This window comes from Oryctolagus cuniculus, chromosome 11, assembly GCF_051225735.1.
Source record: "Oryctolagus cuniculus isolate XC-2025 breed Fujian yellow rabbit chromosome 11, ASM5122573v1, whole genome shotgun sequence".
Lineage (NCBI taxonomy): Eukaryota > Metazoa > Chordata > Mammalia > Lagomorpha > Leporidae > Oryctolagus > Oryctolagus cuniculus.
In genome coordinates, this window is record NC_142877.1 from 105,816,295 (window position 1) to 105,888,383 (window position 72,089).

Sequence of the window (72,089 nt, forward strand, 5' to 3'; positions counted from 1 at the left end):
GGGTTCTAGTCCCGGTCAGGGCACCGGATTCTGTCCCAGTTGCCTCTCTTCCAGGCCAGCTCTCTGCTGTGGCCAGGGAGTGCAGTGGAGGATGGCCCAAGTCCTTGGGCCCTGCACCCTATGGGAGACCAGGATAAGTACCTGGCTCCTGCCATCGGATCAGCGCAGTGTGCCGGCTGCAGCGCGCTGGCCGCGGCGGCCATTGGAGGGTGAACCAATGGCAAAGGAAGACCTTTCTCTCTGTCTCTCTCTCTCTCTCACTGTCCACTCTGCCTGTCAAAAAAAAAAAATTAAAAAAAATGAATAAAATGTAGTACTTAAAATGCAGCTCTCTGGGCTCCATCACCAGAGATTCTAATTGAGTAGCACTAGAATGGTACCCAAGATTAACTGTTGGTGATGGTCTGAGAACTATATTTGAAGATATATTACTTAAATCCTTTATACTAAAAATAACATGTAAAATAATGTGATGGCCTCAAACACATAATTATTTTCCCCATTACTTCCAAGACATCCATGTGTTCACAGAAAAAGCACATTTAACAAAAGTCAAAGTCTACTGCTATCCAGACTTGACTTTGTTTATCACAAAAAGCCCTTGCAATGTGTTGGAAGTCTAAGCTTCTGATCATTCCTTCAAATCACAAGTGTACCAGTTAATATATTTCTAAGGCAAAAACAGGAATATTTAATTCCAAGAAATATCTGAAACTGAAAAATCTTGCAATCCTTAATATTTTTTCTAACAAATAAAATTCTTACTTTCTTATTGGATTTTGTTTAGTAATGTTTCACTTATTTATTCAATGAATGCTTACTGAATATCTACCAACCAGATTTTTAATTAACATCTGTCATATTATAAGGTCTTCAAACAAATTTGACAATTGAAAAATGATTCTGGGGGTTGTGGGGCTCAAGTGGGAAATTCCATTACCTTACACAGTACTATTTATGATTATAACAAAACACATGAAAATGTTTTATATCATTCCATAGAATTTTAATGTTTGTAAGTATTTTAATGGGATGAATTAAAGGGAATCTACATAGGCCCAGTAACAAAGCAGCAATTGGAATCATTATCAACTCAAATAGAAACCAAGCTTTGTAGGTTAAGATTTATTTTAAACTCAGTAATTCAAATCTTATTGTAGTCTGATATTTCACATTTAGCCATATATACTCCTTTAAGAGTCTTCTATGTGAAATTACAAGAAGTCTATATAGAGCTTAAACAAAGAAGGCTCTACATTTTAAGAAACTTTGAAGAAATGTGACATTAATGATGTACATAAACTGAGAATATAGAATTATCATAGAAAAATCAAAGACACCCTGAAAGACCCACCATTATGTTTTTGTGTAAGTATTAATACACCATCCTTTGAGATCATTTTGATTTATATGTTGATCATTTATCTTGTTCACAAAAGAATTTAATATAGTCATTTCAAATTCAGGTTTGCTTTCCAGATTTTTTCAAATGAAATAAGTAGTTGGATTTCCATCAGCAATGGTCAGTTGACAGACCAATTCTGTATATGGCTTCACTTTATTTTCTGAAGAGCATTGCAAAGGATTCCAACTTCACCTACAAAGAAAAAGAATGACCAAAATGAGCCTCTAATTAAAGGAACAAATGGCTTTTGCATTGAAAGCACTAGGGGATCTATGGGATGCACAGATAAGCTTAGTGTCATCCCAGTCTTCAGGGTGCTTAAATTTTAGTCATGACAATTGGAATTGGGCTTTTATGGTATACTTAGGTGTTGAGGAAGTGACAGAGCTAGGGAAGCAATTAATAGTTTCCCCCCAGGAAAATCACTAGCTGCATTTTTTTGCTTCATGTGACTGTTCATAGAGGCTTCAAGGAGTTAAGTCAACCTAAAAGTGTGGTTTACACAAACCTCCTATGTCAGAATCACCAGAGTTATTGTTACCAATATAAACCCCAAAAATTCAACAAAGATTTAGCCTGGGATTATGACTCAGGACTACTAGTTTTTAACTGGCCCTCCAAATGATCCTGACACATACTAAAATTTGAAACTACATGGCCTGCGAACATAACCTAGTCTAGATCATTAGACCACTGGTCTAATGTACAATGCAGCTACTTCTATTTATGCCATGCTCTCACAAGCCCATGGACCACAGGGATAGAGACTATTCAAAGGGCTGGAAGGAGCCTTAGAGATGGGCAAGCCTCCCTCCTTCCTAGATCTTGAGAAGACATAGGTGAAGAGGGACAATGAGGTCTTACATAAGGACACGTATCTCTTAAGAATCTTTCAGTTTCTAAATTTGTTATTCTGTGCTTTTAAAACCTCCTTTACAGGCAATAGCTTATGGAGATTTTGTTGTCTTTTCAGAGGAAATGAGAAACAGAGAGAAAATGGTTATGATCTGACCCCTGTGTCTTTCATCCCAGCCTCTAGGGCACCTGGTTGACTTCTTCAGAGAACAAATCTCCACTTGAGTATCCAGCCTTGTGCTTTTCCAAAAAGATGATTACAGGTAGCCATAAAAAATGGGGAATGACTGTAATAGCCAGGGCTGACTATGGCTTTCGGCAGTATCAGAGGCCTATTAAAGGAAATTCAAGCCCACTTTACCTTTTAGACTTTGGTGCCACTATATAACACAAGGACTTCCAAATCTTGCCTAGAATTCCTCCCTCTGGCTATACTTTTGTTAGTTCCATCTACCTGTTCTATAGCTCTTAAATCCCTTCTACAGTTTTTAGGAACATGGATGGATGCTGGGTGTTTGATAGTGAACCTGACATGACTCTCTGCTCAGGTCTACTTATGGAGACAGATAAGCAAATAACTACAAAACAGTCTAATGATAACTCCTCTGAGAGAGGTATCTACCGGAATGCAAAGACGTAGTACGTCTTCCTACAAAAGGAGATATCTATGCAACACTTAAAATATGAACTGGAGGTGGACATCTCTAAACAGGAGTGGAAAGGGGAGTATTTTCAACATAAAGAACTACAATGGCAAAGGCCAGGAGAGAGTATGGGAATTACATGGTGAACAATATTGCTGAATGGAATACAAAGGGCAACAGAAAGAATCAGGTGATGAATAAGATAACCCTAAATTCTAAAGACAACTATTACAATATCCTTATTACCGAAGATCATTAAATTAGCTACTGGATGGCTGATAAAATAGACAGGTCCTTGCTATTAAGGGATGAGATTCCAGGCACAATAGTGTCAGCAGGACTTGTATGTAGAGTAGAAGGAAGGGATGGAGAAGCAAAGGACAGAGAGCACATGGCAGTGGCAGGCCAGGTGTTGAAGGTGGTATGACAGTAGGGGTTGGGTAGAATCTAGGAAGGTCAAAGGAGAAAGAACACCCAAGGCAATTCTGGCCTTTTGGCCAAGTTTTTCTTCCTCAATGACCCATGGCTTACATGGAGATACTTTTCTGCTTAACTCAATATTTAATAAATTTCTCATTGTTCAAATAGTGAACATAAGAAAACAAAACACTTTGTTTCTGGGTAAGAGAACAGCCTCATAGGCTATAAAGTGACTTACTGTTTATGGAGTCAGCCAAAATCTTAAGCTGCTGGGTATTATCCAAGATCTCAATCCTTTGAGTGTATGGGTCATAACGAACTGAGAAGGGTCGAGGAATTGTGGCAGCGAAGTTCCTGAAACCAAAACCCCAGGCTGGAGTGAAGAATGAATTGCACATAAAAGTACTTAGAACAGTGTTCAGTGTACAACAGTTGCTAAACATGAACTATCCATTACGATTAATAGTAATAATTAATTACCTGGGTGGGGTAATGCACTACTCTACCAAAAATCACATAGCTGAAGAGGACCCTAGGATGGCACAATGGAGCCTTTGTAGCTGAAGGGAGGCAGGCTACTTGAATGGGTAGAATTTAGGAGAGAACTAGAGAACAGGGCAAGAAGGACTGAGTGTCCTGGACAGAGCGGGGGAAAAGGGAGTCACTTTGAGCCTAACAAAGCACACTTGTGGAACATCATTTTACCTTTAATTACCTAAGCCCAGTGTATTGAAAGCTAGCATGATCCACTTCATAAGATCCCAAAGGGCTGTATGCCATGTCTACAGTCCACCATTGACAAGCGTTTTTCAAAAATGGTAACAATAATGAGTATCAGGATATCCATGTCCAGGCTGACCTGGCTTGTCTCCTGCTTGTATAAAGATCTGGTTGAAGGTTGTTCAAATAGATCATAGACACAATTTTCAGCTCAGGAGGCCAAGAGTCTCAGAGTCCTGGTACCATTCCATCAGGCTCTTGTGAAATGCCTCTGAGGTTGATGCCTTTACCAATTACTTTTTGAGTATTTACTCTATCAGGAATTGATCTAAGGGATGGGTGAAGAGCAGAAAACATAAAAGCCCTCATACAGTCTAAAGTGCATACTACATTAGAAGTTAATATGTGCTAAGGAGGAAAAATAAATTGCGGAGATGGGTAGATTTAACATTAGTTGGATAGATACACACACACACACACATACACACACACATGTAGATTTACAGAAAAATGAAGTGAGAAAAATTCTCGAGGTTGGAAGATGTCTCTGATTTGGTTGAGGGAACTTTCATAGCCACTCACAAGAGGGTTTAGTAACTGCACATGGTGTCCACATGGAACATGGGCCAAGAATCAGGGTTGTTTGCAGAGACTGGCATGTCCAGACTCTCAACAGGGTAGAAGAGAATGAGGGTAGAGAAGATGGTGAGACAAGCTCTCTGCTGCACAAACTCGCTGTTGTGTAATCTCTGGACCAACCAACCAGAGATCAATGCCATCAACCTGCATCAGGAGACTGCAGGGCTAATGATCCACCTTGGTCACCACCTCACCTCACTTTCTCCTTGGCATCCATAAAACTCTCAGCCACATAATATAGGGGTTGGAATTCTGTGACAGGGTACTCCTGGATGGCTGTCTTCTCCAGTTCCAGGGGGAGCAGCTTCGGCTTGCCTGATAAGCAGTACTGTAGGCACCAAGTGAACAGTTTTCACTGTTAAAGCAGGATAGGTGGTCCCAGTTGCAACCCATTGATCATCTGTGCACCTTCATTCATCTCAACCTGATTTTTCCCACATCCCAGCCCAAATGCAATGCACAAAGTTATTTTACATATAGCAATTATACCTTTCATTGATTATCTAAAGCCCACAGACAAAATAAGGAGTAATTCATTCCAGTCTCTTCCAAGTAAGGTGATAAGTAGATGATGTGGGGGCCAACCACATTCTCTGGAATGTGTTTTCATCATATGAAGTCATGTGCACGGTCCAAGCATGGGGCCAGGAGGTTTCTCCTTAGAAACCTAGGTAGTTCACTCACTATCACTAACATCTGCAGCTATGATCAAATTATGGTACTAAGGTACCAATAACTGGAGGATGAGCTCCCAGCTTGCATCTCAAAATAGATGTCAATGAGATTTCAACTTTACCCAGAGAATAAGAATAAGAAATTCATCCTTTGTTCCTGTTGGGTCATACCTGTAGTTCACCGAAGGATGACAGGAGCCCAGCACCATATGCCTTTATAGAATCTCCTTGTTTGCAGAGTCCAAACTCCACAGTAAACCAGTAGATCTGGAATGGAAAGTAAATCTGAGAGCATGTTCCAAGGAAAGGAAAGGCAGCAGACGCCCCAGAGTCAAGGACAAGATGGCCAAAGTGAGTGTCTGTGCAGGTCTGTTATCTGAATTAGTGTGAACTGGGACTATCTCTCCATGTTCTGGGTCACACTTTATCCTTTAGCCTGTTGAATCCCCATTCCCTCCTTCCCTCCCTCCTCTCTTCCTCTCCCTCTCTCTCCATCAACCTTACTCTCCATCTCTATCTTTATGTCTTTCTATCTCTGCCTTTAAAGTAAAAAAGGTAATAAATAAACAAAATACATTTCTAAAGAAATTTGTCTTTGTAGCTGGAGATTGTGCTGAAATTGGAAAGGAGGGTAAAAAAGGTAAACCATGTACTATGTAGAGTTGATACTTCAATGGCTGTCATAAGAATCACTTGTAAGAGGGAGGTGTGTAGTAAGGAGAAAGATAGCCCTTATTTTCACTATGTGGCCAAGAAAGGAAAAATCTCATTCCCTCCCATGAAAAGTTGGAGTTGTAAATATTCCCTTCTCAAGGCTGTAAATTCAGAATAATTTAATACACCATATTTTGCCCAAGGACTCTGAGGGTTATTATAATAGACTGCTAGTGTTTTCAAGATACTATGTTTAGGGGCCGGCGCGGTGGCACAGCAGGTTAACGCCCTTGCCTGAAGCGCCGGCATCCCATATGGGCACCGGTTCTGGTCCCGGCTGCTCCTCTTCTGATCCAGCTCTTTGCTGTGCCCTGGGATAGCAGTGGAGGATGACCCAAGTCCGTGAGCCCCTGCACCCACGTGGGAGGCCCAGAAGAAGTTCCTGGCTCTTGGCTTCGGATCGGCGCAGCTCCGGCCATCGCAGCCATCTGGGGAATGAACCAGCGGATGGAAGACCTCTCTCTCTCTCTGCCTCTCATTCTCTCTCTGTGTAACTCTGACTTTCAAGTAAAATAAATAAATCTTTTTAAAAAGATACTATGTTTAAAGTTATGTTTAAACATTTGCATGCAGCTGATTTCAAAATCCAACCATTAAGGAGAAATCAAAATGTGAAGTTCCAGTTGTGCAAATGTAACCTACCATAATCTGATTTTTTCCTCCCAATCACCTGGCTTCCATGGGAAGTACAAAGTTTCAAAGATTTAAAGAATATGGCCAAGAGCACTTCCACCACCCACCCAGGGAGTGAATAAACTTACTGTGGCAAGTTTCTCAATGTATTCATCAGGTGCACCCAGAGAGGCAAGGCCGATTTCCTGCAATTGTGGAGAAATAGTCACTAACACAGTGCAGGCATATCCATCTTCAAACTTTACTCTTGGTACCAACCCGGCACTTGACTATATGACTATAGGATGGTGTTTTGTGGCCATATGCCTGAAGAGGGAGCAGAAACACCCTAATAGTCCTGTCAAGTCTTCCCTGGCCACCTATCACAGAGTCACAAGTACAGGAAAACCCTTTCACCATCACTTGGTCATTTGTGTTCAATTTAAAAATGAGTAAACTGAGGCACAGAGAAAGCGCATGGCCACATAGTGAGTTGTTGTCTAAAACTTCATCTTTTGACTTGAGCTCGGTGCTCCCCCGCAGCACAAGTGGAACATTCCCAAAGTATCCAGATGACTTTTCATCATGTAACATGACAACAGCACAGGAGGACTGCAAATATGTGATTGATGTCTGTCCGGATATGAACAAAGTTAGAGTCTGATATGTTGTGGTTCACTTCTCATCACAGCTCCATTCCAGAATTCTTCTAGTGGTCTCTCTCTTGAACAGCATTTGTTCCAGCCTGCCATGTGTGTGTGTGCACGTATGTGTATGTTTGTGTATTGTAACTCTCCTAATGCATGTGTTCATTGAAAAGTATTTATTGAGTGACACCCATATGACTGACAGTGTGCAAAATCCATACAGACCGTTGATCTTGTGCTTTTTAGTGGAGACAGACAGTACAAAATAAACATACACTCAGGAACGTGAGAAGGTAATAGGTTCTTTGGAAAGATAAAATAATAAAAGAAAGGGACAAGGGGAGTCACAAGTTCCAAAATATCAGGCTCAGGCTGACATTTTATATAGGGCCCCAAGGTAAGCATCAGTGAGAAGATGAGCGTCAAAGGGTGAATACTTGGCAGAAAATGAGGTTTGTTTGTCTGCTGACATCTGAGGGAAGCCTACTGTAAGCCAGTACCAAACCTACCTAAAGAAGGAAAATGTTCAAGGAACGTGGAAAGATAGTGTGGCTTGGACAGAGTAAGTGAGGTGGCAGTGGTAGGTGATGACCAAGAGGGATACAGAGCCAGATAGTGGAAGGCTCGGGCTTTACTTTCCAACGAGATGGGGACCCATTGCAGGATTTTGAGCAGAGAGGTAGACATGATTTGACTTGCATCATCAAAGATTTACTCTGAACACTGTGTGAGAGCAAACCCCACGGAGTCAAAGCCAGAGGCACAACACTACTGAGGATGTGGCTGCAGTCACCAGGGTGGGAAACAGCAGTGACTGAGACAAGATTAATTGCAGTGGATGTGATATGAAATGGTCACGTATTTTGACTGTAGAGCACAGAGAATTTTCTGATTGTAGAGTAAGAGAGAGAAGTGTCAATAATATCTCCAAATTACTGGAAGGATGGGGTTGCCATGGACTGATATGGAGAGGTCTCTGGGGAAAGAAGGTTTGAGTGAGAAGATCCAGAATTAAGTTGAGGGCAGGATGATAGCAAAGTCCAGTGGGCATCTAAGTAGAAACATTAAATAGATAGTTGGGTAGATATTCAAGTCTGTATTTTGAGGTTAAAGTTAGAGATGAAGAAATGAATGTGATCAAGAGAGTAGAGATGGTACTTAAAGCCATGAGATCGGGTGATATCACTGAAGGAATGAGTGCAGACAGAGAGGAGCATGGACACTTGGACTCTCGTTGAAGCATGAGACTCATGGTTGCATCTCTGAATCCCTCCCTGTGCCTGGCCCAGATTATGCATAAAAAATGCCATCTGGGACTGGTGTTGTGGTACGAGTTAAACAGCCACTTGCAATGCCAGCATTACATGTGGGAGTGCTGGTTCGAGTCCCAGCTGATCTGCTTCTGATCCAGTTTCCCGAAGATGTGCCTGGGAAGGCAGTAGAGGATGCTGCAAGAACTTGCATTCCTGCCACCCACATGTGAGACCATGATGGAGTTCCTGGCTCCTGGCTGCAGCCTGACCCATGCCTGGCAGTTGCAGCCATTTGGAACATGAATCAGTAGATGAAAGATCTCTCTCTCTCTCTCTCTCTCTCTCTCTCTTTCTCTCTTTCTCTTTCTCTCTTTCTCTTCCTCTTTCCTCTTTCAAATAAATAAATAAATAAATGTTTTTAAAAATAATAGATCTTATTTAAAAAGCCACCTGATTTAGAGTAAACCAAGTTCAGACCAATTCTTAGCTTGACTCACTTTTGTCCTTATCTCATCTCTACTCCATCCAGCAGTCCAAACCTGCCACAGTCCTGGGTTTAACCAAAATAATTAATAAACTCAAAATGGTGCCCTGTTACTTTAGTTGCCATTATTTGTGAATTAAGAGCTTGCCAAAGCAAGGGGTTCCAATATTTACAATAATTCCCCAGACTCTGTTCTATCCCATCATGCACTTCAGTGGCATGCAAGTCCTGCATCTAGAACAAAAAGGACCATCATTCCAAAATGACTCACTGACTTGGGCTATCACATTAAAGTTGGAACTATGTGATATTGATGGTCTTATATCTCCTCCCTGTTGACCTGAACAATTGTACATTTCATTTTAGAGTTTCTAAATGGTAAATGGCTTAAGGAGGATTGCCACATAGCCACTGACTGTGCAGAGTAACTTCTTATTGTTAGCATAAAAAGTTCCTATTCTCTGAAGAGAAAGCTGATCATTCTTTGACCACAATAACAAGTCCCATGTTTAAGTGTCCCAAACAGTCCACAACAGCTTGGCAGCAGTAATAACATTTCTGAAGGCTAACAGTGATACTTTCACAGTTAAAAGTTCAACCAATCCCTAAACACTATCATTTCTACCAATCTAGCAGTCTCTGAACCCCATAATTCCCAAAGCTTCACATAAAGTTTGCTTAGAGAGGACACATTTCACAAGTACAGTTCTCCCTTACTTAACAAGCAATAGGTCTCACTTTATGTTTGATTGTTTCAAATACCAAGTGGTAGCCTCTTTAACAGTATAAATACTTATTTACTGCAACTGAGGGAAATGTTTCTAATATTCACAAGCAATCCCATTACTCTGACATTCAGGGTTGACCCAGCATTTGCTCATAGGCCATTCCATTTGATCTTATTTCATTTGATCCTGAGTCACATCTTTGGAAACTGAGGTAGAGGGTGTTCTGGTAACTTGCTCCAGATTACACAGCTGGTCAGTGGCAGGGTAGGGCTGTATCACCGCTGCCACTTCAATCTTCCCAGGATACCAGGTACTCAGCTATGGTTTTAGGATTCTTCTTAGTCACTAGAGAGAATTTGCAAAATTATTTTACTCACCACGAAGCAATTTTTTTTTTTGTTTTGCCCTTGCTCACCACTGTGAAAGATGAACCAGGAGCTAGGTTGCTGCTTTGATGATGGTGTTAAAACATTTGATCCCTTCTGTTTGTTTATCAACCGTTACTATTGGTACTGGATAATTGGCAAATAGAATCTTATGTAATTCAATCATACACACAAATGAATTCCTGATAAAGTAAAAAGAGGAAAAGGCTCTGAAGATGGGCGAGTGGAAGTAATAAGAGAATTTAGAAGGTGAGGTGACTTCTGCCCAGAACCAGAGACTTTTGTGGATGAAAAGACTTAAATTATCCCTGAGAGGACAAAGGAGATTACAAATTCAGCATCACACATATGATTCAGAAGATGAGTCATCATCCAACCCTATGCTGTGGTTCCTGGAATGGATATTTAACTAGCTACATAGGACCACACACCTTTCTTGGGTGGCATTATAGAACTGCAAATGGTTTCTACTCTTGTAGAGTCCCAGGGTCTCTTCCTGAGTTAAACTCATTTGAGCAATCCAGCTCCCAGACCTTTAACCAGAAAGCTAAAGAGATGTATACCTTACCTGGGAAAACTGGGCAAAGCTCCGATCTGAAAACAAAGGCACATGTCCCAGTAGCTCATGGCAGATGTCTCTGGAAGACAGAAATCGTGGACCTTTGTGGGGAGGAGGGTTTAGCCAAACTAGCAGTGTTTAAACAAAAGGAATGAGTAGAAAGAAGGAAAGCAACTCATTTAGGCTTATGACTTAACTTCCCAAAATGAATGATATACTGAGCTTGCTGTCAGGTGAAAAAAAAAAAAGACATAAGAGAAAGGAAGAAGAGGGAGAAGTGGAAAGAAAAGCAAAGAGGAGGCACTAGGAAGAGTACACCAGTCACAGACGGGTCTTAGAGGTATGACCAGTGTGTTCAGGACAGGACAGGTGAGCCAGTATCTGTAGGAGCATCCTCTCTAACGCCTAAGTGAGCTGTGTGTCATGAATACTTCCACCCGAAGTCCTCATCTTGGTATTTGTTTCCCTAGGCAGACACAATATGCTGAGTTATTCCCAGTGGCAACCTAAAAAGAAAACTGCTGTACCCTTAATCTGGAAGAGCACAGCAAGCAGAGAAGAAAAGCGACCTTTGTTTGATACTGCAAGTGCCAAATCCATTAGGAGCAGGCCTATTCTGATTTGTAGCAATGAACTTTGTGGGTGAGAAGAATAATTTGGGGCATCCTATTTTTTCCATAATTGTATTCATTTTGACCAAGATGTTGACTAAGGAGAAGTCTAGTAGTCAGCCACTCTACCTCTAGGCCAAGAAAGGTTAGAATCAGGTAGATGTACCTTTAGGTGTTGGGATAGCTTGGTTGCCTCTTATTCCTGTTCCCATATGGAACTTCACAGCTCTGACTTTGGAGCTTAAATGGGACCTCTTACTCCCATGGGCTGGGGAGGTCTGAACGTCCCACAAGTGCAGTCTATTTGGACAGAGGAAATGTCCAGAATAGATGGGTTTCTTTGTTAGTATGACCATCAAAGAATCCCAGCGACTAGTCCTGCAATGAACCCAAATTCCTGGAGCAGCAAGAGGGAGCTCACCAGGCAACTGGTAGCAGAGAGCATTACTCACGGTTCAGGTGTGAACATGGGCTTGGACCCATGTCTGATGTACTGTGTGCAGTGGAAGACTCGGAAGGCCAGGCCACCTAAGAAATCCCGAGAGGAAAGCAGGCCAGCCACCGGTCGGAGGCGGAAACCAGTGCATGCTGGGAAGCAAAGAAAAAAAAAAGATAACTTAAAGCCCATCGCAATGGAGCCAGAGGGCCTGAAACACAGAAATGGCTCTCACATGTGCAACTTCCTAGAAGCATGGGCCCTGATGCCAAAGAGACTTTACTTCAAATCTCTGTCCCACTGCCTTCTAGACAGGTGATTTGCATCACACACACACACACACACACACACACACACACACTTGAGCTTAGTTTCCTCATGTAAAAAACATAAATACAAACTTCTTGGGAATGTTCCTGGGATCAAAAGTGCTAATGACTATGAAATAACTTAGCCCAAAGTCTAGCACATCAGAAACACCCCAAAATCCTAGCTTTCATTAGTGTTTGTTAAGGCTAAACATGCATTCAGTACTTCTTGGATTTCCAGAATGTGAAGCCAACTTTCACTCTGCTTCCCAGGGGGCAAGAATGTGGAAGGAGGACTCCCAGAATTCTGTACTGCGCCTCACACTCCCACCCCATAAGGAGAAGTGACTTCTCTGACTGGAGAACTGAGGAAGAGGAAATGAATATTCTTCACGTAACCCTTTCTGTATGTTCTTTCCCTCTTGACTATCCACAGAAGAGCACATTCTGGTGTGCTCTTCGCCATGGTAGTGGGCCATTCATTGTGAATTAGCAGGAAACAAAGGGGATAAAATACTAGAAGCCCATTTTGGCTATACATCTATATCACATTCTTCAAATAGCTTTCTGTGGACCTTTTCTTGTTCCTGTATCTGCTTTCTCTGGTTTCTGTATCTTTCTGTCAATTTGTTCCAAATTTGGAAGAAGGATGACAGTGGTCATGATGATATATGATAGTCATAGCTAACATTATATATTACCTACCATATGTCAAACAACTGTTCTGAGCACTTTGCATACACCAACCCTCTCAATAAGCCTATGAGGCAGACAATCCTATGAGCCTCACTTTACACTTGGGAAAGCTGAGACACAGAGAGGAAACAAGGAAACAAGCCACAGGTGGTCAGGTTTCCGAGTCTGTTCTCTTAATTACAGTTATGTAACTCTCCAACTGCTAGTGTTACTAACTTGTGGTGACCTGGATGATTAGGGGAAAATATGTTTAGGATTCCTTTGTTTCTCTCTCATATTCTCTGTATTTCCAGGCTGGAGCTAACTCTGTGTGGATTCTCATTCCTTGCCTTAGCTTAGAAGATTCTTTAAATGGATAAGGGACACAAAGTCATCTAGCCTATTATCAACTCATCCTTCTACAATTTCCCTCCAGATATGTAATTCACTGGCTCCTTACTCCAGCTACCTACCTCTGCACAATTCTAATGCATAGGAAATTCTTCATTTCTGACACCTGTTCTACGTCACCCTACCTTTCCTCACGCTACATGGCATGTAGTAGATGGCTGACTGTTTTGTTTCAGTTTTGCTGAATTGCTGCCTTCCTGGTGGAAAGAACACCTATCTTCCCTGGAAGTTCTGTAGTAAAGCTACAACCTAGATACCATATTCACCCCACTGAGTTACTCAGATTCTAACTCAGGCAGACTTCACTGAGTACCTGCTACATGTGCAGCACTGTGCTATTTGCCATAATATGCAATATCCCATTGCATCCTCACTATCGGCCTGTGAGAAAAGTTGAACAGCTGATACAGCCTCCACTTGACAGGTAAGAAAATTGAGACAGGTTCACCCAGGCAGAGAGGATGCAAGGCAAGATTCCTACCAGATGCACAGACTCAGAGCTCAGAGATCTTGGCACTTCCCCACAAATGGTGCATTTCTGTAAGAGCACTTACAGATATGTGCATTCTGGCTACAGCCATCTCTTAACACAACAGGAGTTGCAAGGAGAGCTCTGACCAGGCATACCCAGGGCTTAGAGTAGTAAAGAAAATACTTTTCAGGGGCCTGGAATGGCAAACTCATTCCTATTTGCTTGGATGGAAGTAGATTGACAGCAGAGACCAGAGGGAAGGCAGACCACGGTACGATTCAGCTCTTCCTGCGAGAATCAAGCAGGGTGCCTTACCCCAAGCACACTCACCCTCACCTCTTTGTATTTGTCCTCCCTTCGCCTTTCCACCCCCACTCCCTGCTGGGCCTTTGAACCTGATGTGGACTTACTCTGCAGGAACTGAGAAACATCTTCCAGCTGGGGAATGTTATCTTCACGGAAGCCACAGTACTTTTCCAGAAGTGGAAAAATGTGGTTGTATTCGTAGCAAGCATGGGTTTTGTACAAGGACTTCAGGGTCTTGAACACCGTGCCCCATGTCTTCTTCTCTTCCTCCGTGTATTCCACTCGAGGAATAGGCTGCCCACTAGAACACAAGCACGAAAAAAATTCTGTGCTTCCAGCAGGGCAAGGTGAGGGCTGAAAGCGCAAGTGAGGGTTAAGCAGAAATAGGTTTGGTATCTGTGAGCTGCCACCACTGACTCTGGTGGGTTTCATATCTTATCTGAAAGAGGAAAATTCTACCCTTTAATATAGGAAACATTGCCGCTTGGGCTTCTCACATGAAACAGTGATTTGGTTCAGCAAGGGAATAAGCACTCACCTCATCAGTTACACTGCAGATTTTGAGAAATGACTGGGCTTTTCTGCTCTTCTAACTCTCCAATTGTTTGCCCAGGTGGAAATTCACTTACCTTCAAGGGCCGGGCAGAAAATAAACATAATGGTGTAAAACAACCAATAAAGACAGGGGGGACTCTGCCAACTGAAGATTACATCCTCTAAGCTCAGACATCTAAATTCAGATAAAGCAACTGCAGTGCCTTGTATTATGTCAACTTAAGTAATTATAGTTGCAGATTAAACTGTATTGGACAGGTGGACTATGGGTTCAAGATATCCTGTTCTATCTAGATTTTATATTTTTTGTTCCTGGAAAACTATAAAGGTATTTAAATACATGTCATAAATATATACAAATTTTATCAATTAAAAAATAAAGAATGCTGGGGCCGGCACCGTGGCTCACTTGGTTAATCCTCCACCTGTGGCGCTGGCATCCCATATGGGTGCCGGCTTGTAGTCCCAGCTGCTGCTCTTCCAGTCCAGCTCTCTGCTGTGGCCCAGGAGGGCAGTGGATGGTCCCTGCACCCACATGGGAGACCAGGAAGAAGCACCTGGCTCCTGGCTTCGGATCAGTGCAGCGCTGGCCGTAGTGGCCATTTGGGGAGTGAACCAATGGAAGGAAGACCTTTCTCTCTCTCTCTCTCTCTCTCTCTCTCTCTCTCTCTATCACTGTCAAATTAAAATCAAACTCTACCTGTCAAATTAAAAAAAAATAAATAATGCTAAATCAAGCATAAATAAATGAATATTGGAACAAAGGGGGATGAACAAATGAATAAATAAATTGGTGCTAAGATAGAAGACACTCTTGCCTACACTTCTACATATGCTGGATCCTGCCCTAGAGGTCCTGAGTGTGTTGGAGAAGAGAAGACTCAGGCATCTGGGGCTTCGGAAGCTTCCCAGGTGACAGATGCAAAGTACTGTTTACAAGTCATTGGAAAGGTCCAGAGCAGTGTTCTGAATAGTGAAAGCCAATGAACACCAAAGCCTGACCTTGAAGCCCAGCGACTGCTCCCTGGGCTGCAGGCCTGTTTCCCTTACAGGGGACAGCAAGTCTAGGACAAAGTGAAACTGTTTATCACGGAGTTACAGAGTAGCATCAGGCTGCGAACCAGTTTCCTCCTGTCCTTTCAGAGCTGTAACTCCTCCAAGTTCATGGTCGCAGTCACTGCTGTTTTCTACAGAGAGGTGGGGAGGAATTAGGGAAAGAAGACAGATTTTTTTTTTTTTTGACAGGCAGAGTTAGACAGTGAGAGAGAGAGAGAGACAGAGAGAAAGGTCTTCCTTTTTTCTGTTGGTTCACCCCCCAAGTGGCCGCTATGGCCAGTGCGCTGCGCTGATCTGAAGCCAGGAGCAGGTGCTTTCTCCTGGTCTCCCATGCGGGTGCAGGACCCAAGCACTTGGGCCATCCTCGACTGCACTCCCAGGCCACAGCAGAGAGCTAGACTGGAAGAGGAGCAACTGGGACAGAATCCAGCGCCCTAACCGGGACTAGAACCCGGTGTGCCAGCGCTGCAGGCGGAGGATTAGCCAAGTGAGCCATGGCGCTGGCGGATAGATTTTTGCTTGAGACTGGAAAGCAAGACAAGCTCAGGGGCACTGGGAATGGTGAAAGACTAACAGGCAAGGCCCTGCCTGAGTGGGTACTAGAGTCTGGAAACTAAGACAACGTCAGTACTCAGCCTGCCATGTCCTAGATGTATGGCCTCAACCCTTTCAGTGAACCACTCAGAGCTTCAGTGCGTGCAGCTCTTACAAGAGCTAATAATACCTAACTTAGCAGGGCATAGGTAAAATTAAAATAAATATGACTGGTCTTCAAAAAATTCACAGAAATATGAATTTCTCATTCACCTCATCAGTGAGTGAGAAAACATGGATTTGATTTATTTTGTCAAAATAAACTCATTTTTTAATTCCATATTACCTCAAACTTTTTGAGGCACTCTTGCACCACGGATAAAGTACCTACCAGTGGTACTGACAAGTAATAATCGTTGTAAAATTGGTCATTATCAGCATAACTGATTCTCAATGTAAAGGAAACCATCTGCTATTTCTGCAACAAATTTCAAGAGATGGCAACATCTGGGTTCCAAGATGTGACCCCAGTTAACATTGGCTGTTCCAGGTCCCACTCTCTGTTCCTCATTCTTCCAGTAAAGCATCCTCCTCCCTTCTTAGTCAGAGACAGTCAGATGAAAGGAAGCTCCACCCCTTTCTTCAGAGCTGGTATATGACCAGACCTAGCCAATGAGGATGTCTCATTTTCCCTAACCACAGTGACTGGCTGAGAGATTGACCCATGTCCTTATTCAGAACTAGTGAGATTCAATTACAAACCCTGGCTAACTTTATTGTAAAGAGATAGAACCTCTGATCTGGTGGCGGTATCAGCTTGGAGTCCCTGGGGTCCATTTCCACTGGAGATGAGACCGATGCCTGGGGGCAGGGTCAAAGCCCAGGACTTAATCATCAGATGGAGAGAATGAGACACTGAGTCCTGGGCCTTCCTGTGCCCTCCAGCCCTTAGCCTAGAGCTAAACAAATGAGTTTAAAATCAGATTATGTCACCTTCTACCCATTACATGACCGACCGTGACAAGTTAATGAATCTCTTTCAGCTTTGCCATCCCCATCTGAACAATAAGGAGTGAGATCATGAAGACAAAAGGAAGTAATATACAGACAGAATCTAGCCAAGCCCCAGACACACAGCAAGCAGATAAAGAATGCGTTCCTTGTTAGAGAAGACTCTGTCTGTATTCTTACCTGACACTGACCTGATGGTGTCCACCTGACCACGCTGGGGTAGAGGAGAGGATTCAGGGTTGATTCCTCCTCCGCCTGAGCCAAGGCTCAGATGAGCCTAGATCTCACCACGGGCAGCATGGTTCTGGATCCTTCCATTGGCAGAAGTCATCCAGAGAAGGATATTCTGCATTTTGCAGGTAACTTTGTACACAAAGCCCCATCATCTCCTCTGTCTCCCTGATATTCTACCAGAGCAGTTGAAGTGCTACAACCTCAGTGTTCTGGATGAACTCTCTCTTCTTGTGCATGTCTTTTATTTTCCCTTAACTCAGGAATGGCACTGTCCACCAAACACTAAAGTATCCTACGGCAGCATTGTGTAGTTTCTGAGGACTCAAAACAACAAACCAATTCCTTTCCCAAACAGCATGTTTCATATTTGCATTTTCTTTTGGCTAACATAGGGGAGGGGAGGAACATGAAATCCCAGACAGAAAATAACAATGCCAGCCTAAAATTGCCCTTCACAGCTGGGTCAGACCAGATAAAAGTAGACCACTGAAGCTTGGCTGGCCTGAAATCTCAAATGGTTCATTATTGCAGTAAAGGAGCCAGCTCCTTCTTGAATGTAAATGATTCCCTTTTTTCTTTGCTCCCTGTTTAATGTGGAGAAGACCCGAAGCCGCTTTATTCAGGAATGAGGCCTTTTATAATTACTTCAGACATTGCATAATTAGACAACAAAACTAGGGAGAGAGCTGGGCCTCTGCACAGTGGGTAATTTTGTTTGGTGTAGCGGCAAGTATTCTTTTAACATGTGCTGTTAATGGGAGAGTTTAGCCACACACACACACATGCGTGTACCACACACATCCAAGCATACAGAAAATAGAACTCTTTCTGTGTTAGGATTTTCCAACCTAGGTCAAAGGAGGGTAGGCTCTCTCCACCAGAAGAGGCGCACTTACTGGCGGTAATTGTAGGCAATGTCAGCAAACTGCTTCCGTCTGGCTCGGTACACAGGATCTTTAAAACCCTAGAAGAGAGGAGACTTTTGAGTCTTGGCCACTCTATGTATGCCATCAATGAAGTTTCAAGCTGTGACAGTATGTGCATCCTTCTGCTGATTCTACCCTAAAAACTGTTTTAGTGAAACTTAGGGTAAGCTGTCCCACAACATGGTGTGAGTGACACATTATTGTGACAACTTCAGTTCAGGTCAAGCCTCCCTGCCAGTGGATTCCAACATGAAGACGAGATACAGCTGTACTCTGGTCTGAAGGAAATCTCATCTACTGCATGTCTAACATATAAGCCTGCTACATTGGGCAATGTTAGTAAAGAGATGCCTATTATGAAAATATATAACGTCCACTTAATTCCCAGCCAAAATAGCAGGTCAACAGCTCTGCCCCTTACCTTCATGATAAACAAATAGGTACACTGACATATTACAAATTTTTAAAATATCATTTATTGAGTGCCAGTTATGAGACATGTTAAAAGTTCATAGGAAATGTGCATCATTCCTTAATTCCATTTTCTCACAGACTTTTCCAAGTACCCTCAAGCATTCTGGGCACTTAATATTTTTATAATGCTCACCACAAACTTGCAAGGTAGAGCAGCATGATTATCTCCTTCTTTGCAAAATAAACAAGTTTCTCAGCGAAGCGGACTCGTGGTGAAGGTGAAGCCAGGATTTGGATCACCCAGTTCCCTGCTCTTTTCACTACACCTCAATAATTGTCAACTTTTACAACCTGGCAGAGACTCCACTCACTGAGAACTCCGTCTTGGGACATAAAAAGGATGATGGCGATTTCTTCTCTGGGCTGACCTGCAGGCAGCTCTTTTCCAACAATTGTAGGCAACCCATTTCGAAGTAAAAAGAGGTCAAGTTTGTGTTTTAGTGCTGAGTGTGGGACACATCCTTGAGTAGGAAATGATTCCATTGATTCAAAGAGTGTTTTCCAAAAATGTTGTGATCTGAGTCTTGGTGAGACAAGAGATTGCTATTATACCTGTCGACCCTGCTTCCACCAAAATTTCCCAAGTAGCTGTGCCATCTACCACTTTAGCATGCAATTTCTCTGCACCATCATCCCTCCAGAGTCTTTAAAGAATAGAAAACTAAGACTTGTGTCATGGAGCACAACATTTAAAAGAGGCTTTTAAAAATCTTTAAAAATGCAATGTTCCATGATTTTTAGATATTGCTTTTTGTTTCACTTGCTTACTTAGCTGGATGGATTTGTTTGTTTCTTTTATATCAGGGCCTATCAGTTATTGCCAAGAACCAGAGGTCAATGTATGTAATGCAATTTCATATGAAAATTAGAGGGCCTGGCACACAGAAAGAATTACATATAGTTGTTGAAAGAAGAGAGGAGCGAGGCGAGAAGGGAGGAATTTCATAGGATAAATTTTGAGAAATAGAAAAATCCAAATATTTCCTACTGAAAAAGTAAATTGTCTACACATTTGTATTTCAAACTTAAATCTCAGTTATAATAAGTGATTTTTCAGAGTAGAAAAGATTCCATGGCATGGTTAATGCAAAGTATAGCCCTGTTGTTTGCCCTACAGCACTGAATGGTTTTTGAATCATCAATTACAGATAAGAAAGCTTAGGCATCTGAGAACTTAAACCACCACTGGTCCTTATTTCTATTGGATGAAGATAAGTTAGTTTGGGGTGATGTGGTAAGAAATTTGGGCACCAGGATTGGGTTCCAAGCAGCGCTAACATGCCCTCTGAGGGACCTACCTGCTGAAGCTATCTGTAGCATTTTTGTGCTTAGGACTACAAATAAATAGTGTGAGTGGAAGTCAGTAGAATTCTACTACATGCTTCCTCCAGAAAGGGGATGCCCAGAATCCTTCCCCATCCCCATTTGGCTCTGTTGCTTGTCTCTAATGGGCCTTATCTAGGTGATTTAAAGATTTTACCACCTGTGGAAACTTTGCATTATGTATAATACAAAATTATATATCCAGAAGGCATCAACTATGTCAGAGAGAACATATCAACATCTAGGTGAAATGACAGAGGAAACATTTAGCTCTAATAAATGTTACCTGAGGATAGTGGGGGAAGTGGGTAACAGTGACTGTTTTATTCTTCTATACCATGCCTACGTTTTAGGTTCCCTGTGGTGAATACAGATTGCTTTTATAATTTAAAAAAGCCAAATAATATTAAAACTCCATCTCAAATTATTTTGGGGACATGCCTAAAGATTCACACATTGATATGTGTGAGAACACACATATGTAATATACTACATAGATTATCCATGTGAGATGATTTCTAATTGTGGTCCGTTCCAGCTCTATATTTGTAAAAAGTTCATTATTAACCTGCAAGGAGTCTAGGGACTCCTTGGGTCTCTAGGGACTTTGGCCCTCCTTTGTGGTTAGAGAAATCTGTGGCTATGAAGCCCAGCCTCTCAAGGATTTGGCCTTGCATTCTTGGGCTGCCAAGTGACCATGGGGCCTCCATGATCATCCACATGGACTACATTCAGAATTAAGCTACAGTTGGTGATGACTGATCACCCTGTCTCAATTTAGACTAATAGCAGTAATTTCGATAGCACTGCATGTAATTTATTTATAATCACCCTGTCTCAATTAAACTAATAGCAGCAATTTTGGTTGCACTGCATGTAACCAAGTATGTTTTGACAGGAAAATATATTGTTGGTGAAGGAGTGTTGAGGGGGAGGGGTACAGGGGGGAGAGAAGATGGGAGAAAGCAGAATGAGTTCTATAGGATGCAAAGTTGTAACATTACCTGAAGACTGCATGCTAGCCCTTCCCTTAATCTTGTAAATCTTAGTTGTGGTGTTGAGAGGTGTGGATTTTTGTGTGGGCAGGGTTTTGAGGAGAGGGATGCTATAAAGAAAAATATTCCAAGTATTCTTAGAGACTGAGATGTTTATTTCAAGATTTCTTGATGTCATGGCTGTGTTGAACCTCAGAAATGTCATCCTTAAGCTGGTGAGAATAATAATTCGGGTTTTAAAGTCAAAAAGACTGGCCTAGGATATTAATTAATTCATTCACTAGAAGCATGACCTGGGGCGGTCAGCTTGCCTCTCTGGCCTTAGCTTCCTCATCAGGGAAACAAGATTGTTGTTCATGTATATTTCAGAGTGTCGTGTGGATTACATTAGGTGAGGAAGGTAGGGCAGCAGATAAAATCCTGATCACATAGGCGGTGCTCAGAGAATGATGCATTTGTGCAAAATTTTGGAAAATCCAGAAGCAGAGGAGTCCGGCTCAGAACTTGAAAAGTAATATATTCTAAAGTGGGCCATTGAACCCTATCATCCACCTCTGAGCTTTTTAAACAATTCTGCAAGATTCTTACCTTACTCTGTGTATTGTACCTAGGCCATTAGCAGGAAGCTTTTTGTTTCATATAATTCCCATGCTCACTGGGGAAGATGGCCCGCAGGAGACAAGGTTCAAATGGATTTTTAAGCACCTGCCATCCCCAACCTGTAGACACTAAGCCAAGTCTTGCAGACCAATAGACCAGGGGAAGTGCTGACTTTCCCCTCCCTTGCTCATTTCTGTGTTACTGCGCATAGTCACTATCAATAAATCCCAAAGTCTGCTCTGGAATGGGGGAGGGGGAAGGCAGAGGGAGGCAGGTAATATGAGCATGTTCTTGGAATTGTATCTACAAATCACATTGAATCTGTTAAAAAAAAAACTAATTAGAATTAAGATAAAAAATTTTAAATAAGTCTATTCTGGCAAGGACTCAGGTTCCTGGTTGCCTAAGCCATTGGGCTGGGAGTCATTGTTCACTTCTTTCCTCTCTTCCTTCATGCACAGGAATCAATTGTCAGCCAATCCACCTTCCAAACACCTTGTGTCTGTCCTGGCTTCATCTCACTGCCACAGCTTCACATGGGTCCTCATCATCTCCTGCACTGCTTTCCAGCTGGTCTTCCACCCTGTCCACTTCACCTCACAGATCTGGTGAGGTCAGTTCCCTTTCCATGACTTCGCATTGCTTTGAGAATAAAGTTCAAAACCCTTAAGTCTGTCCACAAGGCTTTATGTGATCTGGCCCTTCTATATTTCCAACTCTGTTCTAAGCCACTCTTGCCTTCCACGGGTGGTCAAGTTATATTAGTCTTGTTTTCATTTCTTCCTCTTTCCCCCATCAAGACCTTCATACATGCTATTCCCTCCAACTGGAATCCTCTTTGATTCCTTCTTTTTGATCAATAAACTACTATCTATTTTTTCTCCCTTGGTTTAAACTTCACTTTTATAGACTTCTGATTTTTCCAGAGTTTATTCGTTTCCTTCTACAATACATTCCCTCAGCAACCTCACATTTCTCCTTTTAGGTGGTCACCACGCTAATTAACAATAATTCAACTCAGCAACCTGTTTTTCCTACTTGTCACTGGATCAGTGCATCTATAGTCAGCATATCCCTGAGTAACTGCTATCAAGAAAACTTTTGCGGGCCGGCGCCGCGGCTCACTAGGCTAATCCTCCGCCTAGCGGCGCCGGCACACAGGGTTCTAGTCCCGGTCGGGGCGCCGGATTCTGTCCCGGTTGCCCCTCTTCCAGGCCAGCTCTCTGCTGTGGCCAGGGAGTGCAGTGGAGGATGGCCCAGGTGCTTGGGCCCTGCACCCCATGGGAGACCAGGAAAAAGCACCTGGCTCCTGGCTCCTGCCATCGGATCAGCGCGGTGCGCCGGTCGCAGCGCGCCGGCCGCGGCGGCCATTGGAGGGTGAACCAACGGCAAAGGAAGACCTTTCTCTCTGTCTCTCTCTCTCACTGTCCACTCTGCCTGTCAAAAAAAAAAAAAATTAAAAAAAAAAAAAAGAAAACTTTTGCAAAACTTGGGAGAAAAGGCAAAACAACCTTACCTTGTGCAACACCAAGTCTAGCAAGCTCACTATTTACTCTAGGGGGACCCATAGTAGGGGACTTCAAAAAGTTCATGGAAATGGAGCTAAAAGATGTTTATTTTGGTGCAAAAATTTAGAAATCCATGGGTAGTTGTTTCACGACATGCATTTCTGCGAATTTTTAAAGACTCCAATACACATGAATTTCAAATAAGTTTGCACCCAAATGAGCTTATCTTTTAAATTCATTTTTCCACAAACATTTCAAGTACTTTCCTATTTTCTACTTATTAAAGTTCAGACTTTTCAAAGTGGATTCTGACTTTTAGAAGATCTTGGCCGACACCTTGGCTCAATAGGCTAATCCTCCGGCATCCCGGGTTCTTGTCCCAGTCGCTCCTCTTCCTGTCCAACTCTCTGCTATGGCCCGGGAGTACAGTGGAGGATGGCCCAAGTCCTTGCGCCCTGCACCCACATGGGAGACCAGGAGAAGCACCTGGCTCCTGGCTTCGGATCAGCGCGGTGCAGCAGCCATTGGGGGGTGAACCAACAGAAAAGGAAGACCTTTCTCTCTGTCTCTCTCTCTCACTGTCCACTCTGCCTGTCAAAAAAAAAAAAAAAAAGGAAGATCTATAACCTGTTAAATATTTATTTTATGATTTCTGTTTTGTAGAACAGATATCACTCAAATTTATGGTTTCTTTGCTTCATGGGATATTAATCATTTGTGCATCCATCTTTGTGGCTGTGTTCCAGCATTCGATTTCTCAATGATCATGTCTATTTTATTTTGTGTATCTCTCTTTGCACCCACCTTTTCATCTTGCCTCACTGTCCCTTATTAATGTCATCATCCCTCTTTAATGAATCAAGTGTATCTTTGACATGTTCACTATATATCTATATGACAATTATGTTTGGTTTTCAATTTTTTAAGCTTTATTTACTTATTTGAAAGACAGAGGGACAAACAGACAAGAGTGTTCCCACCCCCATTTCTCTCCCCAAATCCTTGCAAGGCCAGGGCTGGGCCAGGGCCAGAAATAGGATTCAGGAACCCAATCTAGGTCTCCCATGTGGATGGCAGGGTGCCAATCACTTGAGACATTAACCAGCATCTATGCCTGCATCACAATCATGTTTTAAACATAATTTAAAAATTAAACATAATTTAAGAATTATGTTTATGTAGAACAACTTATTAAGAGTGAGAAAAGTCTTTGATGACTCAACTGGCTGACTGATCTTTGGAATGGACTCTGATGGGGTCCTCTTGGGGAGAAGCTTGGGTGGGTGGGAAGGAGAGATCTATTGTAAAATGTAGCCTTCCCTGTACTTGGAGAATTTTCTGAAGAATTAGGAGTGTCAATACCACACCTTGAAAAATTAAAAAGCCACTTGAGATTCTTGGCTCAAGAACCAAAAATACATAAGAAGGAAAATTGGGTTGGCTGATATTTTATTCACCAGAAAACTCCCCCGGTACAGATCTTCACCTTGGACTTGAGGTCAGGTGCCAAGTAAACAGGACCAGGATATCTGGGATTAAGGTCTGTGTGGCAGAGACTGCTGGGGTTCCCCCAAATATTCCCTGCATCCTTTCAGAGAACATTGCTAAAATGTCTTCCTCATTCTCCTTGGCAGTAAGAAGTGTTCCCCTTAGTGGAACTGGAGTGAAGTGATGTGAGGTGAGTCACCTGCAGACATGGCCCATCTTAACTTCTGAGGAGAAATTCTCACTCTCTCTTCTCCCAGGCACTGGGAAAATGAAGGAGGCGTCCCAGGAGCTGGAGGAGGGTACAGCCTTGAGATTGCTAAGATGCTGATCTCTGAAAGACTGAGTAGAACAGTTTCCCTACTGACCCAAACACTGGAAGTAAACTTTCACTGGGTTAGGTCACAGAGCTCTGGGAACTGTTTAATAAACACTCATCAACCCTGACTGCTATAGGACTCAACCCAGATCTCCCAGTTTCTAGAAGTCATCTCTAACCATTCCAGTCCACAGTTATCTTAGAGCTGACAGCATATGCTGACTCATTAAACCTCGGGGGTGTGTACCTTTCTGAGTTATCAGTTAACTAATTCCTACACTGTATCTATGGAGCATTAACATTCAAAAGAATGGTGCCAAGTATTTTGTGTGGGAAAAAAGAGGTTTTACACACAAGTATGAGGTAACATTAGGTTGAATGGATTTCATTTTTGCAGTACTTTTCAAAGCATCAAATGAGATAATGTGATTTGTATATGCTTAAGATGGAGTTGTAGAATGCAGTAGTTCTCTTTTACTATGGGATTTTCGTCACAGATTGCTTTGCAAATGTACCTAAGGCCTTTTTACTCCTGTATGCTCTTGTACCACCTATGAGGTTACAAATCATGAGGAAGTGAATTTGTTGTGATCTGATCTCTGAACCCAAAATGTAAAATGCAAGGCAATCATGAACATCACTGAAATATGCACACAGTTCCTGTTACTAAAACATGCACACGGGTTTCCTGTAGCAATAAGGTGGAAGGGCTTAGGCCCTGGGAGGAGACAGGGAGGCAGGACACAGGTGTTGGGCCTTAAAAGATGAATAGATTTGCTAATAGGGGAAAGAACAGAGGACATGTTGAGAAAAGGCGTATTAGGTAAAGGGAACTACATGGACAGAGGCTGGAGAGGGTCAGAGAACGGGGGGCCTGTTTTGGAAGTGGACGTAAACTGAGCCAGCTGGATTCTGACTGCCAAGGCTCTGCTCGCCATGCGAGTTTCCTCTGGCATCAATAAAGAAGGGTGGACGGCCCGTCCCCTGCTCCTCTACACCTGGAAGCACCGGGAGGGCAGGGACCGCGCGTCGTTTATCACTTCATCCCCCTTTCCCATACACAGCCTGGAACAGTTCACATCCACAGCAGACCCCGTGACCCACTCCTTCTGAGACTTCTCATCTGAAAAGGAAAAGCACAGCCCTCCCAGAGTGGTGAGGACACAGAAGTTAAAAAATGCACGCCATGCTTTTAGCATCATGCCTGGCACAGTCATGCCACTGGCTGCATAAAGGAAGGAGAGAGAGACTGGCAACCGAAGCATGGGGGCTGGACGGACAGGGGGAAGCAGAGTGCCCTGTTTAACTTTCCCACTGAGCCAAAGCTGAGAGGCAGATGCCCCTGACGCTGCATTTCGGGAACAATCCTTTCTTTTCCCGATTTCTGAACGTGGCTGTTTTGAAGGCCCTAATGTGAGATGTTGGGTCAAATATCGGTGCTTCCTGCCAAGGGCAGGAGGTCAGGGGATGAAGAGATCATACAGAACACACAGGGACAGAGAAGAACAGAGGCTCCTTTCGGGAAGAACACCCCCTTCGCTCCTCGGACTGGTGTCTGCTTGCAGTTCCCACACTGAGGCCAGGCATGTGGGACCTGCAGGGCTGTGGGGAAGCACCCTAGAGGGTTTGCTTTGTCCTTGGCCCAGGTTCCCAGGATCTGATGAGAAAACCAAGGAACAGAGAGAGCCTAGTGCCTCCTCTTCGGGACTGTGTACCTGATAAGTTGTATTTTTATGAAAAAATTCATGACACTGAGGCCAGGGAGCCAAGGATTGGGCTGGGCTTGCATAGAGAAACAAATTCCAGAGGATTTTAAGGTCAATCTGGCTGCTCTGCAAGGACACAGAGACTGAAGGGGAGGAAATGTCTGCCTCTCTGTTGGCTTCATCTCCTCACTGCCCCAAATAAGTAGGGGGTGAAGACCCATGGGAGGAGACAGGGTGTGGTGGGAGAGGGCTGGGTCAAATCCACAGAGAGCTTTTCTGAGAAAAGACATCTTTGGGACTGCTGTGCTAATATGGCTGACACCTAGGGCAGCAGAAAGGGACCTGCCAAGGGGCCCCATGGAGCAGCAGGCTTTGCCATCCTGGGCTCTGTGGGAATTGACAGCATCATATATGGAAAAGTGGAGCCGAGTCAGCACGTCTTCAGGTTTTTGGCAGAGAGAGTGCCTAAGTAACATGTATTAGGAGACTTAAAGAAATTTCTCTCCTTGGTTTAAGAATAATTTAACTTTACAACTGATGTTGTGAAAAGTTTACACGAAGATGCATGGGCCAGCATGTTCACATCAGGGCTACTGCAGCCACAAAAGCCTTGAAGGCTCCTGTAGCCATGCTGCTGGGGGCTGGTTTGTGTGTTATGGTATTGCTAGTTAGCAAGCTATGGCATGGCCAGGTAGTAAGTTATAGAATAACTTATGGAGCGAGAAAGAAAGGGGAGTGGAAAAAGAGTGGCTTGCCCAAATATTAGTATTGATTATTTTAGGAGAGAATGATGTAATAGGTGTTTTTTGTTTGTTAAAAGTCTGGAGGATGGAAAGGACTTCACTTCTGTTTGTTTATGAAACATTTTCTTATTACTAAAAATTGCACAATGGTAGAGGTCAAAAAACAAAAAGAGCTGAAATTATGAATCATCTTCATTTTCTTCCTCTTGCTTTTCTCGATTTTCACTCTCAGGGGTTTAGGATTTGAATAAGAACAAGCACCAGTTGTTCACATTCTCAAAGGCCAGCCCCCCTCGGCCCCCAGTGGCTGTGAGGGGTCTGGAACTCTGCCACCACCGAGGCCTTTGTCTTCCTGCACTGTGAGCCCAGGGTTAAGACTCTCAGGGACCAGCGTTAAGCACAGGGCCTTAGGAAGGACCATTGAGCCCATGGCATCTCTGTGCTGGCTGCGAGGTGGAAGCCTCCACTTTGCTTACTGAAAAGGGCCCTGTGGGGGAGGCAGGCTCCTCCTCCACAGAGAAGAAAGCAGGCTCCCAAGGAAACGCAGATGCTTCCTGGGTCACGCTGAAACCCTTGCTAGTGTGAACAGCTTCCAAATCACAGGCGTGGAGTCACATTGGCCCAGCAGAGAATAAAGGAGAGGCAGCGTGGAAGCAGCAATCCCCACCCAAGGGCTGCATGAGAACCACCAGAGCCGCTCCTGCTCAGGGCCCCTGCAGGGAACAGGCAGGGATGGAAAGCCCCCTCCTGTCCTCCACTCAGAACCACTGAGGGCCTGCTGCTCTGGACACGGGGCACAGTCCAGTTCTTTCTGCTCTACCAGACTTTTGAACCCAGACCCCAGCTTCAAATCTCATCCTCATTCCTCCCACCTCAAGCAGCCACTCCCACTATATTTCTGATACTTTCAGGACTCTGAGTCTTTGCATTTTGTGTTCTGGTAAACACAATGCTGCCCCTTTCCTTGTCTCACCAGCATCTTCCACTCAGATGTAAAGATCCAATTTCAGCGTCACAGGTCCCCACTGCCCCCTGCAGGGGGCGGAGATGCTAGTAGAGTTTAGTGTTTCCCAAGCCCTTGATTGTTGCTTTTATAAAGTGAACAGAGGTAGAAATAAAGATCATATGTGTGTGTTCATGCACCATAGAGAGCCAATGGTTTCTGGACAGTGATCACATTTGCTCCAACAATAACTGTGGCCATGGTAATGGTGATGATGATGGCGTCTTGTTCATCTTTGACCTCCCAGCCCTGACTGAAGTAGAAACTCAATAAACATTTGTTGACAAAGTAAAGAAACATATTTTTCCAAGACAGGGTGTGGAGGCAAGGAAGGGGGTGGGGAGTGAGGAGAGAGGGGAAGAACAGGAACAGCTTCATTCTAAGGGCAGTGGACTCACAGGGTGGTCTGCATCCAGCTCTGCTCCATAGCTGAGGATCTGGTTGGCGAATCTGTCCAGCTCCTGAATGGTCCTTGGGAACCAGGGCACTACAACACAGAAAGGGCAAAATCTTGAGTGACAGGGCCCCAGGCCCCACTGAGCTCAGAAACACAGGATCAGGCTCACTTGGCCAAATGATGGGTGCTAGGAAACAGGGTTCTACACAACCCCCAAATCACTGTAATTGAAAAGGTAAACTCCATTTTCCTTGGAAACTAAATTCAAAATACATTCCCCAACATATTCTCTTTCCTGAAGGTTCCCTCCCACTTTAATTTCAAAACTCTCCCTCCCCACAGCACAAGCATTGTCCTCAATGGTTTCCTTTAGCACCAGGATGTTTTATGTTGCCCCCAAATCCAAATTAGATGGAACCAGAGCTGTTCTGTTGTGAACAAGAATGCACCTTTGAGACCCTGTCTTCATATTGTGTCTCCCTCCCCACTGTCCCAGGCACCCAGGACAAGCCTCTGTATCCCACAGCCAGTGAGAAACCCACAGCTGAAGCCAGATAGTTTATGGGCTTAAGGTGTCTTGCAGGGCCTGAAGAATCTGTGGACTGGTTTCTGAGGCAGCACAGTCAGGGAGGAGATGGGGCCTGAGTCACATGGTCCATGGTGACAAGCTCCAGCAGAGACACGGACCCCAGAGGGAGCAGACAGCATCCAGATCCCCACAGCTTCCAGGGAAGAAGATACGCTGGGGTGGAACTACCCCAGAAATGAATAGAGATCAGAAAGTACTGGATGTGGGCCCATGAGGGTATGCTGTAGCTCTAGAGGAAAGGAAGGGACAGGGGAGGAGCTAAGAAATTCATCCTCCAGTTGAGCTGACAGGTGGGGTATCAACAACAGTAAAGACCATCCACAGAGTGTCTACTCTCATAGAGTTGCTGTTCCTGAAATACCCCCCAAATAAGAAAGGTGTTATAGTCCCTATTATACAGATGAGACACAGGCTCTGGCAGACTAAACAACTAGTTTAGGATCACACAGGGAGTGAGAGAGAGGCAGAGCCAGAGGGAAGCCACAGGACTAAGATTAACACAGTGGGGCCTTGATATGTGCCCAGGGTATCCGATGCTTCCTCTAAATGAGGTTCAGGGAGAAAGAGGCTGAACTTGCAATCAGCACCAGGCCAGGCTTAGACATCCGAGCCCTGCCTGCCTCCTTACCCTGCCTGCCTCGATCCTTCCTCTGTAAAGCAGAATTGACAATGAAAGGAAGGATAGCAAATGGTTTTTTGAAGCCTTACCATGTACCAGGTCCTGTGCTTAGGACTTATGTGAAGTAGCTTCTTTAATCTGAGGACCATGTAAGAAGTAAAGGAGAAAGCAGGAAAGATAGCTTTCCATCTCAGGCCTGTTGACCTCTGAGTCTGACGGGACCACATGGGACAAGAAAGAACATGTGTGCCATCTAGTGGTCAATAATGGGAAGTGCCATCCATGAGCTAAACGCGACCTTGGGAATTCAACCAAAGCAAGGAGAGCTTATCTATAGTGGTCATAATCGCCTCGTTGGAGTTTATGTGGAACTGAGGTGCTGAGCTCTCCACTGTCCACGTTAATAATTAAAGCCAACATAGTGCAATTCTAAATACTTTACCTGTGCAGTGAGTACCACTGGCATCCCCATATTGCACAAGAAGAAACTGAGGCACAGAGCAATGAGAAGGCAGACCCAGATATACACACTGGTAATCAACAGTGGGGTCAGGACTCAGATTCAGATTTGGATCTGGCTGACTCTGGTCTGCGGTCCTGACCACCATCCCAACCTGCCGCTCATGGAAAGGTTCTGCCTCATGGGTTAGGGCCAGTTCTGGAGCCCAGCAGGCTCCTTGCCATTTCCCACCCAGAGTTTTCCACACCCCAGAAGCATGCTCAGTACTCAAAAGCATGCCCTGTGAGTGGGACTAACAGATGTTGTGGGAATAGTTCCTTCTACTGCTCACAGGGCACCTATGTGCCAGGTACTCTGCTACACACTTCACATGTGCTACCTCCTTCAACCCCCCAGCAGCCTCAGAAGGCAGGCATTCTTACCCACTTTACAGTTAAGGAAAGTGAGGAACAGGGAGCATAAGTCTCATCTCTCTGGTCCCAGCTGCCCAGACTTTGGGGCCTGGAGGACTCAGCATTATGCTGCATCTACCTCTTTGGGCCTGGCTTCCCATTTCATCACCTAAACTCCTCCCCAAGCTCCCCTTTGTCCTTGAGTCCAGCCTTTGCCTTGCTCTGTGAACCTCTGCTGTCACCAGTCACTTAACATAACTCCCTCTAGGTTCATTGAAGTAACTGTAAATGGCAGGGTTGCTTGCTTTCTTCTGGCTGAATAGCATTCCATTGTGGATGGATGGATGGAGAGAGAGAGAGAGAGAGAGAGAGAGAGAATTTCCTTTATCCATTCATCTACTGATGGACATTTAGGTTGCCTTCATGTCTTGGATGTTGTGAATAATGCTAGGAGCATGAGACTGTATACATCTCTTTAAAATACTGATTTCATATCCTTTGGATTTATATATTAAAGTGGTATTTCTGGATTCTATGGTCATTCTTCTTCTGCTAATTTTTTGAGGACTCACCAACCTGTTTTCCATAATGGGTGTACCATCTTACATTCCCAGCAATAGTGTACAAAGGTTCCCTCTTGTCCACACCCTTGGCAATACTTGCCAACTCTTGTTTTGTTTGTTTGTTTGCTTCATTTTCATTTTACTTGAAAGGCAGAGAGACAAAGAGAGACCTCCCACCTGCTATTTTATTTCCCAAATGCCTGCAATATCCAGGGCTGACTCAGGAGAATGCCAGGAATCTGAAACTAAGTCCAGGTCTGTCTTGGGAATATAAAGAACCCAACTACAGCTGCCTCCCAGGATGTGCATTCGCAGGGAGCTGGAATTGCAAGCAGAGCTGAGACTTGAATCCAGGCACTCCAATTCAGAATGTGGGTGTCCTAAGCAACACCTTTTATTTAAAGATTTATTTTTATTTCTTCGAAAGGTAGGCTGACAGAGACGAAGGAGCAATAGAGAAAGAAAGACATCTTCCATCCACTGGTTCATTCCCCAATGACTGTAATGACTGAAACTGGGACAGGATGAAGCCAAGAGCCAGCAACCTCGGACTGCATGTGGGTCTCCCACATGAGTAGCAGGGGGTTGGGCCATCATTTGCTGCTCTCCTGGATGCATTGGCAGGGAGTATCTTACTGGTTGCACCAAACACCTGCCCCATCTCTTGTTTTCATACTACTCAAGGGATGCTGTTTAATATGACATCCTCCAGACTCAAGGGAGGAAATCCTGGTAACTTAACCCTGTCTTGTCAAGCTCGATGGGAATCTAGGTTAGTCTGTCCCTCGTCTGGAGCTGGTCTCCTGCCTGTCTCAAGGATAGTCACTCTAGTGACGGCTAAGAATCCAGCAACAGAGCCAGGCAGCCTGGACTTGAATCCCTTTCTCTGCACTTATGACCTGTGAAACTCGGGTATTTTTGTCTCTGTATTTTCATTTTCCAATCTGTAAGGTGGTGATATTAGTACTACAAATGACTTAGTTGATAAGAATATGAAGTTAAATGAGTTAATATGTGTGATTTGCTAAGAACTGTATCAGCCTATGCTAAATACTATCATTGTTCAGCTGTGATATATAGAATAAAGATATTTTCTTATTCTGATGCTGATTCTTCCCTTAGTTCATCATAGTACATGGAACAGAAAGGATTCTAGCAAATCTAAAAAGTCTGTCATTTGTTTTGTTGTATAACTGAGCAAGTCTTTATCTTTCAGAGCCTTATTTTCCTTATCCACAAAATGGATGAAAATGATATTTCCGTATTATTGGTGAATTAAATGCTTTAGCAAATGTGACACATATTAGCACAATGACTGACCCACAATAAATGCTTGATCAATATTAACCATTAGGATGACAAGAATTTCACGAGGAAGATAAAAATGTTTAAAGCAAGGGAAAAGAGGAAGGAAAGAATGGAAGTTGGAATCAGGAAGCAGGTTCTTAGTTCAACTTTTGTATTAACAGGATTTCAAACCTTGGGTCTCAGGTTCCCCTCTACAACAGAGGGTTGTTGAGTTCATTGGTGGCTGCCATCCCCTTTGGGTTTAATATTCCAAGCCCTGTGGAATCCAAAAGACTGGCCAGAGGATGCATGAAAATACAATTCCATTTCAATGTATCAGCCTCTTATCTATCCAGAAGTACAGTCACTACGTTTGTTCAGCTCCCAGAAGCATCATCCCTGCCCTTCACCTTTCTCATCTCACTGAGAAACAACATTCTATTCCACAAACTGAAGCTTGTTGGCCTCACTGGCACTCAGAGCTGTTCTGGCCATCTCCCAGCCAAACACCAGAGGGCAGCAGAACCAGCACAATTCCAACTCTGGGCAACAGTTTTCCTTTTCCAAAGCGAAGACCCTAATTGGACCATATGGTTTAGTTCAGATCCCTTGGTGGTAGGGTTGGAGGAAGGGGTAGCAAATTGGAGGGAGTTGCAAAGACCCAAAGAATTCAAGTCCAGGAGACAAAGATGAAGTGCCAATCAAGACCCAAGTCTTTGATCTCAGGACCTTGTCACAGAAGCTGTGAGGGCCCCCAAGGTAGCACTTTACTACTGTGGGGCGCTCGCCTGAGTCCATGGGCCTCTGGTGTTTGCACCCCATCATGACCCAGAAAAGCCCAAGTCACAGCCAGGCTGGTGGCCTTAAGCACATAGACTGTATCCAACCTTACTCTGCTATTTCATGACTTTGAGATTTTTTTTACCTCTGTTTACCCTGGTTCCCCATCTGCAAAGTGGCTACAATGATATGCCTTTCCAAAGGCTTATGAGAGAATGAAAATGAACTCACATGTGAATGGTGCTTACAACAGGGCTTGGCACACAGCAAGTGCTTTGAGAGTCTTCAGTAATGTTATCATCAGCACTATCACTATCGCTATCATCATCATCGTCAATGTCATTTTCATTACAGAAAGTCAAGTGATAAAGGTACTCATTTCCTCCAGGCAGCAGCCCAGGAACAACCTGGAATTTATTCCCACTTCCTCCCCAGGCACCACTTGAGGTCAAGGTCTTTATCGCATCTGGGATAGAAGGAGGACCTGGGTTGAGTCTAATGATTAAGAGAAGGAATTTTCCAGCCATCACATTGGTAAGCAAGGAGGAGGCTTAAGGAAAGAAGACTCAGGAGAGGGAAGTTATAGGTGCTCGGGAGTGCAGGGAGCAAAGAGAAGAGGCAGCACCCTTCCTGTCTGTGCAGCATTCTGCAGGAAGCAGTGTGAAGATCCCAGGAGTGAAAGTTAGGGATCTCACAGACTAGCACCAAAGTCACATCAAGCCTTCAATGCTTTTATTGACACCTACTGCTGCATAAATGGTGTGCACACCCTGGACTGGAAGCCAGCAGGCTTGAGCTCAAGTCTCATCTCTCATATCTGCAAACTATGAGAAGCTGAAAAATTACTTGATTCCTGAGTTTTTGGTTCTTCACTTGTGAAATAGGAGGGGCAATGGAATCCTCACCTGCTTCCTTGTTTGGGGTGGGAAATAATTGACCCATGGCAGGTGGATCTGTCATGTGTTGTAGCTTTAAGAACTCACAACAAACCTTTGGAATCTTGCCTAACTAAGCAAATATGGTCACACACACCAGAGTCCATACCTATGTCCCAAACCTCTTCCAATTTTTACCAACCAAACATTTATAACTACCTGTTTTCCTTTAGAGGTATGTTTTCTTGAGGGCTTATTCTGCACCAGAGACTGTGCTAAGTGCTCTACTTCTATTGTCTCTTTTGACGCTCAAGGCAGACTTAAGAGGTGGGCATTTTTATTCCTGTTCACTGGTGAAAAAACTGAGGCTCAAAGAGATGCAGCAAATTGCTGTGGATCCCTGAGCTAGCTGAGATGAAATCACAATCCTGCAGCCTGGGCAATCCATCATCAGACCACATGGCTTAGAATAAATGGGAAGCAGTGGTTCCTTTATTTTAGACACCTGTTCTCCCACCTGGAGTGGGTAAGGAGGTACCAAGTTAAGGGTCTCAGGAGGCTTTAGGAGGGTCCCTAGGACAGCCTGGGTCCCACCCCACACCCTGTGCAGCCCAAACCTCCCTGGATTTAGGGGTTGTAACATTTGAACATTCTCCTTCACACAACCTTCCTATTTATCCACGAATGGCACAAGTCCCTCTCCTCACCCGGGTCTCATAATGCTGGGAATAGAGACTGACCCCAGTGACCCAGGCCTCTGTTTTGAAAAGTTAAATCAGATTAGCTCATTAATGACCTTGCCAAATACCTCAGCGGTGGCCAGCCTCTGTGAGCCCCTCAACAGGCTGCTGGGCCTGTGGTTAATGAATGACTGGGGCAAGCTGGCACAACAGAGGCCCTCTGTGAAGCCAGAGGCACCAGGGGAGCTGGGGGTGGGGGTGGATCATTAATAAATATTGATTTGGCTCCAAAGGAAGCAGCCCATTGGAGAGCCAGCTCCGGACACCCACGTCGTGGTCCCATTAAATTGGGGTCAACTACTCAGCCAGGAGGCTGAATGGCGGCTACTGGCCCAAAAGTGCTCCAAAGCATAAGGCCCATAGGCCTGGCTGGAGCCTGCTTCCTGGCCAGAGCCTGCTTCCTGGACAGTGGGTCAGAGCAGGCCCATTAAATTTACAGCATTTTAAGGTGCAGGCTAAGTCCAATCTATCCCCCTCCCTCCATCAGATGTTCATCAGCCCCAGGGTTTAGCCAACAAGGCACCCAGGCTTGCCTCCAGTCTGTCTCCAGAAGAGCAATAAATCCTCCATTTCTTGTGCTCAAAATAGAAGGGTCCCCTCCCCCCTTCCTCCCAGACTCCCGGATGTCTCCTCTGAGGCAATGACCTCCAGCCCTGCAGAGAAGCAGTTGCAGTGTTGAGCTCAGAGAGAAGGGGTGGCTTGCTAGCATCCTGCAAGATGAGGAGTTGGGAGGATTTTATGTTCCTTTTTCAAGGAGCTTCTACTGTCTTTACGAAGAAGAAATGCACTTAAGGATGATCCTGGCAAGAATGCGTAGGTCAAGGGCTGGCTCTTAGAATCAAGCTGTGCCCCTCCACCTCCTAGACAGTTGTCAGGAGTGGTGGGTTCAGGGAAACACATCTGTTCTCTCTTTTCATGTGCTAAAATGAGGATCCTAGAACCCCATAAATGAAAGGAGCCTAGAACATGAAATAGAGTCCATTGATAATAGAAGAAGTATTGAATAGATAGATGGAATGAGTGAAGGAAGATGAATAAAACTATGAATAATAATGGCCTGTAGAATTAATTATTAAAACCATCCACATAAACTGGAACTACCTTCCCAATATCCCATTTAAGAACTCACATGTCCCATAATTGTAATAGTTGACATAATGCTCACTACATTTCCAAATGTGCAATTTTGTCTCGGGAAGGCTCACATCACACTGATATGGTGATTTCCCACTTACACCTAGAATTATGCTAAACTTACATGGGGCCAAATAGAATACATCTGACACCTGTTACATTCCTTACATCTTGCTTACTCCACTCTAGGAGGCTTTCCCTGGCCCTTCTCTCCTTCCCTTCATCAACTGAACCCAAGACGGGAAGCAGTGAACCTATTAAGTATACTCTTGAGTATAGAGTAGACCATTAAGAATACTCTTGAATATATTTGAATGCTGTACTTTCCTATCAATGCCACATATCACACCATGAAGCAGTGGCCTACCAGGTTATAGGATCCATCAGGATAGGCATCATGTCTGTCTTTTTCACTACTGTGTCCTATTTCATGACACTGAGTATATGCTCAATCACCTTTGGTGGCATGAATGAATGACCCACTGAATTATGGAACAAATGTGAATGAAAGAGAAGAAGTGGCAAAAATGACTCCGTTTTTTGAGAAATAGCAGTAAGAGAAGAAAAAAAAAACCCTAATAGCAGAGGTTTTTTTTTTTTTTTTTTTTTTTTTTTTTTTTTTTTTTTTTTTTAGGAGCCAGGTACTTATCCTGGTCTCCCATGGTGTGCAGGGCCCAAGTACTTTGGGCCATCCTCCACTGCACTCCCTGGCCACAGCAGAGAGCTGGCCTGGAAGAAGGGCAACCGGGACAGGATCCGGCACCCCGACGGGACTAGAACCCGGTGTGCCAGCGCCGCAAGGCGGAGGATTAGCCTAGTGAGCTGCGGCGCTGGCCAATAGCAGAGTTTTTAAAAGTTTAATTTATAAAATGCTAAGGAATGAGAGAATTCCTGAGGAGATTTCTGTCAAATGCTACAGAAATGTCAAGGAGAATGAAATCAGCAAGAACGACATTAATAAAAATTCCCTCCATGAGCCATAGTAGGTGGCAGAGTGGGTCTTAGTTCCATTTTACAGATAAAGGGGGAGCAAATGTGGTCACCTAGCCAGTAGGAGGTCAGAAGGGACTCAAACCTAGGTAACAGTGTACAAAGAACCCAGAAGCTGGCTCTTGACCCTCTAAGTTCCTTGCTCTTTCTGGGTCAATGTGAAGTTCTTTCCATCCAGCATGAATGGTAAGTTGACCTCCAGTTACAATCATTTCATATGCTCTTATTACCTCCTTCCATTGAGGAAACACATTCTCCCACAGAGAAAAGGTATTCTCAGTCTAACTCCCTGTAACTTTCACAATCTTCAGGATCTACATAAATAGCATCTCATGACAGCTTTTCTTTGTTAAAGATTTGAATTTTAGGATTCCAGACTTGTTCAGCCATAAGATTCACTGGGTTTCCTTACAGAAGACTCAAATATAAGTCTACTAGCAATATTTTACATGGATCCTACATGCCAGACACTTATGCAAATTTTATTATATAATCTACACAACCACATTTGCACCCAGATAGCTTCAGTTTACAAATGTGTAGAAGGAGACTTACAGAGAACAAATAAGTTAGCCAAACTGCTACAGCCTAGGAACTGAACTGGAACAATGAAGACTACAAAATCTATGCTGTCTTTCAACTTCACCTCTGTCTTGTTTCCTAATACTGAAAATAAGAACAATGTTAACTGCTGGCACTATCTGAGTTGGCTATTGCAAGGTTCAAATGAGACAACCTAAGGGGAAAGAATTTTGAAAACACTCTATTTGGCTCATAAATGAGGGATTTCCTCCGAGAATGAGAGCCTGCCTGTAATTTTATGATCTTCTTTAGTGTGAAGCTCTGTGGCCTGGCCAACTGCATGAGCTTCAAAAGTAGTATTTGCTCAGATCTCTCCTTGCCAATGACTAAAGCCTTCCCTGACAGACTGCAGAGAGCAAACCAGATGGCATCACCTAGAGGTTCTATGTCCAGCTCCTGGATTGGTGTCATCTCCCACTCCTCGATTGAAGACAGGGGTCTTCTCATCTTAATGAGACAGTCTACTGAAATAGAAGTCACTTCCAGAGCCTCTAGGACTCAGGGCTACATAACACATTCAGCAAATCTCCAGATAAAGACTGAAAAAAAAAAAGGTGATTTACAAGTACAAGCCTGAAAATACCTTGTTTCCTGAGGACCCAGTGCCACCATCACCTATAGGCATGGCCATTAGAGGCACACACAGGACAAAGTGAAATGCATGGGGATAAGTTTATAATTGGAGCAGGGTCGTGGAAAGGCAGAAACACAATAGACAAGTGGAGGGAGAGAGAGAGAGAGGCAGGTGGTGGGAATGGGAATAAACTTCAAGCTATTTGGATTTTCCTTTCAGCTCTAAACATTCTCTTTAAAGATTCTTAACTCTTTGAGAATCATAGCCTCTTTGAAAAATCTTCTTTCCTAAAAATTATGCATATGTATGCATGTAATCTTCTTTCCTAAAAATTATGCATATGTATGCATGTGTACCATTTTTCCTCACAATCCCAGGGGGCTTTTCAGAGCCCTCTACCTCTACAGAATCTGATACTCCGCTCCAAACCAAACTAATTTGAAACAGCAGCCTTACTCAGTACAGGTCTTCAGGGCAGCAATATTGAAACAGGGAAGAGAAACCTCTTGGGGCAGAGTGTTAAGATGGAAGGAATAAGTATAATAATGCTGCTTTTGTCTTCTCACAATAATCATGTACCCCAGCTAGATAGACAGAAAGATAGAAAGGTAGGTGGATAGATATATAGAGAGACAGATAGATAATTGGTAGATGGATAGTTAGATAGATCCATGATTGACAGGTAGAAGATGGTGGTGATGATGATGATGGTGATGCTGATGAAGAAGATAAATAGAGGCTGTTGTTTGTAGAAAACAGTTGCATTAGCAGCCTAGACTCACTTTTCTCAACAGATCCTTACAATCACATCGTGAACAAAATCCAGTAAATGCCCATTTACTGTTGGAAAATAACTCTGAACAGACAACTTTCTCCAAAAGGTGATACTCCTAGACCTCCTTCTACCCAAGACATTTTGTCCATCTGCTTCTCCTGGCTACAATCTGTCTTCATGTAGGCATTTTCCGTTCCCCATTGAATACAATGTCATGCAGGGCACTCAAAGGAAAAGGTAAAAGGATTAGTAGATTGATCGATGGATGATATTAATGCTCTTTTATGTTGGCTTGAAGAAGGATTTGAGGTCATCAGGAGAGAGGGTGGAAGGAGAATAGACCTCAAGTATTCAAAAGACTCTCTGGATTAAAATCCTATTAAATTCACATCAGCTTCTCCGGGAGGCATTTGAGAAGGTTGGGGTTTCTTTAACATGTCACCATAATTAACCTCCCCTTAAGCTGTTTTGGGTGGGGAACTTTGGCAATTAAGAAACTGAAAAAGTTTCATTTTCTATCACCCACATGGCTTTCTGAATGGCTTAGAAACTAGAGTGGAAAGTGATTTAGCTTAATTTATTTGAGGGGTTCAGATCCCTCACTTGAACCTGCTGTCAGACTCACCCCTGAGATCTGAGCCTCTTATTAAAAGGGGCATTTTGTCCAGAGAAAGAATCAAAGGTTCAGATCTACTCTGATGCTTTTCTTCCTCTGATCATCCTCCCACTGAGCCTTACAGAAAGAGTAACTCTGCATGGAGCCGTGGTTTCCCCTAAAACAATCTGCTTCTGGGCCCAGACACCACTAAAACGACTACAGAAATGCAAAGAGCTCATCTTTCTTGCCAGGTGCAAGGTCATGCCATTTTAGCATCAGCTGCTAAGGAGCAGTTATTTAGGTTATAAGTAAGTTAAGGTCAAGTGTGAGCAGGGCATCCAGGATAAGAATGGGGTGACAAACCACCCAAAGAAGTAAGAGTCATGAAACATGGGATGTTTTAAAGGGCTAGTCTTAGATGTTTTTCCACCGTTAGGTAAAATATCATCCCAAATTCAAATGTCAACTCTGCCACTTTAAGCAGTGAGCTGAGAAGCCCCACTAGGGGATTGAGCTTGTGCTACAGTTAGCCTGTGTAAACCCAACAGTGATTACGAGATACCTTTGCATGAAAAAGATACTTTTTGTTTTTACACTTGCTGCGTTCTCAGAGTTAAACAGTGGAAGAGAGGCCAAATTCCATCAGTTCTTTCTCCATGGCAACACCTGCTCCTCTACTGTATTCACTTGGCTTTCTCATCACCTTGTCAGACTATGTATTTCTCTAGAGCAGGCAGTTCTGTCTCCAGCTCGTAGCACAGCGCCCAGCACAGAGCAGCACTCAGCACATTCTTGCCACATTCTGCCTATGACCACACAGAATTCACCCTCTGCCTTAAGGCAAGTCATAGCCTCTGTTTCCACAATTGAAAATTAAGGCATCTGTGAGGCTGCATGACCTCTGAGGTCATTTTCAGTTCTCGGAATCTCTGAAGACGCAGTTGTGTGCAGGCTGGCTTTCTGTGGCTCCAGTGCCCCTGCCAGGACTTGCAACAATGATGACAATGCTAGGAACAGGGAACATCACCGAGCTTAAACATGCTGTTCTCTGCTGCCAGTGTTTCACTTGGGTGACTTCAATAATCCAAACAGGCAAAGACTCTTTTTTTAACAGTTTTCAACTGACACATCATTTTTGTACATTTTTATGGGGTACAGCATGATCATTTGATCCATGTGTACAATGTATGATGATAAAATCAAGGCAATTAATTACTTCCATTTGCTCACTCACCACTTCTAGGGCTGAGAAACCTTATACTCTTCTAGTTATTTTGAAATATACAATAAATTGTTATACTAGTCACTCAACTGTGCTACAGAACACCAGAACTATCCTATCTAGCTACATCTTGGTACCTGTTATCCATCCTTTTTCCATCCCCTCCTCCCTCGGTATTAGTGATGGTGATCGCTATTCCAGTCTCTGCATTTATAAGATCAACTTTTAAGCTTCCACTGAAGGAGTGAGAACGTGCAGTATTTGCTTTTCTGCGGCTGGCTTATTCTCAGCAGAATGTCCTCCAGTGCCATCCATGTAGGCAGAGATTTTTATTACTCCTGATGGCTTCAGTTGGGAAACTGCAAAGGGTCACACTGTGTGGTAAGCCCTGGTTCCTGGATCTAGTCTTCTAACTGGTGCTGTATCCCAGTTAAGGACCTCCTGTCAGAGCCCCCTGTCCAGGCTGCCAGCATTCCAGCTGGTCTACATACATCTTCCTGGATCCCCAAGGGGCCCGCCTGCTTGTCAATTGCTTTGATTTCCTACCCCTGAGCCCCAGCTGGCCTGGTCTCCACCTGCTCCAACCAAATGCAGAGCTTGCCCCAGGATCTGGCAGGCCCTTTGTCCCGAGAGCCTGCAGGTCCTGTTGGGAGCAGGTGGCCGGAAAAACAGGACAGGGTAGTCATTAGGGAAGCAGCTTGGGAGGCCGAAGGAAAAAGAAGGCAGATAGCACTGATCCAAGGAGGAATTCTAAGTGCCCGCCCCCAGAAGCCTGAGCCCTTCTGCATTGCTGTCCACTCTCAGCCAGGGCAGAAGCTGGGAGTGGGTTTCCTTGTCTAGGTTATAGCCACAGGAAGATGAGGACAGAAAATGAGAGACTTCTTAGGAAAGTCTTAGCGATACCTTTTAGAAAATGGTCCAGTGGCCTGTTCTATGAAGATAATTTTGTCTCATTTTAAAGCATCTCTGGCTATTAGAATACTACGTATTATTTTAATTGAAATATAAGAACTATATACATAAATGGAGTAAGGTGATTTTTAAAAAATTTATTTGACAGATAGAGTTAGACAGTGAGAGAGAGAGACAGAGAGAAAGGTCTTCCTTCCATTGGTTCACCCCCTAATTGGCCACTAAAACGGAGCTACGCCGATCGGAAGCCAGGAGTCAGGTGCTTCTTCCTGGTCTCCCATGTGGGTGCAGGTGCCCAAGCACTTGGGCCATCCCCCACTGCCTTCCTGGGCCACAGCAGAGAGCTGTACTGAAAGAGGAGCGACCGGGACTAGAACCTGGTACCCATATGGGATGCTGGCGCCACAAGTGGAGGATTAACCAAGTGAGCCACAGCGCCGGCCTGTAATGTGATATTTTAATACCTGTGCACAGTGTGTAATTTTCAAATCAGGTTAAGCTTATCTATCTTCTCATATATCACTTCTTTGTTGTGAAAACAGTCAAAAACTTTTCTTCTAGCTTTTTTAAATAATGTAACATCATTATTTAATTTTTTTTTATTTTTTGATAGAGTGGACAGTGAGAGAGAGAGACAGAGAGAAAGGTCTTCCTTTGGCGTTGGTTCACCCTCCAGTGGCTGCCGCGGCCAGCGCGCTGCGGCCTGTGCATCACTCTGATCCAATGGCAGGAGCCAGGTGCTTATCCTGGTCTCCCATGGGGTGCAGGGCCCAAGCACTTGAGCCATCCTCCACTGCACTCCCTGGCCACAGCAGAGAGCTGGCCTGGAAGAGGGGCAACTGGGACAGAATCCGGCGCCCCAACCAGGACTAGAACCCGGTGTGCTGGCGCCGCAAGGCAGAGGATTAGCCTAGTGAGCCGCGGTGCCAGCTAACATCATTATTATTATAGTTACCCTATTGTGCAATAGAATATCAGAACATATTTCTCCTACCTAACTATAACATGATACCCACTGACTAATTCAATTCAGCACCTGAAATTCTCTTGACTATAAGTTTTCAACATTTTGGAGAGAAGCTTATGATTTTACGTAGAAAAATGATGAAAGAAAGTTTATCTCAGCAATCACACTCTTATGTATTTATCCAAATTAATTGAAAACTTATGCCCATACAAGAACCTGCCCATGGATGTTTACAACAGCTTTACTCATAATAGCCAGAAATTGGCAACAACCAAGATGTCCTTCCATAGATGAATGGATAAGCAGACTGTGGTATATCCATACAATGGAATACCATTCAGCATAAGAAAGAAGTGAGCTGTCAAGTCACAGATAGACATGCAGGAAACTTAAATACATACTGCATTTAAGTATTTAAATACATACTGTATTTAAGTGAAGTAAAAGAAGCCAGTCTTAAAAGATTCCATACTCTATTATTCCAAATATATCAATAGAAAAGGAAAAACTATGGAGACAACAAAAACACCAATGGTTTCCAAAAGAAGGATGTAGAAGTAAAGGGATGAGCAGTTGGAACACAGAATATTTTTAGGGGGGTAAAACCATTCTTGTATGACATTGTAATGGTACCTACATGATATTATGCATTTCTCAAAACTGATACAGCCATGGCCGGTGCCGCGGCTCACTAGGCTAATCCTCTGCCTGCGGTGCCGTCACCCCGGGTTCTAGTGCTGGTTGGGGCGCCGGACTCTGTCCCAGTTTGTCCTCTTCCAGTCCAGCTCTCTGCTGTGGTCCGGGAGTGCAGTGGAGGATGGCCTAGGTCCTTGGGCCCTGCACCCGCATGGGAGACCAGGAGGAAGCACCTGGCTCCTGGCTTCAGATCAGCGCTGCACGCCGGCTGCAAATGCCGGCCGTAGCAGCCACTTGAGGGGGTGAACCAACAGAAAAAGGAAGACCTTTCTCTCTGTCTCTCTCTCTCTCTCACTGTCTAACTCTGCCTGTCAAAACAAAAACAAAAACAAAAACTGATACAGCCATGATACATAAAGCACAATACAACATATAAACTGTGCACTGTGGGTTATAGTAATGTACTGAAGCTAATTCATCACTTAAAAAAATCTACCACACCAGTGCAAGAGGTTAATAGGGAAACTTGGATTAGGGATGGGAGGTTAAAAAGAAGACATAGGGGAATTCTCTGTGCTTTTTGCACAAGTTTTCTATAAACATAGTATTTCTCTTAAAAATGGTCTATTAAAAAATAGTTCATCTGGATATGCTTTGGGCCCTAAAATGCAATCAACTTATTTGTATTCTTTTTGGGTTAAACACAATCATAACAAAAACCACACACTATAATTTATCTAACCCTATGCTAAATACTGTGCTAAATACTGTTTTTGTGCACCTATAATCTCATTTAATCTTCTCAAAAACACTCTAAGAAACAGATTTCAGAGCAGCTATCAAGGGTCTCAGAGTAAGAAAGTGGAAGAAGCAGGACTTTAACTGAGCCAAAACCCGTGATTATAATTCCTACATTCTGTTGCTCTTTTCCCTTCTAGAAGACAGCTGTGATCATCATTTCACTAAATAAATAATAAATCAGAGCCAGTCTTGACAACTCCTGTAGTCATTCCTTTATAAATACATTTGTATAGAGCATTGTGCTGAACTCCAAAGATGCAAATATAGGTGGGAGCGCCTCTGTGTTCACAAGGACTTCATAATTTCATAGAAAAGACAGATAAACAAATGAATGGTGACAATGAAAGCCCAGGGAACAAGGAGTCAGGTAATCCCAAGTCCAGAATTGGCACATTATGAGATGGACTTGGGGAGAGCCCTTGGTTGGAATGGACATAATCAGATATCTTGTCTTAAATTTGCATCCTTGTAGAAAGGACCCTGGAGATAAAGATTGAGAGCATGTTTAATTCAGGAATGAAAAAAATCTATAAAAATCACAACAATAGAAAGAGAGCTGTTAATAGAAGGAATAGATATCTTGAGGAAAGGGAATTAACACTTAGGATATTTCTATAATATGCCAGGTACTTACCTAGGTCCCTAATCTATATCTTCCTGCTTAATCCCCCAACAGTCTTCCAGGGAGCTACATTTTCAATGTGGTTTATTCCTCCCCACCAAGGGTTCATGGAGGCTGTGATAGTGGGAACTTTAGGAGTGGGGAGGGGGCTTGTAAAATGTTGTTAGGTCATTGGAGACACTGCCTTTGGAAGAGATTAAGGTAGACGTCATAGGACATGTGTTGGCTCCCATGAGAGTGAGTTATAAAAGAGTGTGCCTGACCCCTCCCGATTCCCTGGCTTCCTGTTTTACCATATAATCCCTTCCTATTGAATGTGCTACTACCATGATGCTATCTACAACAGTGTGATGTAGTCAGGGTTGTCCTCACCAGGTTCAGCACCATGTTCCTGGGTCTACAGAACTTTGAGCTAAACAATCTGGTTTTCTTTATAAATTACCAAACCTCAGATGTTTTATTATAGACATAGAAAATATTCTAATATACAAAGTATTATTTTTGTCATTATTCTATGAAAACAGTATAGAATCTTTTGTGTTGCAAAAGTCTTCTAATTCTTACCTGTGTCTTTCTTCTTATCTCGGGAAAGCTCATGGACAGTGGCGCCAATGTCATGCCTCAAGATTTGAATGATGTCTTCAAGTGCAGGCATGCTACGTTTATCCAGGTAGGTGAAAAATTCATACTCATCTTTTTTTAAACGAGAAGGTCTGGACTCAATGTGGGTCAAGTTAATATCATTCTCCTAGAAGAAAGAATTGGTAGAGTGAGGGGATATCACTGGGACTTAAATTGGTCAAAGATGCAACCCCAGAACACAATGGAATGTGAAGTTGAATGTGCAACACACAAAATACAATGAGATACAGAGATGAACAACAGGATTTTTTTGAGAGTAGGATAAAGTCCTTAAATTCACAATAGTTGCTTTTACTCTTTCTTTTTAAAAACCAAGTATCAACTGGTAAGAGTTGAGAGGAATGGCTCAAATGAATGTCACAGAATTCAGTTACATGGGAATCTGTTGAAGGCCAAGATTATCACCACACTCATGAGACTTTGGTTTGGTTTAAACCTCTAGGACGGTGGTTACCAGAAGCAGTTACATAGGAAAACCTTTCCCAAATGAAATGCTGTAGAACATCCATAAATAAAGAGTATGGAAGCAACACTATTCTTGAATAAAGTTCATAGGAGTCACATTTATTGGGCTTACCTAAGTTCTAAATTATATCAACAATTAGACCCAAGACAATGTACTTTCATGTTTCTAATCCTAAATTTCACTATCTGTAATTCAGTGGTCTTAATGATACTTGATTTGTAAGTTTGTTGGGAGTATTGGTTAAGATGATACATACTGCTTGGCAAATGGCAAAATTATCTAACATAATTACCATTAACATTTTATTCAATTATTTTTCATTCAAGTTCTTTAACAGAAACAGCTATTGTAGCACCCATAAGGTGCGAATTGCCCTTTCAGTGCTTGAGATTCCCATCAGCAAACAAAGCAGAGAGATGATTCTCCTTAAGAAGACTGCATTCAAGTAGAGTCTATCAACAACAGACACAGAAGATAAGTAATTCACATATTCTTCTACAATGGTTAGGACTAAGGAAAGAACTACAAGGCAGAACAGGGTGAAGAGGATGGGCATTGATGAGATTAGGTGAGGGCGGATAGCAATATTAAATAGAGTGGACACAAGCAACCTCACTGGGAAGACAAGACCTATGTACTGAAGGAGTTGAGGCAGGCGAGGGCCCAAAGGATGCCTGGTCTGCTGAAGGGGCAACCACGAAATCAGAATGAGCAGAACAGAGGAAGTTAAGGAGGAAATAGTAGGAAACGAGATCCAAATAACCAAGAGAGGAGGCCAATCATAGAGAATATTGCAGGTCATTTGATGGAATATGTGTCTGATTCTGAAAAAAATGAGGGTCTTTATAAATTTTCAATAAAAGAAATAAATATGATCTCATATGCTTGAAATGATACATCTGATTTCCACATTGAGAACTGACTGAGGAACACAAGAGATCTGTCAAGACTGGCCTGATGCCATTGATGAGACACAGGTGGGATGTGATGTTGGCTGTACCCACAGTGGGTGAGGTTGGAGGTGGTGAGGGGAGGTGATTCTTTTAGCTTATATAACCTCAAAAGGCTCAAAACTCTCAAGGGACAGGAGAAAGGTTTGTAGAGAAGAAAATGGGGAAAAGTCCACATTTCCCATATCACCTTCAGATTGGCTATAACTGTGATTCACTATGAGACCAGATGAAAATGTTCTCAGAAACCCAGAAGGAAGAACAGGGCGCCAACAGAAGCCCTCAAATCTCCCTAGAGAATCTCTTCCTTAAATCAAATATCATGGGCCAATCTAGGTACTACAGTAATGTAAAGATGAATTTACAAAGAGCCATCAAAATGGGGAAAAGAACTAATGATTACTTACCATAACAAACTCCAAAGGCATCTGAAGGTGATATTTAACTCTTAGTGTTTTTAGTCACCAAAAAGAAAAAGGAGTCATTTACGTAAATTACTCTTCAAATTTAAATGCTCAGCAAGTCATCTGCTACTTATTCAGAAAGTTGGTGATTTCACTGGTAGCACTGTTCATTATGAAGAAAACCAAGAAGTACTGTCTACCTTTATCACAATAAGTGAATACGAGTTTCCTTACTGTTAAATAGACAATAAGGGGGAAATCTTTTGGCTCATCTTCTAAACTTTTGATACTTGCATTCTATATTAGGGTGCCTGATTTGAGTCCCAGCTATTCCAATTCTGATCCTGATTCCTACTGTCATGCATCCTTGGAGGCAGCAGGTCATGGCTCAAGTCCTTGGGTCCCTGATGCCCATGTGTGGGACCTGGACTGAGTTCTTGGTTCCTATTTGCAGCCTTCCCCAGGCCTGGCTGATGCGGGGGCATTTGAGGAATAAGCCAGCAGGTGAAAGATCTCTCCACCTCTCTTTCTTTCTGTCTCTCTGCCTTTCAAATATAAAGAAAAATAAATAAAATAAAGATGACAAAAATAAATGAACAAAAAGTATCCTGAAAATAGTTTAGATAACTGAAATTATTTTAGATAACTATTTTAGATATCCTGAAATTATTTTAGATAACTAAAATTCCAAAAAGTAAAATTCACTAATCTTACTGTTGAGAGGTATGCACATATCTTTTTACTTTATTGTTGATAATTGAAGAGAATGTGTATAGTTATAATAATGATACTTTTCCACATTTGAATATCCCTTTACAGCTTAGAATTATTTTCTGTGACCTTCCTCACCATCCTTTGAAGAAGGTAAGGAATACATAGAAAATAAAACGAGAGGCAGGCATTTAACACAGCAGTTAGGCTGCAGCTTGGGAGATCCACATACCATGTTGGAGTTCCTGGATTGAGGCCCAGCTGCACTCTCCATTCCAGGTCCCTGCTAATGGGCACCCAGGGGGGCAGCATGCAATGTCTCAAATAGCTGTGTCCCCACCACCTACATGGGAGACTATGATCAAATCCCTAGCTCCTAGCTTTGGCCTGACTCACCCTCAAATGGGCATTTGGAGGCTAAGACAGTGGAAGGGATTCTCTCTCTCTCTCTCTCTCTCTCTCTCTCTCTCTCTCTTTCTTGTTCTCTCTCAATCTCTCCTCTCTGCCTTTAAAATAAATAAATAATCTTTAAAAATAAAAATAAATCAGAGATGAAGTTCTTTGCCATAGAGGATGAGAGAAAGATCTATTTTTTCTAATCTTAGAGTTGTTGGTCTTCTAACCACATTGCCTTACATGCCAGACATACAGTGAACCCCTCCACAAATGCCAACTTTTATCACTGGTATTATTTTTCAACTAAAAAAAAAAAACTTCTGGATATAATAAACACAATGTTAAGTTACTTCAAATAGGCTCTATTCTTGCTGGTTCTTGCTCATCATCCCCAAGGGCACATGGTGCAGCCATTATTTTGGACCTGAGAACACACCTGACAGCTGTGGCCAGGTAACACTGCAGAGGGGCCAACTGGAGGGAGAAAAGTGGAAGACAGAAGGCCAGAGAGAGAGAAAGAGAGAGAGAGATGGCCCTGGAGCTCTCTGACAAACAGAGCTTACTTCCTAAACAACACAAAGAGCAGTGTCATCCTTCTTGGCTCAGGAAGAAAGGGAATGGGTAGGTTCCATCCACTATTTACCTATGTTGAAACTCCAAAAGAAGAGATCAGCAGCTCCTGTCTTGTGTAAAGCAGAGAACAAGGAGAAAGCCTTGCAGGGACAGCACATACAAGAGTGCTGAGGTAGTGCAGTGTGACTGAGAACCATCAAGGACACTAGGACCAGGGCACAGTGAGTAACAGGACATGATGCTGAGAAATAATCAGGATTAGGTCATGGAAGACCATGTTAGCCGGAACCTGAACCTTGGGTTTTCACTCCAACTGATACAAAAGCTAGGGGAGTTAATTAGGAAGAGGAGAGAGATCGCTTGATTCATGTTTCAAAAGTAACACCCTGGCCACCATTTCGAGAACAGACTGTAGTGGAGCAAGAGCACAACAATCGGAAGCTGACCACCATATTTGGGGAAGGAAGTGATGGTTACAAAGATAGAAGGAGCAGCCTCACAGAGGTGTAGACAGAACTTCTTAGATTTTTTTTTTGACAGGCAGAGTTAGAGAGAGAGAGAGAGAGAGAGAGAGAGAGAGAGAGAAAGGTCTTCCTTTTTTCATTGGTTCACCCTCCAAGTGGCCGCTATGGCTGGTGCGTTGCGGCCAGCGCGCTGCGCTGATCCGAAGCCAGGAGCCAGGTGCCTTCTCCTGGTCTCCCATGCAGGTGCAGGGCCCAAGGGCCTGGGCCATCCTCCACTGCACTCCCAAACTTCTTAGATATTTCACTAATCTCTTGTGAGAATGCCAGCCACAGTTCTGGTTGGTTGAGAGCCTAGAAGTTAAACTCACTGGGATTAAATAGCCAGCAAAGCATGAGGAGCACCATTAAATTCCACAGGGATCCCTGAGCATCCCCCACTGTGCTGTGGAGAAACAGATCCTGGAAAGGCTCAGCCTGGATCTTCAGGGCCATTCTCATCGCAGGGAGCAACCTTTGGGATCCCAGACTTGCTTCCTCTTAGAAGGTTCTCCTTTGTGATCCCTTTCATCCATGATGAGATTGTCTCAGGCTACCAATGAGCAATCACAACTCTAGTGCCACTAATAGGCCACAGCAATCCATCCAAATGCTACTGAAAGCTAGGACTTTGCCTTTGGTTGCACAAGCTCTCACAACAAGTGATCAAACATCATGAAAGCCTAAAATGCAAGTTATTTGCTGCTGGTTCTCAAAAAGGCCCACTTAGCATCTAAAATTAGATTCTTCTATTCAATCAAAAGTCACAGACCTGTGCAGAATGTTTAGTGAAACACTGTTTATAAGGAATAAACAACAGAAACAACTCAAATGCCCATTAACAGGAAATGTATGAAATATAATTACACAGTGAAATATAGAAAGGGGAAAATGAGCAAGCAAGAAATATGTATACCCACACAGACAAATCTCAAAACAATGCTCACCACCCTCTCCCCAAAACAGAACACTGAACAACAGTTACAATATGATGCCAAAATCATGAAAATTGAAAGGTTGCAAAACTACACCATGTATCACTGATGGATACTATATAAAGAAAAGCATAAAAAGATACACAGGAGTAATATATATCTAATTCTGATTAATAGCCACTGCTGAGTAGGAAGGCACAGGGGGACAGGTTACCTGGGGACGTTAGTCATTTCAGCAATGCTTTGTTTCTTAAGCAGGAAATGAATCATTTACATATTGTTATATCATTACCTATATGTTAGGGTTTGAATAAAATAAAAACATCATCTAGGCTATAAGAAACAGTTTTTTTTCCTCCATAACTCAGACTGTTTATTTTGATTAAACAAAAAATGTTCCCAGTGAATATTTTACTGCTCATACCTGCTCTGGACCCAAGACCTGAGATTGAAAGCAACCCTAGTGATTCATTCTTGATCCAGTGTACCACATCAGGCCCAGAGATCACTGGTAAGTCTTTGAAGTTCAAACATTAGATTGATAAATATAATTTGTCTGCCTCTTCCACCCAGCCTCTGCCTCCAGGAATCCTGAGGTTGGCAGATGGTATGGCATTCAAGGGTTCCATCTTCTGCCCACTTATTTATTCTCTCTTACCTTGAGGCAGCTGTTCCTTCATTTGAGAATTTATCTATCTCATCTTCTGTCCCCCTGGTCAACTCCTTCTGATTTCAGCTTTAAAGTTGTATCTCCAAGAAATCTCCCTGCCCTCTGCTGCCTCATGTTTGGGTTAAGAATGGTCATGGAAGCTTCAGTTCCTCATAACACTTGTTGTATACTCTGTTGTCATCACCTAGTAAGCTAGTCTGCAAGTTTTATAGTGGAAGAAGTGATGTCTAGCTCACTCCCATGTACCCACCATCCCTACAGGGTCTGACATCAGTAGACACCAAAAATATTAACTGAATGTATACATGAGAGAGTATGACATCATTGAATATCTGACGAGAGAGAATGGATTCTCCGGGCAAGGCTAGGGCACAAGAAGTGGATGTGACTAACATAGACAGTGCCTTTTTATTTGAAAGGCAGAGTTACAGAGAGAGAGAGAGATGCAGACAAGTTTTCATCTGCTGGTTTACTCCCCAACTGGCTGCAACAGCCAGGGCTAGGCTAGACTAATGCCAGGAAGCAGGAGCTTCATCCAGGTCTCCCATGTGGGTAAAGGGGCCCAAGCATTTGGGCCATCTTCTGCTGGTTTCCCGGGCACATTAGTAGGGAGCCGGATTGAAAGTGGAGCAACCGGAACTTGAACGAGTGCCAAAATAGGATGCGGCAGCTTAACCAGCTATGCCACAGTGCCAGCCCAGGAAATGCCTTTTCTATTTGTTTATGGTTAACATGAACGTGAAAGGTGAATTCTGAAGCAATTTTTAGTTCTAGCCTAAGGCAGCTGCTTACCTGAACTTCTGTGTCTCCATCAATTAAGTAATACTAATCGAGCATACCCATGTACCTTTGGGAAGGTCTCACAAGCTGTGTGAACTGGGCAATTACCTGATCTCACTGAACTTCAGTTTCTTGCTCTGAAAAAAATAGAAGCAGCTCCTACCTCATGCTATTTCTATAAGATTCAGTGAGATCATGTTTGTAAAGCCACCATCACTGAGACCTGCCCATGCTCTACCCCGCCCCACAGCTAGCCAGACGTCTGCTAGACCCTAAAGGAGGCTGCTTCTCTTCTTAGCACTTCTGCATATCCCCACACGTCCAGTCCTGAGAACACTGAATATTTTCATGAGGGCTGCCCTTTTCCCCAAAGAGATTAGAAAAGATTTGTTAATTGCATAACTGAACTCACATTGAGCATTAATTACAGGCCTGGCCAACGTGATAACTCTTGTTCCCAATCAGCTGGAGAGTTCACACAAAAAATAACAATTATAAAATAATGCATCCTCAAGTAGGAAATGTCTCAGCTAAAACCTTACCCAAGTATTTGGAAGGAATATGGATTAGGAAACCTATTTGAAGCAGCTATGTGGAGTTTGGGTGCTTAGCTAAAGTCCAAACCAACATTTCCTAAACTTTGTTCCAAAATATTAATAAATGTTCATAGAATGAGAAGGGTCCAAAGTCAAATAAACTTAGGAAATAATACATACATTTCCTGATTAGCATCATCTAGCATACATTAATTGCTTTATAAACTGAAAGTCCTACAAATAAAGAAATAAGATAAAATGATTTTCCTAACATATTGATCACGCAATCCTTTAAATTATGAAACAATTATCAGTGTCTTCAAGGTAGTCCCTGTCAGGGCAGGCATTTGGAACAGCCCTTAAGATGCTGCTTGGGGAGCTGGTACAGTGGCACAGTGGGTTAAAGCCCTGGCCTGCAGCACTGGCACCCCTTTTGGGTGCGGGTTTGAGTTGTGGCTACACCACTTCCGACCCAGCTCCCTGCTAATGTGTCTGTAAAAGCAGCAGAGGATGGCCCAAGTCCTTAGGCCCCTGGACCCACATAGGAGATCCAGAAGAAGCTCCTAGCTCCTGGCTTTGGATTGGCTCAGTTCAGCTCTGGCCATTGTGGCCATTTGGGAAGTAAACTAGCAGATGGAAGACACCTCTCTCACTGTTCCTACCTCTCTCTGTGACTCTATCTTTCAAATAAATAAAACAAATCTTTTTTTAAAAAAATGCTGCATGAGAAGCCTACATCCCATATCACATTGAAAGAGTTCCTGTCCCAGCTCTGCTGCTGACTCCAGCTGCCTGACGAGGTACACCTGGAAAGTAACAGTAATTGTTCAAGTACTTGGTCCCTGCCACCCATGGGGGAAACTCATTGAGTTCCAAGCATCAGTCTGGCCATTTGCTCTAGCTGTTGTGGGTATTTGGAAATTGAACTGGGAGATGAAAGATCTATTCCTATCTGTCCTGATGCCACTCTCACACTCTCTCTCTCTATCTCTCTGCCTTTCAAATACATAAAAACAACTACAATTTGTTCTTTATAAACAGTATTAACTGTTTTCTAGAATACAGCTGGAAGTGAAGCTGTTTGAAAGAAGAGATGGTATCTAATTTATTATTTATTCATTATCTAATGCCTAGATAATATTAATTTAATGACTGGAAGAATTAATGGCTTTTTCATTTCATTTTTGTCTAGTCTTTAACTATGATGATATGAAACATGCCTGTCTTGAAATTTTTAAAAAACATGTTATTTCATCACAAAATCCCTGTTGAAGCTAACACGATCCATAATACCAGGACCACATTATAAATGTAGAAACTGAGCTCAGATTGAACCATTTACCAAGGTCACACAGTTGATTAATGTGAGAGTCTGGGCTGAAAGTCACATCTCTCAATTCCAGTTCCTCTCTTATTTTCATTGCATCTAACTAATAAATGTCACAGATATTTACTATGTCATTATCCAGGACAAATATGAATAAAGCACTTACCTCAAATAAGCGCAAGACTTTGGCCAATGCACCCACTTCCTCTTTGAGGGAGAAGATCAGTGATATGGCACTATTTTCATTAGAGTTGTCTTCAATATAGCTTGTTTCCTACAGGGTTACAGGCACTTAGTTACAATGTTTTCCACAGCTTAACAACTCATTTCCCTGATACTTCCCTGGGAGAGACAAGCATTACATCTTTCTTGTGGCCAGTCTGGGAGTACAATGAGCTACATATAAGCTACTCAGAAGTATACAATACAATGGGAAATAAAGTCCAGGGCAATAAAGTGATCAGTGAGGCTGCAGGCTCAGCTTTCAAGGTGGGGAAATTTCAGTTATTTACTGATGTCACCAGTCAACCTTATACATTTTTGTAATTTTTAATGAACATCTACTAAGTTCAAGGCTCAGAGACACACAAAGATGAGGAACACAATGCCCCAGGCTTTAAGAGCTCATAATCTGATTCAACACACAAAAAAATATTTTTTGAGGTGATTTCAACAATATCCCAGGGAAACATCAGGAAATAGAGTATGAATACTGAGAAAAACAGGACATACACAGGCTTTTAAGTACAAAGAGCTGGCCTGGACTTCTCTGTCTTTGATTTACCAGCTGGACAACTTTGTGCAAACCATCTCACCTTGTTAGTGTTCTCATCTGTAAAATCATGTTAATAACAAACCCACTTGGTACAGTATTCAGGTGAAGAAAAAATATAAAGATAAGTTTAAAGGAAGTATGTAAAGTGGTGGAAATATTGGAGTTATACATGAATGACCTCTTAACCTTTAGCAAAGATATCAGAAGACATTAACTTGTTTCCATACACTGGGAGTGGAGATGTCTAATTGTAGACAAAGAGGCACAAAATACACAAAAGTACAAAAATGGGGGCAGGTGTTGTGGTGAAGTGGGTTAAGTGCTGCTTGAGATGTCACATCTGTATCAGAATGCTGGTTCAAGTCCAAGCCACTTCATTTCTGTTCTAGGTTCCTGCCAGTGCACTTGAGAAGCAGCAGGTAACAGCTCAGGCACCTGGATCCCTTCCACCTGCATGGGAGGCCTGGATGGGGTCCTGGCTCCTGCCTTCAGCCTGTCCCAGGATCTGCTGTTGCAGCCATTTGAGAAGTGAACCAGAGGGAAGATCTTTCTCTCTCCCTGTCATTCTGCATTTCAAATAAAATCTTTTTTCTAAAAAACAGTACAAAAAGGAACTATCAGAAGATGATGCCTCAAACTAGATAGCAAAGAACTCATACTTAAATGCATTCATAATAAAACTGAGGCGGGAATGGAGTTGAAATGCCAGAACTTGCCAAACCATTTGCTTACATTTTACAATAATAAAATTTATTCTATGTGTGCCCACCAATATACAGGATGTACCTAAAAACTGGGAAGACAAAAAATGTGCAGAATAATAACTCCTTTGTAAGTGAGGTAAGGAATTAACAGAATGGATGTGACATCATCTCAATGAGAGAAGACTGTGCTGGGCAAACTCTCGTCAGTGACTTGCAATGATAACTTTGCATGAATCCTAATGACTCCCAGGCCAAAATTCTTTCAAATCAGAAAATTCAGTCCTAGTATCTCACATGAAACAAGGATAGAGTGGAAGGGCCAAACTTTTCAATGAGTGTGAATAGAGGGAGTCCCAGTGAATTAGAATATTGAAGTATTGTATGTGTCTGTCCCTATTTGGATCATGTTGTCTTGCAAAGTAAGACAGTTACTCAACATCACTCCTGACAGCCAGTGTGTTGCCGATACCAATCCCCTTACACTTTCTAAATCAGTGTTTCTCGGTAAGTGTTCCTCAGCTCTCATTCCAAAATTACCTGGGGTTTCCTTGTTGCCAAGTAGTTTCCTGGGCCTAATTCAAACTTAACAAATCAAAATAGATGGAGGAGAGTCTTAAAATCTGCATTTGAAAAACATTCTGGATGCTTCTTAGCCATGGAAAATTTTGAAACTACTGTTAAACATACTTGAAATAGAGAGAGGAGAGAGAGAGGGAGAGAGAGAGAGAGAGAGGAAGGGAGGGAGGGAGGAAGGAAGGAAGGGGGGGGGACTTTGAGTAAGGCTACTCTTTATTGTTATTAATATCATCACCAGTGACTGCCCACTATTTCCCAGGGGCTGAACCTGGTACTTTTCACAGTCAATAAGCATCATTATGCAGAGCAACTAGCAATTTTAACACTTTGCATAGAACAGCTCCGTTAGTTTTCACAATAGTCCCCATGAGGTAGGTGCTGTTATTTTTGCAAATAGGGAAATAGACTAAGCAAGGTTAAGTGGCTGGTCCAAGGACATCCAGCTAATACATAGTAGACCCCGGCCTTAAACTCAGTACTACTCAAAAGCCTATTCTGTCTCTTGGTGACAAACTCAACTGGGTCAACAGCTCCTTCTTTTCAGTTTTAGGGTTTTTAAATGGAAGCAAGTTCATGGAAGTCTATGCAACAGTGTGGCCGTGGGTGGACTTGTATTCAATTCTAACACTGCTGTATTGATCCAGTCAATCACAGACCCCACAGAAAATCCTCTTGAGAATACACTTGTATTCGTTTCTAACAGATATGTGAGTTGACTTACAAACACAGGTATGCACAGGAGGGTTAAGAGGTAGAGAAAAACAACTCAGAAATGGTATACAAAGAAATGGGGCAGGGAAAAAAACTTTCCTAAGAGCTAGGAAGGAAAGAATTTTGATCCTCAAGCAATACATTCAGTAGGAGAAATATATTCCCTTTGGCTGTATATACCAAATTCATTCTGTATTCTGAATGAATTTGGCATTTTTGAAAACGATCACTTTTCAAATTCACAAGCAATATGCTTTGGCGATAATATTCTACAGGTGCTATTTGTCAATCTTAGTGCCTTTGGGGACCACAGTTGGAGGTCTGTATTTGCATGCAATTTTGCCTTTGCATACACATGTCTACAGGGCAGACTATTGAAAACAGTCTATGCCTCTACATTTCAGCAGTCTTCCATAGAAAGCAGCATTGCAGGAGAGAAGTGTACACAGTGCTTGGAGTCAGATCTAGGTTTAAACACTGGCTTCCCTGCTCTTAACTCTGATTGCTGCATTCTCTTTGCCCCAAATCCCCATGACTTTAGTCTTCTTCACAGCACTTATCTCTATAAACGTATGTATTTATATTGTGAGTTTTTAAATTCTACTGTGCTTGGCACCAGAAAATGCTCATTTAGCCTTCTTGGGGTTTATGAGCCAAATCTTTCTTAAATGACTATTGTGTATGTGCATGTATAAAGCACTTGACATAGTGTATGCCATCACCAACGGTGGCTCTCTCCCACAGCCTTATAACAAAACCATGCCAGTGTGGGCTGCTTATCTGGGCTGGAAGCATTAAGATATCAATTCTGTCTCTTGCAGTCCTATAGACTGATCTAGTCCAATTCCCTCCCTCTTGATTTTCCTGAGCCTCCTCACCCCTGTTGAGCACTCCCCAACACATAGCTTAAGGAAACCCAAAGCAAGAACCCAGGGCTCCTGGCTCCATGTCCCGTATACTCTCCATGATTAGGCTGCACCAGCCAAGGTGCCTGACTCATTGCTGTTTCTTCCTGTCAGGGTGCAAGGTGCATTTTGTTAAATAAACATATCTGTTCTGGCTAGACACACATGAGCACTTTCCTGTGTTCCAGGAACTGTTCTAAGTGTTTTACAGGTGTGATTTCATTTAATTCTCCTGGGAACCCCAGGGTGGAGGCATTTTTATTCCCATTTTTTGTCAAACAAATAAGCTGAGGCTCTGCAAAGTTCAGTCTCTGGCTTTCGATGCAGACCTGGTCCCAATCCATGCCTGAAATACTTCTCTTCACCAGAGCCCCAGTCACTGGTAGTGGCAATTTGGGTACTCTCAATATCCCAAATGCTCTACAAGTAAAGTTTTAAGCCCCATGGGTCCCTAACCAGATTGCTTGCCCTGGTTGCTTCTCATAGTTGTAAGGACCCTACTGCCAGCAACACTGAAGTAAATGGTGGCTGGAGCCAGCCTCTGTTCTGGGGTCTGATTCTTACTCCATCCCCATTCAACACATTTGCCTTGGTGCCATATACCATCTTCATGGGAAATCCTTCCCTTAGGAACCAAGAAAAGCCAGACCAAAGATTTGCAGTTGCTCCAGAGACACTAACTTCAATATAAGCACTGTCCTCCTCTTCAATAGAGTATTGCTGTCTAAAGAGGATCATTCTCCCTAACCTTCCAGGCTCCCTTTATCTTCCCCAGGTCTGGGCTGTACATGAGAATATGAGCCCAAGAAGAATCATTTCCTGACCCAGTGAGTATTTGCATCAAATGAGAGAATGCATCCTGCAATTGTTCCCCTCACGAGCATGACAACAAATCCTGGAGAATGGAATACATATCCCCAAGTCACCATTAGAGTCCTTCCACATCTCATGCTCAGGACTTACTCTTGCTCATTGACCTCTCCACTTAGCCTCTCCCTCCCTACATCTGAGTTAATCTCCCAGTCTTCTTTACATCTCATCTTCTCCCCAGAGGGAAAGGAAGACACAGTTTCTCACAATTTTGCCATTTCGATACCTTGGTTGAGGGCACTTTCTAAACATCACTGAAGAGATCTAGAAGGACCCGTATCCTGCTCCAGAGCATTAAAGTCCATTAAAGAAGAGAAAGAAGGCAACAGAGAGAGACAGTGACTTATCCAAAGACACACAGCTAGTTGATAGTAATTCTGGAAGCCAGATCCCCAAACGTAAAGCAGAACCCCTGACCCTGAAAACTACATAGGACAGACGTTCTCCCACTTGGAAGCAATTGTTGAGGGCATGGTTTGTTTGTTGGATTTCTGGATATTCTCATCATCTCGGAAGGAATTAGACTTCTTAGTGAGCTTACAAAATTAGGAAATACCAGCAATCCCCAGCCACTTCTCCCCCTCCTCTCCAAGGGAGCCAAACTTCCAGCATCATCAGATAAGGCCCATCCTAACTCACCTGTCCAAAGTCAGAGAATTTCCTGCTTAAGCCTCCATTTTCTAGGACCACAGCCGACATGCTGACTCCAGGAAAGCAAGCTCTCTAGCTCTAGGCGTCAGTCACAGGCAGGTTTGCAACCTGCACGTGGGGCTGAGGATTTTAACCTGGTGTTAGGGAGGAGTTGCAAAGGGTGTCTCCTGCTCGGTATACCGGCACAGTAACACCCACAGTGGGAGTTGTCTTGACGCACTGGGCCAGGGCAGCACTGGTCCTGCTCTAGGTCATCTACCCCAGGCTGCTTGGAGAGAAGAGGCCAAGGAGGGGTGTGGCAGACACAGGAGGCTGCCCTTGGCTACAGGCTCTACATGGAGAGAAGAAGCCGGGAAGGTGGCTCTGGTGATTAGACAAGTTTGGCACTTGCACGACACTCAGCAGCCTGGGAACCAGGTTCTCTACACTTGATACAAGGCTGCTACTGCCTGATACTAATGATTATATGGATAAATGCCCCCAAAGAAAGGGAGCCAGAATCTCAATTTAGTTCACTTTAGTTTTTGACCCTCCTGTTAACCACTAGGCAAGCTGCCTGGCTTTGCTTTGACTTTAGAAAACTACGGGTAGATGACATTGTAAACGCTGAGCACAGCAGCTACAGAGCAAAGGTAAGAGCCGTCTGGGTTGAAACCCAGCAATACGTTCTCAAGCTGTTTACATAATGGCAGGGAGCTCCAAAGAGAGGTGGGAGAGCCCCCTTGCTGGAATGCTTTAAGGATATAAAGAGGAATAGGAATGAGGTCATGCATGAAGCACTCAGTGAGTGGAAGGTATTGTTTAAAGTCCATATACATTTAAATAAATCATTACTGGGGGTCTCTACTGTGTGCCAAGTGGTGCAGTGAGGATACAGCCAGGCTGCCATTCTTGGGAACACCCAGAAAATGAACAAATACGTTTATACAGGACTAAATTGCCTGAAGAAAATAAAATGTAGGGGAGTGAGCTAGGTGTGAGTTGATGGAGTTGGTGGGGAGTCTTCTTATAGTTGGCAGGAAGATTTCAACATGAACACAATATTTTTAGGAATAAAATTAAAAAAATAAAATCAAAGATATCAGTTCTACTGCCTGCTCATGTTGATCCAGGATAGGTTGATGGGCATCGAGAAAACAAGCCAATAATAGAGGTTGCTAGAAATCCACCCCCACTCTCCCAAAGTGGTATGACGAATGAGCAGACATCTGCCAAAAACAAACACATACAAATCTCAGGTTCAGAATTCAAAACAAATGGACTAGCTCCTGTTTCTAACACTGATTAACTGTGCACCTTTGGTCAAGTACACATACCTCAGTTTGTCTTTAAGATGGGTGATTTTATGGTCTGCTGCTCAGGATTCCTGAGATACTGTAATGTGTTGGGCTTCTTACTACCTGCTAAGAATACAGGCATAATAAGTATAATTTCTGTCCAAAAGGAGTCCTCTGATATGGAATGCAGGCCTCCCAAATGGTAGCTTAACCCATGTGTCACAATGTCCACCCCTAAATATGGACTCCTTAATCTTACCTCACATAAAAGTTCTCCAGATCTGGGACAGGCATTGTGGCACAATGGGTTAAGCTGCCACCTGCAATGTTGGCATCCCTTATAAGCTCTGGTTCACGTCTCAGCTGCTCCACTTCTGATGCAGCTCACTGCTAATGCACCAGGGAAAGCAGTGGAAGATGGCCCATGTGCTTGGGTGCCTGCCACCAACACAGGAGTCCTGAAAGAAGTTCCAGGCTCTTGGCTTTCACCAGGCCCAGCCAATGAAAGATCTCTCTCTCTCTCTCTCTGTGTGTGTGTGTGTGTACTGTTCTTTCTCTCTGTAACTCTGCCTTTCAAATAAATAAATCTTTAAGCTAAATAAATAAATGCTCCGGATATTTTTGGGAGAACACATTTAAATTCTGCTATTTCAGAGAAAAAAAAACACTAATAGCTCCTTTTGAAAAAAATCATTCTGGCAGAAAGAGAAAACTTGTCTATACACTATGTTAAAAGCTCGTTTTGGTACGTGATCGCTTATGAATATAAATTTTCTAGATGATTGGATAGAACATAATGTTTTGTTGTAACTCATAAGGGCAGCACTGGATGCTGAACAAATTGAGGAGGAGGTGCAAGCTCAGAAGCAGCGTTTGCAATGTCGGTCTGCAGCCCATGTTGTCAGCGGCTACGAGGAAGGAAGGTCTTGTTGCAAGATGAGCAGTTGTGTACCTGACACACTCAGAGCTGACCTTCACTGATTTGGAAATATTGAAGATTTCCCAATCATTGCAGGTTTATCAATCTCTTTGGATTTAACTTCGTATGCAAAGGGTTCAGTTAATCATAATCCATGAGTTCATGACACATAACCAAAACATACAAGACTGCTCTATCATTTTATTTAGTTTGTTTTATCTTCATTCCTCATTCCCACTACCCTACCCTAAGGACAACTTTTCTAATATGTCAGATATATAACTTTGAACTTGAATACGTAGAAAGGTTTGTGTGCAAGTTTATTTTTCGTGGATATGTGATGTTGCACTACAGATTTACTATAGTGTATGGATTTTACTGTGTCTAAGTTTTCTCTTCCAATACTGTTCTTAGGAACTAGACATGTTGCTGAGTGTTCATCCAGTCCTCTGGGATTCTTTGGTGCTGAACATTTCACATTGTGTGCCCAACATACTTGACTTCTTCCTCCCTTGAGTAATAGAAATTTACATTGTCTGTAACTCTCCACCACCCAAACAATACTGTGATGAACATCCTTATCCTTTTCCCTTATAGTCCTGAAGGAGAGTTTTCCAAGGGTAGAAGTGGCATACTCAATCACAGGGAATATGCATTCTTGGTTTCATGAAGTACTTTCAAGTTGGCCTTTAGAGCGGCTGGTGGTAGGGCACACTGTTACCAGCAAGCAAGAATTCCTGTGGAGGGCCAGTGTTGTGGCACACTGGGTTAAGCTTCTCCTTGTGTTGTTTGCATCCCGTATCAGAGCACCAGTAGGAGTCTCAGCTACTCTACTTACTATCTATCTCCTTGCTAATGCACCTGGGTAACAGTAAATGATGGTCCAAGTATTTGGGGCTCTGCCATGCATGTGGGAGACCAAGACAGAACTCCTGGTTACTGGCTTTAGCCAATGAATCAATGAATGGAAGATATTTATCATCTATCTATCTATCTATCTATCTATATATTTATCTGTCTATCTATGTTATTCTCTCCCTCTTGGTCTTTGTCACTCTGCCTTTCAAATAAATAAATCTTTAAAAAACAGAGTTCCTGTGGTTGGGTGTCCCTAATATCTGGCACTCTCCAAAAGTCAGAATTCCTTTGCCAATCTCAACAGCATGAAGAGATATCTCATCACCTTTTTGAGTTTCTCTTATCACTAAGAGTTTGAGCATCTCTTTATGTATGCTTTCCCTGGGACTCCGGCCTTGTTGATTTGCAGCAATGATTTGTGCCTCTTTCAGTCACAGGGAATATCATCTACCAATACATCACCGTCAGTTACCTCTCGACTGGTGCCCTTCTTTGAGAAAACAAAAAAATCAAGTAATTTGGATGTCATAAAAGTGCATTTTTTTAAAAAAAAGTTTTGTTATTTGTGCTCTTGGGATATTAAGATATAGGTCCCCATTGAGGTATAAAGATATTCTCTCCCCCTTCTATCATCACAGTTTTATCTTATACACTTACTTTTTTAGTATAATTTTTAATTAGTAATCTTAAAATTATACACATTTATAGGATACCATGTGATACGTATGCATGCACATGTATGCTCTGTGTAATGTCCACTCAGGGTGTTCATATCTATCCCCTCAAAGATTAAACGTTTCTTTTTGGTGAAAAGATTTAAAATTCTATCTTTTAATTTTTTGATAGAGAAATACACAGTACATTGTCTATAGTCACCTCACTGTGCAACAGAACCCTGGAACTTCTTACTTCTATCTACCCAAAACTCAGTGCTTATTAAATAACCTTTCCCCACACATCTCTGCTACTCCTTCCAGCTTCTAATAACCAGCACCACCTTCTCAACTTCTGAGATCAACTTTTTGGTTCCATGTATTAGTGAGTCATATGGTATAGATCTCTCTGTGCCTGGCTTATTTCATTCAACATAATGATGTCCAGTTCCATCAGTGCTATTGCAAAAGGTCATCTCTTATGGCTGATAATATTCAATTGTTAATATATACCACATTTTCTTTATCCATTCAACAGCTGATGGAGACTTAGGTGTTTCCACTTCTTTGCTAGGTACAAGACCCTGCTCCATCCATATACAGCTTCCCGCTAAAGCACACCCAGAGAGGCAAGATGTTGGCTCAAGTACTTGGGTCTCTGCCACTCACATGGGAGACCCAGATTGAGTTCCTGGCTCCTGACTTCAGCCTGGCTCAGTTCCAGCTGTTGTGGGCATTTGTGGTGTGAACAGCAGATGGAAGTTATCGCTCTCCTCTCCAACTCCAACCTCCACCTTTCAAATAAATAAATAAATAAATAAAAACATATTTGGTGTATATATATGCACACTTATTCTCCCATATTCTAGCTGAAGTTTAGGTTGGTTTCACCTTGGGTTTATTAGATAATCTGGGGACATTTGTGGAAACAACAGCAATTATTGTGAGCATACATGCTCTATCCCAGTTTTCTTATGAACAAAGCCAGAGTTTCTTCATGAATGTTATGCTTGATACAAGTCTTTGATATTATATCGAGTCCCTACATAAATCAGAGTTTCCTAAGTTCAGTATTATTCACTGTGTGCTCCACCTGGATACACTCTACACTGACATCCTTGGGACCTGAGGGACAAGAGAACCCCTGAAGATATGACACTCATGTTGTCTATAGTGTCCAGGTAAGAAACTGTCTAGGGGCCAGTGCTGTGGCACATCGGGTTAAGCCATCTGTAGTGCTGGCATTCCATATGGGCACTGGTTCCAGTCCCAGGTGCTTCACCTCTGATCCAGCTCCCTGCTAATGTGCCTGAGAAAACAGAAGAATATCACCCAAATTCTTGAGCCCCTGCACCCACATGGGAGGCCCAGAGGAAGCTCCTGGCTCCTGGCTCCTGGCTTCAGACAACTGGCCCATTCCTGGCCATTGCAGCCATTTGGGGTGTGAACCAGAGGATGAACGATCTGTGTGTGTGTGTGTGTGTGTGTGTGCATGTGTGTGCATGTATCCCTCTCTCTCTGTACTTCTTTCAAATAAGTAAATTTTTAAAAAGTAGCAGGGGGATTCCAAGATGGTGGAAAAGCAACATGATGGTCTGAAATTAATATTTAAAAAGGGGGAGAAAGTATACTTTCAGGATAAAGCCACAGGAGAACTGTAGTAGGAGACCCTGAAAAAGCAGTAGAAATGCTTCAGGCCAATGCTGAAAGTCTCACCAGCTTGGATCCAGGAAGATGCCCACCCTGGCAACCAGGTGAGAGGGTAATCCATGGGCCCATGATGCTGTTGACACAGTGGGAGGGAGGGCTTAGTGAACTGCTTTTAGAGTTCCACATAGATTCCCCCAGGACAGCAAGTGACCAATCACCCAGAGGTGGGGGGAAAAGGGGGTTGTGTATCTCTCCTTCCCCCCTCCCTGCTGCAGCAGAGACCTGCAGCCAGTGGGGGTAGGGCTGATGACATTTTTGGACACAAGCAGGTAGCAGCCACCCCAGCCCCTGCCTGTGCAGGTAGAAGAGCCACCCTATGAAGGGTAAGTGCTGCCTGTGGGACTCTCCTACATGCCCAGCACAAATGAGCAGGTACTTTGCATGCCTGCAAACCACAGAACTAAACCAGAGAGAAAAACCCGCTGAACCTGGCCACTCCCAGCACACGCCTCTTGGTATTCACTGAAAGTGTACACATCCCACTAAGCCACAGAGACACCAATCAAAGAGAAAAGCCATCAGACACAAAAATATACAAATGCCAAAAAGTTAAGGCAAGAATAAGGAGGACACTATGAGCTCCCAAAGGAACACTAAAACATTTCAATATTAGAATGTGAAGATGAAGAGATTGAGGAAATGTTAGAAATGGAATTAAAAACACTAATCATCAGATTACTCAGAAGCAAATTCATGAACTAAAGAAAACTATATATGAAAATTTTTCCCATGAAATTGAGATCTTAAAGAGAAATCAAAATGAAATACTAGAAATGAAGAATTCAATAGATCAAATAAAAATACAATGGAAAGTCTTAACAACAGAGTTGATAAGGCAGAAGAAATAATATCTGAGCTAGAAGACAAATCTCTGGAAATTTTACAGTCAGATCAAAAATAAGAAGAAATTAGAAAACTAAAAAACACTGTTGAAGATCTATGGGATACTATCAAAAGGCCCAATAGATGAGTCTTAGGAGTTTCTGAGGGTGTGGAAAGGGAGAAGGGACTAGAAGACCTACTTAATGAGGTAATTAGAGAAAACTTTCCTAATTCAGAGAAAGAAAAGAATGTCCAAATACAGCAAGCACATAGAATTCCCAACAGATATGACCAGAAAAAACCTTCACCATGACACATAGTAATCAAACTTTCCACAGTAAAGCATAAAGAAAAGATTCTAAAATGTGCACAAGAGAAATGCCAGATAACTTCAGAGTATCTCCAATTAGACTCACAAATGACTTCTCATCAAAAACCCTGCAGGCTAGAAGACAGTAGCTAGATACAGTCCGAATATTAAGAGAAAAATAACTGTCAACACAGAGATTAGATTAAGAAGGTAGAGTAGAGAAGAAGCTTGCTGCTCTAGTCAAGGGGAAGATAGCTTTTTTTTTTTTTTTTTTTGGACAGGCAGTGTGGACAGTGAGAGAGAGAGAGAGAAAGGTCTTCCTTTACTGTTGGTTCACCCTCCAATGGCCACTGCGGCCGGTGTGCTGCGGCCGGCGCACCGCACTGATCCGAAGCCGGGAACCAGGTGCTTCTCCTGGTCTCCCATGTGGTGCAGGGCCCAAGCACTTGGGCCATCCTCCACTGCCTTCCCAGGCCACAGCAGAGAGCTGGCCTGGAAGAGGGACAACCAGGACAGAATCCGGTGCCCCAAACGGGACTAGAACCCGGTGTGCCAGTGCTACAGGCAGAGGATTAGCCTATTGAGCCATGGCGCTGGCCAGAAGATAGTTTTTAAAAAGTGGAAAGAGTACAGTCTCAAGGAAGAGTTATAAAGAAAACAGCAGAGGAAACTCGACACAAACTGGAGGGACACAGTGGACTTACGTGGAGGGTGTGGATGTGCACAGCTCAGGACCCCAGCAGCTGAGAGCATCTGCACCAGTGTTGGAGAGTGAGGTGAGACCAGATGGTAGCAGCCCAAGTCACTGGTGAAAAAGCTGCAGGAAGGGCCTAGAGGGAATCGAGCTCGGAGCCCTGTGCGGGATAGTGTACCTGTCAAACTAGAGGAGAAAAAACAAAGAGGGGTACATTTCTCTCTCCCCAATCACTCTGAAATGGCATCCTGTAAGAAGACAATGGAGAGCAGGCTCCATTTTTGGACATATATAATAGCTGCCCTAGCATGTGTCTGCACCCAGCAACCAGAGAAGCAGAGATTTCTGAGTCTGGTGGGGAGAACAGACAGGGGCTGAGTGCTTGTGACTGTGGGAGGTTTGTATGCCAGGACAGTGAAAACACTAAGGCTGGATGGGAGGACTCAGGGTGTGGCTGGGACTCTGGTCAGTCACTGTGGAAGGCTCCACACGCTCAGGGCTCCCTGGTTACCTGGCAAGAGACATTGCTGGGGAATCTCAGCTTACATTGAGGACTACACAGATTCTTTGTGTGGACCTGTGGCAGAGTGGATGACTGACATACTCCCTGGTCCAGGCACTGAACCCCTTTGAAGAGAGGAGCTCAGCTGAGTCTATACCAACAGACAAAAAAATAAACCTCCCCTCTGATTAAAAAAAGAGAGAGAGATTTTCCACGCCATATCTGAATATGTCAGTTCACCCTGGAGAACTGAACAGAGCTCCCTGTCCACATCCATCACACACCTCTAGGTATTCACTGAAAGCAGACACTTCACTAATCTACAGAGAAATAATACAAAGATAAAAGCTGCCATAGTGAAAAAAACAAAGAAGAAATCAATAAGTATCTCCATAAATGCCAAAAACAAATGCACCAATTCAAGAAACAAGAATAAGGAAGACAACATGATGCCCCCAAAAGAACATAACACTTCAATTCTAGATTGTAAAGATGATGAGATTGAAGAAATGCCAGAAATGGAATTCAAAAAAATTGATCATAGGATTACTTAGAAGTAATCAGAGGGAGGAGGAATATGGCGGCCACCTTAGTAGCCACTCGGGAGCGGGTCCAGCACTGGCCTGGGGGCAAGAAGCCCTAGCCCAGACTGGGAAAACCGGGAAGTCTCCACAGGGACCACAATTATGGCCGTGCAGTTTGGCGGGGGCGTGGTCCTGGGGCCAACTCGAGAACAACCACGGGGTCCTACATCGCCAATCAAGTGACTGACAAGCTGACTCCCATTCATGACCACATTTTCTGCTGCCACTCGGGCTCAGCAGCTGATGAAAAAAAAAAAGTAATCAGAGCAAATGCACAAGCTAATGAAATCTGTATGTGACATAAAAGAAAATCTCCCCCACAAAATTGAGATTTTTTTTTAAAGATTTATTTTATTTATTGGAAAAAACAGAGTTACAGAGAGAGGTAGAGACACAGAGAGAGGTCTTCTTCCGCTGGTTCACTCCCCAGATGGCTGCAATGGCCGGAGATGTGCCAATCCGAAGCCAGGAGCCAGGAGCCAAGAGCCTCCTCCGGGTCTCCCACGTGGGTGCAGGGGCCCAAGGACTTGGGCCATCCTCTACTGCTATCCCAGGCCATAGCGGAGAACTGGATCAGAAGGAGAGCAGCCAGCACTAGAACTGGCGCCCACATGGGATGCTAGAGCTTCAGGCCAGGGCTTTAACCTGCTGCCCCACAGTGCTGGCCCCAAAATTTAGATCTTAAAAAGAAATCAAAATGAAATCTTGGAAATGAAGAATTCCTAGAACAAATAAAAAATGCAGTGGAAAGCTTTAACAACAGAATCAGTGAGGCAGAAGAAAGAATATCTGACTTAGAAAACAAAGCGCAGGAAATTATACAGTCACATCAAACACAAGAATAAATTAGGAAGCTAAAAAATATTGTTGGGAATCTAATGACCCAACATATGAATTCTAGGAGTTCCTTAAAGCATGGAAAGAGAGAAAGGATTAGAGAGCCTTTTTAGTGAAATAATAACAGAAAAACTCCGTAATTTGAAGGAAGGGACATTCAAGTATAGGAAGCATATAGAACTCCTAATAGACAAGATCAGAAAAGATATTCACCATGACACATTGCAATCAAACTCTCCACAGTAAAACATAAAGAAAAGATTCTAAAATGTACATGAGAGAAATGCAAGATTACTTTCAGATGATCTCCAGTTAGACACACAGCGGACTTCTCGTCAGAAACCCAACAGGCTAGAAGAGAAACATGAAATATATTCCTAGTCTTAAGAAAAAGAACTATCAACCCAGAATATTATACACTGCAAAGCTCACATTTTTGAATGAAGGTGAAATAAAGATGTTCCATGACAAACAGAAATTGAAAGAATTTGTCATCACCCTTCTAGTCCTGCAGAAGATGCTTAAGGATGTGCTACACACAGAAAAATAGAAACATTGTCATCAGTAGAAAAGAAGACAAAGGGGGCCGGCACCGTGGCTCACCTGGTTAATCCTCCACCTGCGCCGGCATCTCATATGGGCGCCAGGTTCTAGTCCCAATTGCTCTTCTTCCAGTCCAGCTCTCTGCTGTGGCCCAGGAAGGCAGTGGAGGATGGCCCAAGTGCTTGGGCCCCTGCACCCATGTGGGAGACCAGGAGGAAGTGTCGCTCCCCCTCTTCGTGGAGGAACGACACAGGACCCTGCGCTGTTCTTTCGTCTGCTCGGCCCTCCCCGGGTTTGCTGCTGGTTCTTCCCGGGTTGGCTACTGTCCCTTCCACCTCCGTGGAAGGGCAGTTCCCCCTGGCCACATTCCCCACTTCCGCAGGGGAGTGGCACACCGCCGGCCGGCTCTCTGGGGGGCTGCACAGGTGTTCCCCTTAGATGTTCCTCATAGATGTTCCTGGTGCATGCCGTCTCTCTCCTCCTTTATAGTCCTCCTCCGCCAATCCTAACTCGGCTGCCCACACGCCGAGTACGCTGCTCTCCAATCAGGAGCAAGTCCTACAGTTTATTGGTTGAACTGGAGGCAGCTGGGTAGAAGCTGTTTTCTCCTCTCCCAGCGCCATATTGTAGGAGAGCAGATGCATAGAATAAGTCTTAATTCCAGTAACTCAGTCCAGTCCGGGCTGCTCCCCACAAGGAAGCACCTGGCTCCTGGCTTTGGATCGGCACAGCACCAGCCGTAGCGGCCATTTAGGGGGTGAACTAACGGAGGGAATACCTTTCTCTGTCGCTCTCTCTGTCTATAACTCTACCTGTCAAATTAAAAAAAAAAAAAACTGACACGAAGTCAGGAATTTAAAGAAAAGAAAAGAAGACAAAGGAAGAAAATCTACCAGTAAAAGTACAAAGGAAATCCAAGGAAAAATAGGAACATTTATGGAAAAATTGCAGGGCAAAATAATTACTTATCAATATTCACCTTGAATGGAAATGGCCTCAATTCTTCAGTTAAAAGACATAGACTGGCTGAATGGATTCAAAAGCAAAACCTATCGATTAGCTGCCTACAAGAAGCACATCTCACCAACAAAGATGCACGCAGACTGAAAGTGAAAGTATGGAAAAAGATATTCCATGCGAACAGAAACCAAAAAAGAGCTGGTGTAGTCATCCTATTATCACACAAAATAGACTTTAACACAAAAATTGTTAAAAGAGACAAAGAAGGGCACTATGTAATGATTAAGGAATCAAATTCACAGGAAGATATAACTATCATAAATGTATATGCATCTAATTACAGGGAACCTGACCTTTTAAAAGTAATGTTAAAGGTTCTAAAGGGAGTCATAGACTCAAATACAATAGTAATAGGGGATTTCAGTACCCCACTTTCAGCAACAGACAGATTAACCAAATAGAAACTCAATAAGGAAACAGAATTAATCAACACTATAGATCAATGAACCTAAAATATCAACAGAACTTTTCATCCAACAGTTGCAGAATATACATTGTTCTCACCAGTGCATGGAATTTTCTGTAGGATTGACCACATACTATGTCATAAAGCAAGTCTCAGCAAACTCAAGAAAATTGAAATGCCATGCATCTTCTTGGACAACAATGAAATGAAGCTGGAAACCAGCTACGTGAGAATCTCTAGAATATATGCAAACACATGGAGACTGAACAACACACTCCTGAAAGAGGAGTCATAGAGGCATTCACATTAAAATCTGGAACCAGACAAGGATGCCCACTCTCACCATTGATATTTAATATAGTCCTTTGAGTTTTAGTAAGAGCCATCAGGCAAGAAAAAGAAATCAAAGGGCTACAAATACCCTGTTTACTGATGAAATGATTCTATATATAGGGAACCCAAAAGACATGACAAAGAGACTAATGGAACTCATAAAAGAGTTTAGTAAAGTAGCATAAAATAAAATCAACACACAAAAATCAATAGCCTTTGTATTCACAGACAATGCCATAGCTGAGAAAGACCTTCTAATATCAATCCCATTCACAATAGCTACAAAAAACTTAAATATCTTAGAATAAACTTAACCAAGGATATCAAATATCTCTACAATGAAAATTACAAAACAATAAAAGAATGAAATAGAAGAAGACATTTAAAAAGTGGAAAAATCTCCCTTGTTCATGGATTGGGAGAATCAACATCTTCAAAATGTTTATACTACTGAAAGCAATTTAAAAATTCAATGTGGTTTCGGCTGGCGCCGTGGCTCACTAGGCTAATCCTCCACCTTGCGGCGCCGGCACACCGGGTTCTAGTCCCGGTCGGGGCAACAGATTCTGTCCCGGTTGCCCCTCTTCCAGGCCAGCTCTCTGCTGTGGCCAGGGAGTGCAGTGGAGGATGGCCCAAGTGCTTGGGCCCTGCACCCCATGGGAGACCAGGATAAGTACCTGGCTCCTGCCTTCAGATCAGCGCGGTGTGCCGGCCGCAGCGTGCTGGCCGCGGCGGCCATTGGAGGGTGAACCAACGGCAAAAGGAAGACCTTTCTCTCTGTCTCTCTCTCTCACTGTCCACTCTGCCTGTCAAAAAAAAAAAATTCAATGTGGTTTCAATCAAAATAACAATAACACTTGTCTCAAATATAGAAAAATGATGCTAAAATTCATATGGAAACACAAGAGACCTCAAATAGCTAAAGCAATTTTAAATAATAAAATCAATGTTGGAGGCATCACAGTACCAGACCCCATGATATACCACAGGGCAGTTATCATCAAAGCAGCCTGGTACCTGCACAAAAACAGATTTGCAGACCAATGGAACAGAATAGAAACCCCATAAATTAATCCACACATGTACACCCAACTTACCTTTGACAGAGGAGCAAAAATCAACCTCTGGAACCAAGAAGTCTCTTCAAAAATAGTGCTGGGAAAATTGGATCTCTGCATGCAAAAGCATAAAATAAGACCCCTACTTTACACCTTACACAAAAATCCACTCAAAATGGATCAGAGAGTAAATCTACGATATGATACCATCAAATTATTAGAGAACATTGGGGAAATCCTACAATGCATCAGCATAGGGATAGACTTATTGGAAAAGACTCCAGAAGCACAGGCAATCAAAGGCAAAATTAACAAGTGGGGTTACCTTAAACTGAGAAGCCCCTGCATTGCCAAAGAAACATTCAGCAAAGTGAAGAAGCAATGGACGGAATGGGAGAAAATATTTGCAAACTATGAAACTGACAAAAGACTAACTTCCAGAATCTATAAAAAGCTCAAGAAACTAACCAACCAGAAAATAACCAACCTAGTCAAGAAATGGGCAAAAGATCTGAATAGACATTTTTCAAGAGAG

General features: G+C 43.1%; 1 protein-coding gene and 1 long non-coding RNA gene across 3 annotated transcripts in view; both read right to left on the reverse strand.

Moving 5' to 3' along the window:
• Positions 1-984: 984 nt before the first annotated feature.
• PAH (phenylalanine hydroxylase) lies at positions 985-59,131 on the reverse strand. The gene is made up of 13 exons (XM_002711296.6): positions 59,017-59,131; positions 54,003-54,110; positions 45,511-45,694; positions 28,830-28,918; positions 18,246-18,313; positions 14,064-14,260; positions 11,804-11,939; positions 10,750-10,819; positions 6,833-6,889; positions 5,529-5,624; positions 4,878-5,011; positions 3,563-3,678; positions 985-1,597 (listed from the first exon to the last, which is right to left on the reverse strand). The coding sequence occupies exons 1-13, from the start codon at positions 59,074-59,076 to the stop codon at positions 1,554-1,556; spliced, it is 1,359 nt and encodes a 452-aa protein (XP_002711342.2). The 5' UTR covers positions 59,077-59,131; the 3' UTR covers positions 985-1,553.
• Positions 59,132-62,787: 3,656 nt separating this feature from the next.
• LOC149123600 (uncharacterized) overlaps positions 62,788-72,089 on the reverse strand; it is a 15,274-nt gene continuing 5,972 nt past the window's right edge. For both annotated transcript variants that reach the window (XR_016217171.1, XR_016217170.1), the window contains exons 2-3: positions 66,282-66,457; positions 62,788-63,529 (exon numbers count right to left, since the gene is read on the reverse strand). This is a non-coding gene — a long non-coding RNA (uncharacterized LOC149123600). The remainder of the gene's footprint in view (positions 63,530-66,281; positions 66,458-72,089) is intronic.

Bases quoted from the DNA above. Each gene is read 5' to 3' on its own strand.
- PAH (XM_002711296.6), bottom strand. From the start codon at position 59,076: ATGTCGGCTGTGGTCCTAGAAAATGGAGGCTTAAGCAGGAAATTCTCT. The intron at 14,261-18,245 runs GTAAGTGCGCCT...CTTGTGTTCTAG, and splicing joins ATTGCCTACAATTACCGCCA to TGGGCAGCCTATTCCTCGAG. The intron at 1,598-3,562 runs GTAAGTCACTTT...TTTTCTTTGTAG, and splicing joins TTTGGCTGACTCCATAAACA to GTGAAGTTGGAATCCTTTGC.